The sequence below is a fragment of the Epinephelus moara genome, chromosome 19 (assembly GCF_006386435.1).
Source record: "Epinephelus moara isolate mb chromosome 19, YSFRI_EMoa_1.0, whole genome shotgun sequence".
Lineage (NCBI taxonomy): Eukaryota > Metazoa > Chordata > Actinopteri > Perciformes > Serranidae > Epinephelus > Epinephelus moara.
Window position 1 is genome coordinate 23,832,713 of NC_065524.1, and position 72,089 is coordinate 23,904,801.

At 42.3% G+C, this 72,089-nt stretch overlaps 2 protein-coding genes across 2 annotated transcripts; one reads left to right on the top strand and one right to left on the bottom strand.

Moving 5' to 3' along the window:
* Positions 1 to 12,758: 12,758 nt before the first annotated feature.
* pcsk2 (proprotein convertase subtilisin/kexin type 2) lies at positions 12,759 to 54,312 on the top strand. Its single transcript, XM_050071466.1, has 12 exons — positions 12,759 to 13,243; positions 15,040 to 15,144; positions 22,910 to 23,023; positions 23,454 to 23,562; positions 25,981 to 26,018; positions 33,378 to 33,454; positions 34,423 to 34,511; positions 35,036 to 35,211; positions 39,671 to 39,886; positions 42,574 to 42,674; positions 44,013 to 44,240; positions 52,980 to 54,312. Exons 1-12 carry the CDS (start codon positions 13,061 to 13,063, stop codon positions 53,467 to 53,469), a joined length of 1,926 nt encoding a protein of 641 aa, XP_049927423.1. The 5' UTR covers positions 12,759 to 13,060; the 3' UTR covers positions 53,470 to 54,312.
* Positions 54,313 to 58,720: 4,408 nt separating this feature from the next.
* Positions 58,721 to 71,735, bottom strand: LOC126406905 (filensin). The gene is made up of 8 exons (XM_050071465.1): positions 71,172 to 71,735; positions 69,823 to 69,883; positions 69,467 to 69,562; positions 66,303 to 66,395; positions 63,312 to 63,425; positions 61,630 to 61,850; positions 60,478 to 60,569; positions 58,721 to 60,260 (listed from the first exon to the last, which is right to left on the bottom strand). The coding sequence occupies exons 1-8, from the start codon at positions 71,543 to 71,545 to the stop codon at positions 59,260 to 59,262; spliced, it is 2,052 nt and encodes a 683-aa protein (XP_049927422.1). The 5' UTR covers positions 71,546 to 71,735; the 3' UTR covers positions 58,721 to 59,259.
* Between the last annotated feature and the right edge of the window lie 354 nt (positions 71,736 to 72,089).

Here is a 72,089-nt window from a genome sequence, read left to right on the forward strand (position 1 = left end):
GACTGCTCTATCTCAGCCCGTTGCTATGCAGCCCGTTGCTATGCAGCCCGTTGCTATGCGCGCTATATACGTATATGCTATATACGTCATCGCGCCAGAAGGGCAAGGAAACGAGCATGCGCAGAAAGACCGGAATGAACTTAAAGAGGATTGAGTGTATACATGCACACAAAATTCTTTCATTTGGAATGACAAATGGAATAACACAAAATTCTTTCATTTGGAATGACAAATGGAATAAACCACCCCCTTTAATCGGATTTAATTTTCCCTTGACCGCTTTAGTAAAGACTGGGATTTGATAAACTGCTAATGAGTCCCAGTTTTGTACTAAATCGTTTAAGTTTTTATTTCTCTTCCTGCAGCTTTAATGTTTTACTTTACTCTTACCACTCTCACAGAGAGGCAGCTGTTTTCAGCAAAAAAAAATGTACCTGCACAGCATCAAACAGCAGCAAACAGCAGCAGGGCAACGTTAGCAACTAGGTAGAGAACATTGGGAACTACTGTAAAACCAGTGGAGCATTAAGAGAATAAAGAGCCAGATATTTCCCTCAGGAGTTACAGGAGACATAAACAGAGCTAAAATAGAATGAACTGGACTTACAATAGACAGGTTGATAAAGTTGCCTCATATGTGGATAGTAGGGCTGTACCAGATTCACCTGATGTAGAGTTTGAGTGTCTGAACGTGGTTCTGTGAGATGTTCAGGATGACAGCGACACCTAATATACTTGACAAATTAGCCCTCCAAGGTTATGCATGCAAATTACGCTAACAAAGGATCAGAAATGTGCTACAACATTTTTTGCAGAGAATCGATATGAAACAAAAGCCAGAGATTGCATCATGTTAAGTTGCTGTGAGCTGTAAATTCACCACTTCTAAGCAGAAGGCTGACGATGACGTTTCTCGAAACCTGACTGGATAAAGCTTGTCTTCCTCCAGGAGGCTGTCTCCGTCTCACTCAGACTCATCCAGGATCTGGGTCTGCAGTTGCCTGTACTGGAAAGCGCAACCCGGTCTCACTCTGAAGTCGTCCAAATCCAGCGCTTGGGCAATGACTTGCGGCGTCAGACACTGAGGAAAAAAGCCATCCTTTAATATTGGCATGAAATGTGGCCAGTTGCCGTTATAGTTTAATGGCGCTCGGTGACGATGGAGAAACGTGGTGGGACACTAATAAAAGTTAAGGTGACGAAAGTCCGAGTAGGGTGGGTTGGAGTGGTGGATGGGTCCAACAAACACTGACTTTCACCTGAGAGAGCGGTGTTTGCATCCTGTAAGATTATAAAGCCAAACCTGTTTTTCTTTCCTAAACCCAACCATGTGCGTTAGCTGTTGAAGGCAAAAAAAACATCAATTTGCAGTGTTACACTTCTTTAAGGTTATATCATTCTCAAGGTTAGCTTAAGGCGAAGCAGAAGCACAGGTAGGAATATCAATAGTGTCTATATTACTTAGCACCCTGCAGAGAGAAAAATCAAAACATCACAGCAGTGTAGCATCGAACCTCACATACGAAAGCTGTGGATTGTGGTAACCTGAATTACCTGTTTCCCACAGGACAGTATTTCCTGTCCAGTCCTGCAGGGGGGATGTAAACAGCTCTTACAATTTTGGGAGATGGAGCAGAGAGGAAATGTTAAATGATAGACTGATTTGCAGACGGACAGAGAGGGAGGGAGAAAAAGAGGGCAGAGTGACATAAGAGTTGGGGGGGGGGGGGGGGAGTAAGGAAGGAGGAGAGTGATGAGTTCAATTTAATCTTCCTCGGCGCCGAGTTGTGTGGTCCATGACAAATCGAGGTGGTGTTTCCACCTGAGTTGGCCTTGCTGTCGGCCACGCCTCACAGCACATCAGGCCCAACATAACCTCATGCTGTCCCTCTGCTCCCTGCTACCTGCCGCTCCAGCTGGCCTGATGGAGTAATAGATCTGTACGACACAGTGTTACAGCCCACTCTGCTTGTAGAGGAGCTGCAATTAAATCCTGCTTCAACAGTGACTTACTGTGGCAACTTCATAGAGAGACTTCAAATCTCCTGTGCAATCTTACATTTGTCAATTCATGGGGAGACACCCCAGATATCACCATGAAACTTCCCCAGTTGGTTACATACATTAAGACACGTATTTTTTTGGGTTTACAAATTTTCTGAAATGCTATGTTTAGCTATGCAAAGGTGGCTTCATGTACCTAAATATGGACTGATTTGCATACATTTCCAGAACAAAAATCCAAACATTGGATAAAACAAGGTTCAAAATTCTTGTCTCAGGTTTAAGTTTTAACAAAAAGCAAGCTTACATAAAGATGATGAAATACAACCAGAACAGGCAGGTAACAGAAAGTCCAAATGACAGAAGAACCAAAACCAGCCAGGATAATACAATAAACTCAAGACACCAGGCAGGAAACATAGCAGAGAACGACACCAAGAACACAAGGATGAGCACAAGAATGAACGCAGATGAATTGATAAGGAACAAAGGGAAACACACACACTGAAAACTAATCACAAGAACGAGACACAGCTGGAGTAGATGGACACGGGCAAAAGGAGGGAAATGGAGATTGGCTAACTACAAGGGTGTGGAGGGGAACACTAGGGTGGAGCAAACAAGACTAATACAGAACAGGTGTGACAGGAAAACCCTGGGAACAGGGAAGGGCTATTGAGACAGGTGTAAAAAGAGAAGAGGCGGGAAAACACACAAAGACAGGAAGTAAAACCAGACAAAATATTTAAAAAAAAAACAGGATCATGACAATACTAGAGTCAAAGGTTTTTAGGAGAGAGGAGACATATTAGCATCCATTTTGTTTTTGAGAGCAGGTGTGATACACAACTCTGAACTGAGTAAATTTAGTTCAGTTACAGATAGATATTTCCATTGCATGGATCCACACTTCAGGTTGTTAATAGTGATGCTCAAATCTCTTTCCCAGGCTTGCTGGCAGCACCCTCTCTACATGTGAAGGGGTGCTATTGATTGTTCACGTGGTACCTTTAGTAATGAAATGTCTGATTTGTAAATGTCTGAAAAAACGTTGATGCTGTAGCTGCTGATAGGATAATAAGATCTGGCGACCTTTATTAGCCCCTGTCTGTACCATGCTTTAAAGGAGCAATAAGCGAAATTCATCATTTCTAGATTGAAGGAATTAAAAAATTGCTATGTGAAGAACTAGAGGTGTAATTTCATCTGGAGTATAGCATGACCTCACACACCCTCTCTCTGTGTTGATCTCCAGCCCATTGTTTACAAGCCGGTCCGGCTGCACGTTCATGTACGTTCATGTGAATTAAATTTAATGTTACAATTGTAGCATGGGTTAATGTCCGGAGCTTCGGTCCCAGCAATGGGTCAGGTGTTACGGTTGTGTTAGGTGTGTAGCCCGGCAGCCCAGCTAACATTTGCAATTAGCATTGTAAAATGTAGCCCGGCGGGCAGCCTGGCGGCTGTGTTTAGCTACTTCAATGATGATGGTACCTGTAATAAATGCAATATATTTGCTGAAATGGAGGCGAGGCTCAGTGACTACAAGAGCTGGTAGAAGCGCTCCATAGCTGCAAGCTACTCCAGTAGCCGTAGTAGCTCTAGTGCTAACTCTGGGAGCTAACGCTAACGTTCCTCTGGAATGTTAGCATGGCAGCCGACTAGTGCTAATGCTAATGTCCCCACGCATCTTGGCTCCGGCTCACTGAGCCTGGCGGAGAAGCGTGGGGACGTTAGCACTAGTCGGCTGCCATGCTAATGTTCCAACTCTTCTCCATGAGACCGGCTCCCGAGTAGTGCTAACGCTAACAGGAAAGCAGGGAAATAGCTAAACACAGCAGAGACCGAGAGTGAGTGAAAGACATCGCTAACTGCTAAACTAACTTGGGGGGTTTGAAGAGCAGAGGTAGAGGGAGGTGTGGCTCATGACACACTTTGTTTTGCTCTACAGGCAGTACACAACAGCGAACCTAGCGATGAAACGATTTCGCTTTTTGCCCCTTTAACGCTGTGGTCTTGACAGTCTGACAGAAAATCTCCAGAATAGGAATTCTATACATTTTTAAGATACTACAGGTGAATAGGGTAAGACTTTTAACCTATAGATATCACCATGAAACTTCCCCAGTTAATTACTTACATTCGGACAATTACTTTTTTGTATTACAAGGTGTCTGAATTTTTATGTTCAGCTATGCAATGAGCCAGTCCCCAGGGCCAGTCTGCGACACCACAGGTTAGCACACCCAGGTGCCTGCCCCTGCCTGCTGCCCAGCACACAATGCACCTGACCCCGATGCCAGTCCCTGCAGGTGGTGGGCCCATAGGGTGGTGGCTCCACATTATTAATTCGGGCTGAGTCCGACCGGGCCCCATGGTCCAAGGCCCGGCCACCAGAAGCTCGCTGGTGAGCTCCCCCCCCCCTAGGTCCGGCTTCAGAGGGGGCCCCGGTGTTCCAATAACAGGCAAGGAACTAGGAGGCCCTAGCGCAGACCCAGAACATGCTGGAGGTATTACATATCTTATCTGGCCTGGGAACACCTTGGAGTCCCCCAGGAGGAGCTGGAAAGAGGTTCTTGGTAGAGGGGCATCTGGAATACTTTGCTCCGCCTGCTGCCCCCACGACCCGGCTTCGGATAAGCGGTTGAAAATGGATGGATGGATGGCAATGCAATGGGGTATTATCTTATTATATCTGCGCATCTGCATACATTTCAAAAACTGAATTCTGACTTAAACATAAACGCCTCCGTGTGTATTTTTCTTTCCAGTAATCTTAAAGACAACATAATAGCCCAAAATCTAAAAATTGACCAGTGCCTTTCAGAGTTTGGCATTGATTACTTTCTGGTTTCCACGACTGCATCGCATGTCTAAATCAAGGACCATTCAGCTGCCTGGTCTCATGTCTAGAAGACCACAGCTGAAGCCAAATTGAATGACTGAATGACAGCAGGGTAATGATATGTCATCACTTGTCGCCCCTCTGCCATTATGACGACCAGTGAAGCCTGTGGGTTTTGATATCCGTCTACCTGTGAAGGCCGGCCTCTTATCTCACAGAACCAGAGGCAGGCAGTGGCTTCCTATGATACAGAGAGCGGAGCAGAGAGACACAGGGAAAGAGATAGGGAGAGAGAGAGCGAATGAAACCATTAGAAGTGCACCTCCCGGCACTATCCGCACTTCAATCAATGCGGATATAGTACCCACAATCCCCCACTCACTCGGAGACATCCCGTCCCACAACACCAACTGGCAGTGACGGAGCAGTGGAGTATAGAGCTGCCTCTGAAATGACAGCTTAACTACAGGGAAGGATAAGAAAGGCCTTTTGCCTTTGTCTTTTTTATCTCTGCCTTTCTATGCGCTGCTCCTAATTTCTGTGACACTAATAGAGAGGGAAAGTGTAAAATGTTGGCTACATTTGGACGTCTTTACTTGAGGATCTGTCAGTAAGTTAACGCTCAACTGCTCTCTCAGTGAATGTGTGCATGTTGGAGAGCGTTGGTTAAATCAGTATCTAAACGAGAGCAGAGGAATGGGCTCTCTCTTTGATCATCATTTATTCATAAACTCTGCATACAAAACGCATAAAAACAGCTTCTTTTTCTTGCAAAGCATTCTCACTGTTTCTGGATGGATTTCATTTAGCACAGAAAACACAACAGCGCAGGAGTGAAAGATCAATACTCTTGTCTCTGATAGCGAGTGAACAATCCTAGTCTGGTTGAAAGCTTGGTGACAGAGGTTGCAGAGGCTTTGTCATGGTTTTGTGATCCTTGTGTTTCCGTGTGTGTGCATGCTTATCAGCTTGTATGATAAAGCATGCACACACAGCTTGTAGCTGCCCGTTTAATCTCTCCTGTTTCCGCTGAAACTCGCAGCAGAAACACTGACAGGCAGTCTGCATCCACTCCAGCCTCGGGCGAGTATGAAAAATTAAAGATCCATGTTTTTCTGCTCCTCCTCCAACACTGCCGCAGTTACAACTCCCTGCATTTTAACAACTCCATTAATGTTATGTCATCTCTGCGCGGCCCATAATATAGGGTTACCTAATCATAAAGTATGAAACAACATTGTAAATATCCAATTTCCAAAAGTCTCCGGAGCTTTAAATAAACAATCAACCCACAACAGTAAGAGCGGCCATGTGAACATATTAATGCAATTATTACGGACTGTTCAGTTTCCAATGAAGTCTGCAAATTGCATAACAAAAGATTACAAAGAGTTCAATCTTTAATGGGGCTGTGCTGTAAAGCCTCTTTTCTGCGCATCGAAAAAAAGAGCCCTCAGACATTAGGAAAGATGAGCAGGACTGAGATATTTCCAACAAAAGTCTTCTCTGTGCTACGAAGGAAGCATTGGACAACTATCTTTGTGTTTCTTATTCATGTGAGGAGCGGGGTCAAAGGGCACAAGATGTTTGAAACCATTGTCCCCGTCGCTATTGTGCAGTAATCCTCCAGATATTTACTATTTTAAGTTAAAAACCCAGAATTCACAGTCTGTTTCAAAAGCACTACAGACACTCACAATGCTCGCAGTGCAGTTTAGCAAGATCAAGTTACATTTGATCATTAAATGAAAGCAAATAGATAACAAGGACTGTCGTAGTGAAGAAAGAGCTGACCCAGAAGGCAAAGCTTTCGATTTACTGGTCCATCTGTGTCCCAACCCTCACCTATGGTCATGAGCTCTGGGTAGTGACCGAAAGAATGAGATCGTGGATACAAGTGGCTGAAATGAGTTTCCTCCGTGGAGTGGCTGGGCTCAGCCTTAGAGATAGGGTGAGGAGCCTGGACATCTGGAGGGAGCTCAGAGTAGAGCTGCTGCTCCTTTGCGTCGAAAGGGGTCAGTTGAGGTGGCTCGGGCATCTGATCAGGATGGGTCCTGGGCGCCTCCCGTTAGAGGTGTTCCAGGCATGTCCCACTGGTAGGAGACCCCAGGGTAGACCCAGAACACACTGGAGGGATATCTCATCTGGCCTGGGAACGCCGTGGGGTCCCCCAGGAGGAGCTGGAAAGCGTTGCTGGGGATAGGGACGTCTGGGGTGCTTTGCTTGGCCTGCTGTCCCCTCGACCGGGCCCCGGATAAGTGGGTGAAAATGAATGGATGGATGAATGGATGACGAGCTTCTGCTTCGGAAATGGCTAAAAACATCTTCAAAACCTTAATTAATCAAGTACGTATTTCCCAGGATGCCTTCTACTTACCTGAAATATCTAAAGAATCATTGTTTTGCCATCCACTGCAGGCCACAAGAATGAAAGCTTCAGAAACAGCACAGGACCTTGTGTCGAGAAATAATTTTTCAAACTGCTATTAGAGAATGAACCTTCAACCTGAGCCGGTATTCATGTTCGAATAATGAATGCAATGATGTGTTTTTTCGAAACCATTCATATTTGTCGTAGTGTCCATTTCATTATTACTCTATGTTCAGTTATGGCTGTGTGTGCCTCTTATGCATCATGACAGAATGTATTCAACCCTGGGCTGTACTCACAATACTAAAGTACCCCCCAGTATTTTAAAAGCATCGAATAGTCCTCCCCGAATAATGAATTGATTCTGATAATTTTATGCTTTTATAATATGCGTAAAATTTGGCACCAATTAACATTTATTTCCAGCACAGGAGAGAGAGCTGCCCATCCTGTTGAGACCGCAAACATAGGTAATGCGAGCTTCCTGTCTCTCAAACTCTCCATCCGGTCTTGCCAAGATATAATATGTCATAAGAAATGCCATAGTATAGTATGCCATAGAAATGTTGTAAAGAAAATTCAGACAGTATGTCATAAACCCTTTTTCCATTGTTACTCTTGGCCGCGCCAGTTTGTGTTTCCATTGTCAGTTCATACGTGCCGTGCAATGCCAAGCCGCGCTGGGGATGGACCTTCTCTGGAGTAGGTTCAAATGCAGGCCATCCGCTCTCAAGGGGGTAGTGGTGACATCTCGCCGACCACAGCCAACCCCGACTCCTCTTCTCCCACTCGAATAAATGTATGTATTGTGAGACTCCATTCACCTCCATCTGCAGGAGACCAGAGAGAAAGGTGTTTTTAAAAGTCTCCATGTGTTCAGCTCTCAGTGCTTTTGTAGTTTCTAGCTGAATCTCTGTGGTTTGGAGTTTAGCTTCTCTCCTGCGTCCTGTTTTTACTTTAGATATCTGATTTATTTCACTGTTTCATGTTCACTATCAGCTGTATTAGAAGTTGCTGCTCAAAAATTTAACATTATTTTCTTTGTTTCACAATAAAAGTTAATATATAAGCAAAATAACAGGAGACTTTTATTGTGAAGAATCTATAGGAAAATAAATGTGTTATTACCACATTAGTGGAACTTTGTTGGAGGCTTTTCTTCAATTAAGACAAGTCTAATAATACGGCAGGGAGGAGAGTGAAATCAGAAACAGCCACAGTGAGATGTTGATGAAGAGCTGCAGACAACAGGCTCTTACTGCACCTCTGCAAACAGCTCCCCTCCAACAGGTAAACTTCTTTTACCTGCCCTGCTGTGGAAAAACACATGCAGCAAAGATAACAGGGGACTTAAGCCATGGATCAGCACTCTGCTTTTAAACGCCATCACTCAACACAAGCTGTCATCAGTTTAAGACACACCTTGAAGAAGGTAGCCCTGTTGTAATGGAAATGCAAATCTTTGCTATGCTGGGCAGACGGCCCAAACCAAGCCAAGCCAAGCCAAGCCAAACCAACCCAGCCCATGACTGTGCGATCCCCCTTTATGATTGGGTAGCAGAAGCTGTACATGTCATTATTACAGCCCCGATTAAACCACATTCAAGACCGCAAACTGAAGTAATGACTTATTTTCTGTAGTTGACCTCTTAAACCTTTATTTAATCACATCAAAAAACAGATTTATAACCAATTCTCATAAATGCAGTAAAGTGATAACGTGTGGCAATAATGCAGCACATGTTTCTGAGCTGTTTAAAGGGGCTCACAATGTCCTGGACCCCAACAAGGACACTTGGATTAACATGGATCTCAGCTTTATCTTGTCTTGTACACTGTTTTCATAATAGAACCAAATAATATAGTGAGAGTGTATTATAGTTGGTTCTTCAGCAGACCGTCATCTTTCTTTGTACATCAGAAACAACTTGTGCTGATTAAATTCATTGATGTTATATCACCAGTTTGATTATACTCCACATAACTGAGTGACATGATTTCCACCATGTTAAATCGAATCTTTTTCCTCCTGTAAAAATTATAGGCTAACCTGCACGAAGCAGAGGTGTCACAGTCTTTGAGTATTACTTCACACAGTGGGAGACTGAGCAGCTCTAAAGGCATACAAACGCCTACTCCTCTCACAACATAAATTGTTAGTGATTTGGCCGAAACCCCCTTACAGTTACTGGCCAGAGGCCGACGATGCTGCAGCTTTTCTTTACAGGTTTCCCACACATATATGAAGAAGTGGATACAGTACATGAGAATCAGCAGTCAAAACAGGAGCGCGGATCGGTCACGAGGGCCCAGCAGTAAAGAATGATGTACTATTGGAGAAGGGAAGGTTGCTGGCTTGCCCGAGCTAAATAAATAATCTCTGGACTGCAGAATTGCAGGAGTGTGGGAGGAGGTCTGCAGGGAGCATGGAAACAGTGATTAGTAAAAGCGGATCCACTTATAGAAAATCCACCTTCATTATTTTTCCAGACTTCTGTGATAACTGATCCACGTGCTATTGCGCTCCCTTGTTACCACACCTTTCTTTTAACATTATATAATAGTCGACATCGCACGTGAAAGCGCACCATTATGCTGATGGATTAGCATCTTCTAAAGGGTGCATACTGGCTTAACAGAGATGAATACTTTGAATACAAAACACAGCTCATAAAATATGCATATTTTATAAGGCTTTTCTTATTCTCTCCATGTACAGTTTGAGCTCACGTTTCACTGAACAAGTGCAGAGCATGAAAACTAATCATTCCTCATCACTGAATTCGCAGTTTGGACTGGTTTTATGAAGCTGTCTCTTGAAAGTGATCCAATGCTAAATACTTGAAACATGAGGACTAGTGAGATGAGCAGGAGTGCTTTTTGTAAATCTTGTTTTAGCTCCATTTTAGATACTTAGAGTAGGTCAGTAGCGGATCTTTCTACAGGCAGGGGCTCACCTAGAGTGCCACCTGGGGGTGCCCCAAAATCCCCCCTCCTCCTTTACCTATAACTCCCTGCCAGCAGTAATTTGTTACATTACTCATTCTATTACTTTTCCCTTAGACCCCATAAAATTGGTAATTGTGTATCTCCTCAAACTTCAGATGTGTGCCTCTGTGTGAATGTCAGGGTCATAGCTATTAAGTGTAGCTAAGGCTAAATAGCTTTTTGTTAACCTGGGGGTTTTCAGTTGCCTGTGACTGGAATTTTCCTAAAGATCTGCCCGAAAGACTGAAAATCACTCATGGAGCAACACTTCATCCACCACATATCCAACCACAAGCTACATCAATCCTTTGTAGCCTGCAGCTGTCCACGATTAAAATCCAGTTTTGGTTGTTATGCCAGTGTAGGGCTACAGCTGACCTTTGGGGCTGTGGACGGCTCACCTTTGGTGGGGTGTATTTCCTGGTGCTTCACGTTAATGTGTTGTCGGTCATAGTAGCAGAAGTGTTTCAGACTGGAGGTTTAAGGATGTGTTTTTTGCAGTGAAAAGAGTTTTAGTCAGACTACCGGCAGCAGCGTTGTTCTTTTCATCTTCATCAAAATCAAAGTGATGGGAATATTTCCAGCGGCTAAGGTAAGTATTTCGACTAGCTTGCACAATGATTACTAAAATGAGTCCACTAATAAATATATTCATCAGTGAGTGACTATCACAGTCAGAACATGCTAGAACGTTGATGGGTATGATGGAGTGGAGTGTATGTGGAGAGCATTAGAGTTAGAGAAAATGAAAAGAAAAATCCGGGGTGCAGTTCAAAAATAAAAAAAGAAAGAATACGAAATTTGCAAATACTGTATTCCTTTTTTTTCATTTATTGTTATCATTTGTTAAAGAAGTTGTTTATTTGCGTTGATTTCTCCTTAGTTATTGTTCTTCTAATAAAGACAAGATTATAAGAGGGGGGATACGTTTGCCAGGGCAACCCGATCTCACTCCGAAGTCGTCAAAATGTGGCTCTTGGGCAGTGACTTGCAGCATCAAACACCGACGAACAAAGCTGTCCCTCCACATCGGTATGATACGCGGCCGGGTCGCTGTTATAGTTTAATGGCGCCCGGCGGCGTCAGAAGGAAACATGGCAGGACAAGAATAAAAGTTAAGGTGCCGAAAGTCCAAGTGGGGCAGGCGGGCGAGGTGGTGAATGGGTCCAACAAACACCGACTTGCACCTGGGAGAGCAGTGTTTGTGTCCTGTAAGGTTGTAAAGCCAAACTCTGTTCTTTTTTTCCTTAACCTCACCAGGTGCTTTTGTTGTTGGAGGAAACAAAAACGTCAATTGACCTTGTTGTAATGACATGGTGCATTTATTTTGAAAGATACTGTATGTAGACGGTAAATTTCCTGTGAAAACAGAAGTGTATTTTGAAAGAACACAATGCATGTAACAGGCATAAGTTGACAAGGCGCCCCAGAACATCAACAGCTAACGCACCCACCTTTCACATCGTATCTGGGTGTGGATAGTCCATGACCAAATGTTGATTCGTGACGAGGTTGGAGTGAGAATGTGTTGGCCAGGGCACTGACGCATGCAGCAGTGCAATTTATTTATAGACAATATAAGGCTTTAGGGGCCGACTAAATGAATTCCGACATGACATCAGCGGTGTTATTCAAAATCAGAAAAACAAAACAACCCTGTGTCACTCTGTCCTCATGCTCATGTATAAAAACACATGCAGAGCTCTGTTAATTGGAGAGCCTGCTGACTCTTTAATAGGCCACTGAATAAAAGGGGCTGTGGGGGCATCTTTACTTAAGCCAGGGCAACGACCTGTCGCATTAAGTCACCAGTCAGCCAAAGTCCTGGCTGAACTGAAAAGACCTCCATTTCTCCAGCTGTGCAGCGGTAAGCACACATGCCCCATTTTTTCGCTGAATCTTAGTTAGTAGTATCACCCTCACCGGAACTCATCTCTCCCTCTTGCTCTCCACCTTCTCACATGCACATCACTGTTTCATCACTCTGCACAAGCCCTGTAACCTGTTCGTGTATCATACAGCAGCAGGGAGGCAGGAAGAAGGCAGGGGAGCTTTAATGAGCAGCCTTTGTAAGAGAAGGGCTCTTTCCAATAACCTGCTGTTCACATCTAAATGACCAATTATAGTGCACTGGACTGTTCTTACATTCCCCTACACAAAGAGGGCCAGGCTGGTCATATTAAAAGTAGACACGATGTCATTTTCTTTTGACTGCAGGCTGAATTGTATGTTGCGGAATTGTGCCTGTAATGATTTTTTACACATGTCCAGGAGGTATTCTCTCTAAAAGGTCACCAAGAGCTATATATGGCGCGCTGGTTCCTACTGGGACATTATGTGAAGCTGTTTCCAATGAGGCCAGCACCAGAAACTAATCAATACAATTCCCATCAACTCTGAGGGCGAGGGGAGGAATTCTCCAAGGTGCTGAAAAGTGTCCCTGAGCTCATCCGGGGGACGAAACAACGGGACACACCCGCCGGAGCCCATTGGTACGACGTCACGCGCAGAAACTACCCGAGCGAGTAAGGTAAATGAATTACAGATGAGAGGAGGAGGAGGAGGAGAGATAGAAAGCTGAGGATGCAGGTTTTGGTCCACAACACACAACCTCGCCACTCGCAGCACACAGCAGGAGCGGCTACACCTCGGTGAAACACAACTTCCAGTGGTCTCATCAGCTGACGACGAGGAGATGCGTCCGCAAAAGCTTTGATTCGACTCCCCCCCCTTTTTTTTGCATCCTCCTCCTCCTGCTCCTCATCCTCCTCCTCCCATCTTTAGCGAGGAGCATCCCGCACACTGATTTCACTCGGGCAGGCAAACAGGCGGATTGACACAAGCCAGACACGATGCGTGGATCTCCCCGACATGGGACAGCCGTGGGATTTATAGTGCTGCTGAACGCGCTGCAGCTCGCGACGCAGGCTGCAGAAGGAGTCTTAACGGACCATCTTTTGGTTCAGTTGCACGAGGACGCACAGGATGGGGCGCACCAACTTGCAACACAACATGGGTACCAGAGTGCCCGAAAGGTAAGGATGCTCGGGGTGGAGGGATGCTCGGGTGAAATTGTCACGCATTGCTGCCACTAAACCCTTTTTTTTTTTACCTCTTGAGAAAAAACTTTAATGAATTATTTATTAGGCTACTGCAAATCAAAAAATAATCAGATTACCTGCTAAACCATAAACATATTTGGCAATACAGTCAAGCACACTGTAGTCAGCAACAAAAGCAGTCCAGTGGGGAACATACTGAGAGGTTTCCCGTGGGTTTATTTTGGTTTGACTTCATTGCACTTTTGCTTAATTTGATGACGTCATTGTTAGTCAAATGCAGGCCCTGGATAGGAGGTTGCCCACTGGCCTGTGGCCCAGGGGACACACAGCTACCAAGGCCTAATTCAGTTATGTTTCCAAGCACATTCAGTGTCCCATAAAGCAAAATATGCTTTGAATATTGCTCCCAAAACATGAAATTGAGATGTAATCTGATTAAATTCCATTAATAAATAAGGAGAATCTAGTTTATTTACATTAAATTACTTTAAGTTCTTGCTTGTTAAAGGGGTCATCCATTTTTACGTGATATAATGCAACATTTACAAAACAAAAACAATCCTTTCTCCATATCTCGCACACATGCACATGCAGGTATTCAGATTGCACATTGTGACACACATGGCCTTCCCTGCAGACATTCTACTCACCTGTGTCTCATTAGATAGCTTGACAAATGCAGCGCGCATCACAATATGTCAAAAGACGCATAACAAGGCGTTTATGGCAGACCAATAGCAATAATACCCTGACAGTGTGTGTGCCTTGTCACATGTCAAAATAAATGTGTGGGTGAAATTGGCCGGAGCCTTAGCCAGTGAAGCGTAGCGGTGAACAGAGGGGTGTCTGTGCTGCTCTGAATGGGGGATTTTCTTTCTTTCTTTTTTTACCTCCACAATAAAAAAATAAAAAACCTTGTTTCAGTCTGTAACTCATCACAGTGTGATATCTGTGTGGAGGCTGTGCAGCATCACCAGTCCTGTTTGCTAGTTCCCTTTCCTTGTAGGCACTAGATCACCCCCCCCACCCCATCTACTGCCTCCCAGGTTATGTAATCTGCAGCTATATTTGTCTTAATGGGATATGCATCATTAAACAATGTCTGTGTCGTTGGAATTATCTTCTATTGTTGCTTAATTAACTAGACCGGGACACAAACCCGAGATACACATACAAATATGAGCACATAGAGAGATAAAAGAGAGAGGGAGAGATCTGCCATCAGCAAACACTCAGAAAACCTTAATTACTAAAAGAGCATTCAGTGGATGTGCAGTATTTGCTTTTTGCTATTTGCATCACGGCCATTCATCTGTTCTTTGGGCAACAATGGTAGAATTAAAGAGCAGCGGAAGATAAGAATAATCCTCATCCTTCCATGAGAATTTCATTTTCACATTAGATCTGACAGGCGCATCTGAAAGCGTTTATTTTGAGGATTGACCCGAACCCTGGCTGTTACTAAAGCATAAGGGGGTCTTTAATCTGTGCACAGCGCTGGAGGGAAAGCTCTGGATGATGCATCTCATTTCCCTGCCCTTGTGATTTATTATGGTTGATTCCAGTACTGTTCTTCAGTGCCTTAAAATAGACCTGAGGTGAAAGCCAGGGAATCAGTGCTCTTGTTCCCACCTGGAGGATGACCTGCTCTCCTTCGCCTTCATTTGTAATCCACTGTATGCATTTGCAATTCTCACTTTCTGATTACTGCCTGTTTATTCTCATCTCTGCATCTTTGTCCCCCTGATTTTTTTTTTCTTTCTACCCAGCTTCCCTTTGGAGAGGGGCTCTTTCACTTCTATCCTCAGGACACTTCAAAGAGGCGGAGCAAACGCAGTGCCCGCAGCAGACAGCGGCTCCAAAAAGACCGCAGGGTAAGCAGACACACACGGAGAGAAGCACACTGTGTGTTTACTGTACGCATGTGCCTAGGAGAGCATGGCTTCCCATTCACTTTGCATTACAATGGTTGTTTTGAGGCTCGTGTCCATGTGGAATACAACAGTGCAAAATAAGGGCTTTAGCAGCACAGTAAGAACGCTCAATGCGCCTAGCTTGCAAAACACCACATATTTATTATTACAGCCTCTGATATGCATCAACACAAAAGGTACAGGGCAAACAGGATATCAAAAAGCCACCAGATAAATACAGAAGTTACTGTAATAAGCAGCCAACATCATGAGGATAGACATATAGCCAGGAAATTGAAATAAGAACATATTCTGAAGGCGATATAATTAAAATTCAAAAGCAGGAAGAGACTGTAGTGTAGAAATCATCGATTTGTCACGCTGATATTGATGCACTTTAATGAAATTCTGAGTGCAGAGCGTGAGCTGTGTATTTTCAGTATTTTGAAAATGTTATGGTGTGCAGATGATGATGATGTCAGGAGCGCTGGTCCCCAGTCAGTGGCTTATGAGTGTAGCTTTCATTGTCAAGTCGAAGCCAAGTGTGGACTGGTGTTGCAAATTAGTGTTTCCCTACAAATACTAAACACACTACGTCTGGTTCTTGTACACAGGACTAAATGTCCAGCTATAATGCTACTGTAATGTCCATATCGAATAGCCTACAAGCCACTGTAACAGCACTATAACACTGAGCGATGTCACCAGGAAGTCATTTGCCCCGTCCTCACAACATTGATAAAAGGACTACGGTTAACAAAATTATCGATACCTATTATTTATTTGATATTATATTTATTTATTTGATTATATATTTGATGGTATTGAAATTAAGCTATTAATAGATAAATAACAGATCGACAGTCAGATTTTCAACCCAGAGCTGCACAGATGAAACAGCAGGGAGGAAAATGAACTGGACCTGTGGCTGTTAGAGCACCCCTCTAGCAACCAATCCACCATGTGACTGGAGGTGTGTGTTAAGTAGCGTTTTCTGGACCAGCTCTGTGTGCAGGTTGTTAATAAAAATTAAATTATCTTGTTTCATGTGCTTCCTGAGTTTGTTTTCTTTTTGCCGAGGTCCAGAGTATCGTTTTTTTAAATTATGGTACTGTGACCATGGATGAATTAGTAAAAGGGACTACATTGGCTCAGGCCCAGGTTCCTAAAGTGTCAGGGGCCCCCTGGCCTTCACTTGCTAAATGTCAAATGAGCACGTACTGATCAGGACGAGGCTCAAAATGACCCCAAAGAGACAAAAAAAAAGACAAAAAGAGACACAAAATTACTCCAAAGAGACACAAAACAACCAAGAAGAGACACAGAATGACCACAGAGACACAAAATGACAAGAAAAGACACAAATTTACTTCAGTTAGACACAAAACAATCATAAGGAGACACAAAATGACCACAAAGAGACACAAAACCACAAATAGATGCATAACGACAACAAAGAGATGCAAAACCACCCCAAAGTCTGCGTCTTGCTCCCATGTAGGAGAGTTGATTGGGTCCTTTGCATATCTGTGTCCACGGGCTTAAACAGGCTGTTTTCATCAACCAGCTGAACAACTAACATAAATTAATTGGAACTTCATTCTGAAAACAAAAAAGCTCTAATTATAAATATACTTAAGTGGATTTTAATGAGTTGTTGTTGTTGTTGTTGTGTGGAAAACAAGGACACAAAATTGCAAACTAAAGTGTAGACACACTGTCACACTGTTATGAGCTGTGAGATCCTCAGTGCTTTCTGACTTTCTTTCTCGTCTCATAAAAATGAAGCGACTGTGCTTTTGCCATCAGGGCAACTCAAAACCCTGTGGAATGCCACTAATTCAATATCCAGCTCTAAATCACTTACTAAAATTCCCTCTTTATGGACGTGCCTTTTGGTGGCAGTTTTGGATTTTTATTCAAAGTATTGCTTTGAATTTGTTTCCTAGGTCATTTTTGTGTTGTACGATTTGCGTTTATGTACCTTCCTGTGAAGCGTAAAATTATATAAATAGAAGTGATATTCGAGTACGCTAATATGCTATTCCAATATGAAATCAGATCTATATTTCAAGCCCAATGGCATTTGAATTATAAGATGTAATAATGTGTTTAATTTTGGATGTGGATCACACTTCCCCAGAGCTTGAGGAGGTGTCCCAGGCATAGATTTCAGAGGGGAAGCAGGGCACGTCGCTTTAAATAGCAGCGGAAGACTTTAATTTTGACAAAATGTAAGACATTTCCACCATAAATTCGTGCAGAAAAAGATGCAGAAAAACCCACCAGAATGCAGGACATTGTGGGAAATACAGGAAGTGTTTGGTGCTCAAAATGTCTTGGGGGAGGACCCATGTGTATCATATGTGTCAATCCCAATGTTAAAACCAAATCTGTGCCCTTGTGAAATGTTGTCCGCTAGTTGTTTTTTTCCTTCTCACATGAAAAAACCTTATGATATTTCACTTACAATAATAAGGCAAGGGAAAACAGCAGATTATCATTTAAAAAAGCTCATTGACTCATCGATAAATTGACAAATAATTCGGCTCTCCTTCGTAATATAAACCCAAAGTCCTGCAGAGTCTTCCAAGCTCTTCTCCGTAAATAGAACAGTTTGGCTGCACGCTGAGCTCTGTGTGTTTAGCTCCGTCCACCATCGGAGGCGGTGAAAGTGGAGGTCCTGCTGCAGACAATCAACTAACCTCTCTAATTGCGGTTGTGAGAGGCGCTAATGAAAATAAATGCGAGCCACTCCGCCGAGCTAATACAGCTAATGGAAGTGAGACAGCACGGACATGGGCAGGTCTACGTTCCAGATGCTGGGTTTTTAATCAGATGCTTGACATGCTCATATGCGACACTGCAGTTATTGATTTCTGTGCATCCCTGGGATGGATGAGGTCAGCTGCTCTGATTTAATGTTGCCTGTTTATCATTGTGAAGTGTCTTCCTCCCGCGTTGCGAGGCGGTACAGCGGACATATCTCAGTTTTACACCTGTCAAAAAGACAGGGAGTAGGTGTTGCGTCTGAAAAGTTATGCATGCATATATGCAGAAAAACCCTAAAGGTGAAAAAGAGTGTGAACTTTTAAAGTCTATTAGTTTTATGTTATTTAAAGGAGTCATTCCACACTTACTTAATATACTTTAAACATGACTAATTGAGCAGCAGCGCCAATTGTAGTGTAGTGTGTGTTGGATGGATTTCCTACTGTCCCAGGAGGCCTGTTCTTTGTTGGACTCTATTAGTGAAGCATGTTGACCCACTTCTGACTCACCCACTAGCTTTTCCTTGTATTCCTCTGCATCTTTCTTTACGGTGCCTCGTCCTCTCCTGTCCTTTACATCTCATGTCCCACACTGATTCCAAATGAGATGTGTATTCATCCACACACCCGTGCCTTCACCCTGTCCATCCATCCATGCATCCTTCCTCCCATATATGTATTTTATTTTACATACATTTAAAATCCATTTACCAGGAAGTACGTTTGACATAAATAAAGGTGGAAAAATAGAATAAATCTTTGTGAATGAGCAGCATCCCCTGACCCTGAAAGACACATGGCTGGGAAAGCCTGGAGGGAAATGAGGACGGGGAGAAAGGAGAGAGGCGGCACGGCTCTTTGATTCGAAGGGAACTGGAGCGTTGTGAGTTGCGAGCAGGCAGTGGGCAAAGGCGGAGAGTGATGGTGGTGCATGGGCACTGTTTGATGTTGTGAGTGGGCAGCATGACATGCTGTCTCAAGGGAAATACCAGCTCTTCTGCCAAGTGATGGAATAAATTGATGATGGATGGAGAGAAGGGAGGGGAGCGGGGGGTAATGTAGAGAGTGCTGGTAGTTTCCCTCTGAATGTGAATGAAATTATGTGACGGCTAATGTAACACGAGGCCAATTCAGAAAGAAAAAAAAACAAACATGGAAATTATTTTCACCATTTAAAAATCCTCCAAGACAGTGATTTAGTTTTTTATTTTTTATTTTCAGAGCTGACTTGTCATTCTAAAGGACTCGCTCTCGTGTTGATTTACAGTGTGTGTGCCTCCTGATTGCTTAGAGTATGCCATAAAAGAAAGATCTGGATGAATAGGCTTTGGCCGTTTTAAAAGGCCATCTTAAGTGCTGCTCTGCTCTCTTATCTGTGGTGGTAAACACACAGAACAATGCCTGTTTCTCTCAGTCACACTAGAGTGAATTTGCTAAGGGTAAGCACAAGAGGAACATTTAGCCACGGGGACCTGTTTTCAAAATGTGGCCTCGACGATGTGGAACAGACATACTGTTTTTTTATTATTAGCATCACCTTTTTAGGTATGAAAGCAGAATCAGAAAGTCCAGTTTCTAGTCTTACCAGTACACATACACGCATAAACAGATGGAAAAAGGACCTAAACCATCATATGAAATCACTGTCCTTGAGACCTTGGTGAAAAGCAGATTGCTGGTAATATATTTCAAACTGAGAGCCTCACCTCAGGCTTGGTTTAGGTATTGCCAGACTCCAATTGATTAAACGACTCGTGCTTCCTTTACCTCTCCTCAACCTCTTCAGATTTTCCAAATGTGCGAAGATGCCTGCCTGATGAAACCTCACAGGAAATTGGACTTCAAATTAGAATAGCTGAGTTGATATGGCCTCCGTTGATTGGCGACATCTTCACACAACATTGCCTCCTACAAGTTTATATACAACTAATCTGAAACACCAAAGATGTTTCGAGGGAAATTACGTTTTCTGTTAATATAATGAGAAAATGTAGCAAATAACCTCGTCTGGTTGCAAGAATGTTGAGACTGGAAACGTATTTCAGTTGTTTTCCGCCAAAGTAGGTAATGTTGCCATAAAGCATCCACTCATAGTGACCACAGCATTATTTTTTTTATTACCTTTTCTATTAAGATTCAACCCAAATCAGGAAGTGCTTTAGTCCAGTCAATCTAACTCAAAAATGGGCCCAACCTAGGAGAAATTGCAATGGTGTTTTATAGTTTTTATTGGTCCTAACACCCTCTTCCATCATATGTTAAAAGTATACCTACATGGATTCAGTGGAACTTTATTTTTTCAAGGTCAAAAGCAATGTTACAGTTATGTGGTCTGGGTGAAATAATGTTTATATTGGATTGTCTATGTATCAATGTCCAAAATTTTAAAGAGCATATTCTGGTGTATTGTACCTGTATTTGAAGTGCTGCTACCCAACAACCAATTTTTTTTGCCAAATTTTCCTCTTGACAGTTTATGCCACACTTCTTTTATGGGTGTATCTGCATCTAAACTGGATATGAATTATTCTGTATATATTTCATATCTATAACGTCATCATTTGTTGTATGTTTGAGAGTTATCTAGAGGATTGTAGTGCAGAGAGGTGAAGGGTTGGGTTGAGCTGACTGGTTCGATTAGCAACTATTCAACTCTATTCCATTCAACTATGCTATTAGCATTTTTACTCTTATTGCCATCGTCTTCTTTTTGTCATTCACTTAAAAAAAGTTTATTTAAATTAAAAATATTGCTAAAGTAATATGAAATGCTGTGCCCCATGGCGATGTACCAGAAAAAGACACCCTGTATGTCTTAGATGGGATAGGAAACATATACAGTGCAATAGTGGAAACGTCTATTTCAATCAAGAGAGACAGAAGAGTGAAGTAAGATAATATTTAATACAGAATATGAGTGTACAGATTAACAGATGATTTGTGCAGATTAAGATTTAACAGAAGTCTTTGGCGCTTGGACACCAGAGGGAGATATTCTGTGACTGAGGGACATCTGAGCAGTAGCAGGATAAATCCCCCCGATGGAGTCCAGACACTGGTGGTGGTGGTGGCTGATGACTCTGAGGCTGATGGCTGATGAGGCTGATGAATCCGTAAAGACTAGGTGGTGATGGGGAGGTGGAGGGCGCGCACAACAGCAGCAAGAAAGAACTACGGCAGAAAAAGAACCATATTAAAAATGAGGAGCAGTAAGATGAGAGGCTGACAGAGAAGGTGTGTCGCTGGTTGATTGTGAGTCAGCTGATGACTCGATTGACCTACCCAGACAATGACACCTAGAGATTGTGAGAGAGCATAGGTGCAACGAGTGAGTGGCAGGGTGAGAAAGAAACTTAGAGCCTGAGCATGAAAAGTATCGTCTTCCTGACTGAACTTTCGCAAGAGCTTCATTTGTTAAGGTTGAAAACATTATGGGAATCTGTGGTGATTGTCTTTTATTGGTCCAGTCCGTGAGCCCAGGTCAGAATTTTCACTACCAACCAAGGTGGCAAATTCTAGTTAAGTATTATGAAAAACTCTTTATTTATAGATGATACTTCAACATAATAACTCTTCCCAAGTGGCAGCTCAGTCACAGATATCAACCTCAATGGCACCAACATTTAAACCAAAGAATGAAAAAGGCGAGGCATGTTTCAAGTTTGGTCTCATCTAAGGTCTAAGTCTGATATGCATCATGGTTCTCATGGGCAAACAAATTTGTATGTGCAGAAAACTGAATGATAATATTCTTTCCAATCGAATTTTACAGATTTTCTGACTTTGTTTGGATTCAAAAAAGGTCATTTTGGGGTATGGGTACCCCCTAATTGGACATACACATTTAGGACAGGTCATATCTGACGGTTATATGTGAAAGAACATCCTAAAAAACTAATGTTCAGACATGAAATATATGAAAATATCATGTTCAGAAGCAGGGATATGCACTTCTTTGTGTGATGCTGTGACATAATGGCCCCAAATTTCGAGCCCTGAATTTGCCTTGATCCACAAAAATCTTGAATGATTACGAATGCAATTTTCCCTGAGTCCCGCCATCTTCCCCAGCCACGTCCTTCCAAAGCCTGCATAGTTCATGAACGTAGTGTTTCGTCACCTGAGAGAAATGTTGTCTCTGAACATAATTCAGGCAGTGATTATGTTGTCACAACAACACATCTAAGAAAGCAGTGTAGTAACATACGAATGTAATTCCTAGGGGACAGGGTTGCCTCACACCTACTACCCGAGATGAAGGCAGGGGAAGTGTTGAGAGTGTGATGTTGGTTTGATTTCTAAACGTAGCACAGATGAAAATACAACATTGTCAAAGACACCCAATCATTTTGATGACAGCCGCCAGCTAATCAAGCACCTAAATTCCAAGACATTTATCCCCATCATTTACGTCCTCTCTCCTATGTTATCTTCTGCTGCTTGATAAACGGTATTGTGGCAGCTTTCAGTGAACATTTGTAATCCAGAACGCAGCTGTTCACCCGCCTGTAAGTGTCTTTGATGATTCAAAGAAACACAAGCGTATTTGTGAGTGTAATTGCTGTGGCTTTTTGTTGAAAATGTACTGAGAGGAAGGAGAAAAAAAAGAAAAAGAAACTCCGTCTCTTGTGTGGCAGGTGAGTTTGGAAGCCTTGGCTCCAGCTGCAGCCGCTCTGATTAGGAGGAAAAGAATAGCCCTTTTGATTTACATGATGTTCTGCCTTCATGCTACAGGAGAGCACAGCTGGGTCTGCTGATTTCCTGCACGCAGATCAGCACACGCCTACATCTCAACCCGTCATAAGAAATCCTATTTCTAGTTTGTGTTCCTGCACAGGCAGTGCCGTGCACTTCTATCCCATCTTGCTCTTTGCGTGACCCTTGCGAGAACAGGTTTCGTGAGATCATTTGATGCCTTTCAACTGACCCTGACCTGGCATTTCTTTTGCTTGCAGGTGAAAAATGTCTTTGACCAAGAGGGTTTTAGTCGTCAGAAGCGAGGCTACAGGAATATCAATGATATTGAAGTCAACATGAGTGACCCTCTATTCACCAAACAGTGGTATCTGGTGAGTAATCAGCCAAGCAGCTGTCTGCGTGCCGCCTGACCTTCAGCACCAACCCACATTCTTCCACCTTAATTACTCAGAGGCCAGGCATATTCCCCACTACTCTCTGAATCAATGTTGTTATTCATTCTTTAATTAGCCTTGCCAATACTGTCCATGCCATCTCATGCCGCCTAGTTTCCTGCCCTCTTGTTTACCCTCACCGTGACTTTTAAATTCAGCGTCACTCATTTGGCGTGTCGTGTCGGTGACATTTACTTCTCCTTCTTCTCACCTTCACTCTTCCGCCCCCAAGCACTCCTTACATCCTCCCCTTCCCACACACACACACACACACACACACACATCCTCCACGTTGACTAATTTTCTAATGGTGGCTCACCTGGGTGCCATGAGTCATGGATGTTCTCCATATTGTCTGAGTGATTAGATAAACACAGGCCAGGCAGACGGGACCCCTGGGCTGGATCTTAATGTGGCTGAAGCTTGGCAACTGGGCTACACGGGCAAAGGAGTTACCATCGCAATCATGGACGACGGTGGGTGTAAAGTGCTGCTGGTTCTTACCCTTGAGCGCTGTCTGAAAACACTCAATTATACCTGCATATATTCATCGTGCTGATTTAATTAATTACTTTGTTCACATCTGTTTAATTAACAACACAATGAGTGGTAACAAAAGGTTGCTTTCTAGAATATGTAGATAATTTGGCATGTAGAATATTTATTTTCTGTTTAAGCTGATTCAGAACATAAAATTATGATGTAATACAACACATAAACCAAATTTTCCAGAAGCTTCACTGTACAATGAAGAGCCTAAGATATAGTGGATTTTTCTCAACTCTAAAAGAAGCATTTAAAGGTCCAGTGTGTAGGATTTAGGGGGATATCTTGGCAGAAATGGAGTATAATATAATAAGTTTGTTTTCTTAAGTGTATAATCACCTTAGAATACGAATTATGGTGTTTCAGCTACCTTAGAATGAGCCGTTTATATCAACATAGGGAGCAGTTCCTCATCCATGGTGTCCACCATGTTTTTACAGCAGCCAGAATGGACAAACCAAACACTGGCTCTACACAGGGTCATTTGCGTTCACGCACTGGCCACGGTAGTTTGCAGCCCCTCTGTGAGGAGCCGAACAGCATCAGAAAAACATAGATTTTTAACTTGAAACTGTTTTATTCAGTGTTTTTACTGGTTTAAATCACCGGATCCATTTGTCTTGGAGAGGAACAGACCTCTGCGGATAATTCGGCTCCTGGTAAAAACCTCCTGAACATTTGAATCTTAAGTTATCACAGGAAAAAGCTGAGCACAGATTAGCAGGCGCTGGGCTAGCAGCCCATTTGTGACGTGCTGTAGAAACACTAATTTGTAATGTAAAAGAGCTTTATCCAGTGCTTTTACACGTTTTAATCACCTGAGGCCTGTACTATGAAGCCAGTTCAACTTACCCAGGATATCTTTCTGTTATCTGGTTTGACTAACCCTAACATTGGCCGTCTGGATAACCGGTACTACAAAGCTGGTTATCAACTAGTTCGGTCAACTCTGAAGGCGGGGTGTTAATTACGAGTGACATAATCAGAACCATGAATTAAGTCAGCTACCTCATATGATATGACATGAAATGGTACCGAAAGGGTCTGCAACTGCGAGACAGTAAAATCAAAGACACAGGATGTAAACGCTACTCTATAATGTTATAATGAAAAATGTAAAAACTCACCGTTCACTGTTGGCTGAGTCTTATATTACATGTAGGTGTCACTGGGCTGTATGTGACATTAGTATAGAGTATTTTTTGCTATGTAGTTGGAAGATGATGAAACTACTCTGAATATGTCAAATGAAACACTTTAAAGTGACGCCAGACTGTGTCTGCTACCAAAGGGTGGAAAAGTAGTTAATAACTGATGGGGTTTATCTGACTGAAATGTGGCATTTATAATAATGGGAGCCAATTAACAGTGTGTGGATTGTTTTTGTAATAAAATATTATCTCAACACACAGGTGTCTCATGCTATTTTGAGCTGCTGTGATGATATCAGGCTGTAAAATAGCAACACTGTCACTGCAGACTACAATAAACTTTGCATAAATTAAAAAGCAGCTAAAATCATGTGTTTAGTGTTGTAAAGGATCTCTGTGTTTGTTAGAAGCTCTGTTCGGACACCATGGAAATAGAGACCCGAAAAAGTGAAATTATTCTGCTGACCTTTGACAATATATAGTATAGGCTCCTCTTTTTTACCTGAGACTCCAGACTTCTGTCCTTGGATACTTTTTCTTCAGTGATCTAAATGGTCAGACGTCAGTGTGTTGACAGGCTGTGATACTCTGAAGTTATCCCGCTCCGCAGCAGGTTAGCTATTCAGCATAAGTTACCACGGTGATTTATCCCGGTAAAAAGATAACCAGCTATGTAATACTGAAAACCCAGAGTTAACTCTGAAGTTACCTCGCTAACTTCAAATCCTGCTTTGTAGTACAGGCCTCTGGACATTTGTTTTGGAGAGGAGGAGACCTCTGCGGATAATTTGGCTCCTGGTAAAAACCTCCTGAACAATGGAGTGAATTCTAACCAGGAGAAATTTCAGCTGGTCGCAATCTGCATTCTTCACCACTAGATCCTCCTAAATCTTACACACTGCTCCCTCAAGTGCCACAGTACTTTAAGGAGCTAATGTGTTGAAGTGAAGTCAAGCATTAGCATCAAAAATTAACATCACCAAATATGGAGTTAATAAAATACTTTTTGTCTACATGCTTTGTCAGCTTTTATTCTGAAGAACTGCTGTTACTGTATTACTGTATGTGAATTGTTACTACAAGGCCTTTCCCTCCTTCCTGTCTCCTGTCTCCTGTCTAGAGGTCATGCTATGCTCTGTGAAGCACTCCCTCTCAAGCGTAATTACATCACTGATTAATGTCAAAATTACATTTCAGGCATTGACTATCTACATCCAGACCTGGCATCAAATTATGTGAGTACCTTACTGTTATTGAATTTCATACTTTCCTTCATTTCTTTGAAGTGCTGTTAATAAGTGAAGCAGGGGTTCAGGTGCTGGATTTCATGGGCTGCAGTGTGGTGTGCCAGTGGCAGTGACAGGTGCTTTCCAAGTTGCCTTCATGGCTGCCGAGTCTCCTTGTATTCCTGGAGGACGCAGAGACAGGCAGACGGCCAGCCAAGCTGTTTAATGTTAATGCACACTGCACTGTGGCAGGCACAATGGCAGGCCGATCTGTCACAAGCAGAGATAATGCCAGGGTAGTTGGCGCTGCATAATGTGATGCTCTATCTCCAGAATACTGATAAAACCTTAAAGGACAAGAGGGATTGCTAAATGGAACAAGGAAATGCAGAAGGCTTAGTTTGATTTGACTATAAAATTTGCAGTTTTGCCGTCGTCTTGAATCCAGGATGCTTATATGCAAACCTCCCAGAGATTCTGGTGTTGTGAAAGAGTGAGTCACGGTGCTCTCTTGGCCTCAGAACACCCCCTTTTGACAGTTATGTTCACGCTTTTTTTTTTTTTTTTTAGCAAGAATCTTGTCGGAAATCCCAGGGGTTTGTGTCCTCATCTCACCTATTTGTTAGTATAATATCGAAAAGAGGAACCAAAGATTACACCGTGCAGGGTGCTCTCTGTTTTGCTTTCTCGCCTCAGCTTGTGCACAACGAGCAACCTTTTCAAATGTGGCTTGCATTTTTTTTTCTCCGATGTGCATGTCTCTGTAGTCTCACCGCCACGTTTGCCTGCCTTCGCATGTTTCTTGCCTGTGAACAGACATGAGCCTCGGCCCAAAAATAACACTCAGCCTCAGCTGGGGTGATGCAGGAGCACGCTCTGCTGGATTGATGGATCATGCTGTGCATAGATCTATGGTGTGTTTGTGTGAGTGTATGAGAGAAACACTGTGTATGTGATACTGTTTTGTTACCGTCGTCATGGTGTTTCGCAGACCTACAAAGACCTCCTACTATCAGCCGGCTAACAACATGAAAATAGAGGAAAATGTCATGTTGGGTTCATCCGGTGTTTGAGTTCGATTTTTGAGTTGATTGTGTGGTTGTGGATCTTTGTTTGTATTTGCAAGGGCATTCTTGTTTTTAAGATTTCTCATTTGGTGTGATGATCATACTGTAACAGATGTACTTTGATACGGTGAGTCAATGGTGTGCGTCCTGAGATAAGAAATTTCTAACTTGGTAGTTCAATTTCATGGCACATTTACCTGCATATGCCAGTAGTTACAGAGCTCTAAATGCTTTTTGCATACATAAACACATCAATAGTATAATACAAGTGATATTATAGCAAATATATGTTGTTGTTTATTCCCTGTCTTTAACAGTTTTTGATATCAGATAGCAGTAGTGGTGAAAATCAACTGGGAAACTGGTTGGATTTCTTTACAATACAATCATTATGGTGAGTTTGATCTAATTCCTGCAACAGAGCTACGAGTGTACAGTTACTCTCTTTATCTCCGAGCTTGCCAACACCTGATCAATACTGGTATTGTGTTTGGCTACTACAATGTTTGGAGGATTTCTAAGTAACAGCAGCATGTCTCATAAAGAACCGTGAGAAAAGATCGGAGGTGTGATGTTTATTTTAATCGATTTTTACCTCCCTTCGGTCGAACTTGTTGCTGCAAGTCTTAATACACCCCGGGAAGTTACCATGACAACATGTTGTGGTGTCACATTACCACAAAGTTGATCTTATATGTTGCTTTTGTTTGAATTTGTATGCGAGAGGGAGTAAAAGAGACAAAAGGCAAAAGTATCTATAACATTCCATGATTTCATATAGTGCTGGGTGATCGTCATGGAAATGGCTTATGATGATGTTCACGACCGATTTTTCAGGACTAGATAGATGGACAGTGTCCGTCTTCGACCTTGTGAGACAGCTTCATTCATCTTTGACTCCTAAGCATCTTGCAAAGGACTTTAAGGCAAGGTCACATTATACAGCGGTCCTGCACTCACCCTCCTAGATTATAGATTAGGTTATCAGCACCAAATGGACTTTAGAAATCAGCCATGGTAACATGATAAATGGCCCAAAGAGGGACACATGAGGGTGTTTTGTTTGTGTTTACTCCCCTTCTTATCGACATCTAGCAATAAGTCAGGCATAAAGCACATCCAAAACAACATGACACGCTCCACTCAGGGTTTGAATAGTTGTCTTTTAGCGGTGGAAGAAATACTCACCTTTAAATTCGAAATGCTAAGTTGAAATACATAAATATTATCAATAAAAAGGTACTTATTCTGCAGAAAAATGGCTCCTGTGAATGATGTAGTATTATAGATGACATTTAAATACACTGAAGTGTAAGAGTAAGTTGTAAGAGCCACTTTATATGCAGTAAGGCAGTTTATTCCAGTAGCTCCCAACCTTGGGATTTGATCTGCAAAGGGTAACAAGCTAAATCTGGGAGTTGAGCATTATTCATGGGAAACATGGTGGAAATGTAGGAAAAAAAATTTAAATTCTGCTTATCCTGGAGGTTGCAGGAGGGCTGGAGCCTATCCCAGCTGACATCTGGTGAGAGGCAGGGTACACCCTGGACAGGTCACCAGACTATCACAGTGTTGATGCATAGAGACAGACAACCATTCACACTCACATTCCAGCACATTTTCACTTCGATCTCTTCACATATCGATGTTTGGTTATGGACCTTCCATGTCCACATATGACATGAAAGATACCCTAGGTGCGTTGTTGACATTCTGGGACGCCATGTCAAGTTCTGCCTGTTACATGCATTGTCGTCTTTCAAAATAAACTTCCGTTTTCACAGGAAATGTAGCTTTTACATAAAGTCTCTTTCAAAATAAATGCACTACATCAGTACAACAATGCGAAATTTTGCCTCCAGCAATTAACGCACATGGTTGGGTTTAGGAAAAAAGAACAGGGGTTGTCTTAAAAATCTTATGGGACGCAAACACTGCTCTCTTGGGTGAAAGTCAGTGTTTGTTGGAGCCTTTCTTTCATTCTTGTTCCAAACTTCAAACTATAACAGCAACAAGCCCCTAACATACTGACGATATTGGATGGCTTTTTTCGTCAGTGTCTGATGCCGCAAAGCGCCGGATTTCAACAACTTCGGAGTGAGACATTCACACCTTCAGCCAATTTAGAGTCACCAATCAACCTAGCCCGCTTATCTTTGGACTGTGGGAGGAAGCCGGAGAACCTGGAGAAAACACAAGCTGACAGAGCATGCAAGCACTGCGCAGAAGGGCTCCCCCACCCCGGGTTTGAACCAGGAACCCTCTTGCTCACTGCACCACTGTGCCTCCGGAAATTTTTATTTAATTTTTGCATTTTATGTGAAATGCTTCATACATTTTCCTGTTTCCCTGTAGTTCGAGCAACAGACCGAGAGCAGGTAAAACCCCGCCAGATGATGTGAATAATGTCAGCTGGCAGAGTCACAAGTCAGATGGGTTTGGAACCACTGGTATAACTTTTAAAATCTGAAAATTATTCAGTAACTGCTCTTGATATAGTGGAGTAAATAGTACAGTATTTTCCTCTGAGATATAGTGGATTAGATGTGGAAAATGACAGACACTTTTTTAGCCTAGCATAGAAAGAAGTTTTGCTGAAGTTACTGTCTATTAATTCCAATCCAAAAACTTTTTATTTGACTTCATCTGAGTCTATAAAGACGAGGCATACTGGCCTCCTCTACAGCAGCTATGAGTCACTGCTCTCCTACCTTTCGCTCCGAGGACGGTGAACATACGAGGGTTGCCGGGGAAAGGTGACGTGGCTGAGACCGGGTACAATCCATTATTTTGACCCCAGTTGCTCACAGGACACCGGAGGAAGAACAGAGTCTGATTGATAGCAGACGATATGAGCTTGAGAAGCACAGCAAGTGATTCATGGACATGCCCCCTGTGTCATTTATTACCGGGCCTCAGCACTTTTCACTCCATTTAATAATAAAAAATAAATTTAAAAAATGCACTCGTGCTCCTGCTCCTGACGTGAGTACAAAACCTGTTCGGGAGCGGCATGTTCTCTCTGTGAATACTGATAACGTTTTCAAGCCAAATTTTACACTTTCTACACTGCTGGTGTTGTGCCACCTGCTAACACTTTATTTTATTTTTCCTTTGACATATAGGAGAGAGAAGAGATAAGAAGTAATTCCAAAGAAAGAAATAGTAAAGATGGCATTTACCCTTCTTTTTATGATCACATCTCCTTAAACAATCACAGAGGCATGAACCTTTCTCTACCACCGCTTCATCATCGGCGTAAGCATCGCTACTTTCCTCCATAGTCACCTGCTCCACATCGTGATAATTACAGTGTTTCTCCATTGGGTCAGTAAGCTTTTGCCGTTGTGCTTTTTCTTTGTCGCTGACTGAGTCATCTCGTCTAAATGTCAGCCAGCAGAGCTGTCGGGCCTGAGCGTGGAAACAGCCCCCAAGATTGATCCGATGTGTTCAGTCCTACGGCTAAATGAGCACGTCTGTGGCTCCTCCATACTCATGACCACACGAAGCACCTGTTACTGGGTTACAGAGCAAAATAGATTCCACTCCAAGTGACATGAGTGATGGGTAAAGAAGAGATTACAGCAGATTGCGGTAGGCTGCATAAGCTTTGGAAGTGTGTTCCAGAAAGAGCAATGAGAGTGAGACTTTCCCCGAGTGTGTCTGTTGAATCCTGAGCCCTGTGTGTCTGTGTGTGTGTGTGTGTTCTTCAGACATGGCTATCTGGTAATTATGTTGACTGCATTAATGTCTCTCTGGGAGATGTGCGCCTCTTGCAACTTGTTTCTCCTGCTTTTCCGCTGCCGTTCGTTCTGATCCTATTACTTTTGACCATGTGGAATTAAATGCTTGCAGTGATTCAGCCATTATTTTCTCAGCTTGAAATGCCCACTGTGACCACACATTATTCCGGCATCGCTGCAGAGTAAAGATTTGTTTGATAGCTTTGGCATGTCTTCTTTAAAACAGTTTTAACAAAACACTTAACATTGCAACCCTCTATTTATTACAGTTCTGTCATAGCAAAGGAGTAGATTGACATTTTCCAAAATATGCCTTATTACTTTCAGCGTCTGAGTTAAAGGAGGAGATCGATAACACTGTCATGCCTGTGCAGTAATTATGATGCTGTCCAGTTAGCTTAGCTTAGCATAAAGCCTGGAAACAGGGAAACAGCTAGCATGGCTGCAGAGGTCTGAACTTGAATCACGGTACTTGGGCAAATTTAATGACTTTAGAGTCGACCTGACAAAATCACAAAAGGCTTGCTGTCATGACCCGTCAAGCTCCTGAGCTCATGTTTATTTGTCATCCCTGTGTTTCCTGTTTTATTTTGGTAGCCAATGTCTCGTCTCATTTCCCACGTCTTGTCGGGTTTCCCTCCTTTATGTTTACTTGCCCCGCCCTAATGTGTTTCCCCTGTATCTCATTTTCTCCCTTGTCTTAGAATATTTAAGTCCTTGTCTTTGCCTCCTTTGTTGCCTGATCATCTTTACCTTCGAGTGACACTTCCAGTGTTTCCTGTGAGTGTATGTTTGACAGTTTTTGCCTTTTGGAACACCCTTTCTTCCTGTTGATTTGGAGCCTGATTAAAGACCTCAAGCTTTTTTTCCCCAGTCTGTGAGTCTGCTTTGTGAGTCCTTCTTCGGTTTGTTTCGGACACTTGCAACTTGACTTGGACTTAATAAACACAAAGAACTCGTTACTTTTCTTGGACTTGAGCCGTTTGACTTGAAAATACTTGATACCTTCTGTTAAAGAGGAGAGGTTTGCTGTCACAGGCATTGATCAGAATGCACAGCCACTGACATTTTTATCTGGCATACACAAAGATTCACTTTCAAACTGAAGAACTTGTAGTTAAACAAAAAAGGGAGGGGAGGAAGCAAAAACACGTGGGTAATGAATCAGAACTGCCCCCCCCATGTGATGATGACGAAAGGATAAGTGAAATGGTGTTCAGGGTGTAAATAGGAGTGAACAGGTGAACTCAGTTAGGTTAATAAGTGAATAAAGAATGAAAGAAACTAATCAGTGCTAAAGAAAGAGGAGGGAGGGAAGTGAGGTAAGTGAGGAAAAGAGGTGTCAGAGAAGGAAAAAATAGAAATTGTCACTACACCTTCCCCCCCAAGCAATATGGGAAGATAAAGTTACAGCCATTTTTCAAATATGAGAAGAAAGACTTTCAACAAGTCAGGACAGAAACAGCACTTCTTTTTTATGATTAATTTTCTGACAAATTGACAGGCCTTCAAATTTTAAAAAGCATTCATTATATTTCTAAATTGAATATAATGTTACTCTGTTATTAAAATGACATTACATTTGGTGAAAAGAGCATTATGACTTTTTTATGGAAGTGTGCAGGGCTTTGAAGCCAGTTTTCATAGTGGCCAAACAGTGCAATTCCACTGTCACATGATGCCCTGTAGCCCCACAGACTTACATGGTGAGAGAGATGTCTCTAAATCAGTGGATACGTTTTTAGCATCACAACCCCCGTGAAAAGTCTGGTTTTACCATTGGGATTTGATCCAATTGTTGCGAAAACATTTGGATTGAATTATTTTCACCCATTTAAGATGGTGGAAGTGGATGGCTCGGCTGATGGAAGTCTCTGGTGTGCCTGGTCTAAGGGCCAACAAACTGAACTTCTTTGGCTTCGTGCACCACTGAGCAACCTTCATAGATACGAACAGAGCTCCACGTCCAATGCTGTATCCAGTTCTCAAAGTCAAGGACTTGGGATCTTGAGTGCAAAGACTTCAGACTTACTTTGACTTGCAAAACGATGACTTTGTCCGACCTCTGATTCATACCACCTCTAAAACTCACAAATTATCATGCTATATTTGTTTAATATTTGTACACATTAAACAAATGTGCTGGTAGGAAGATTTTGCTAGCGTTGACAGAGCTAGGCTAGCAGAGTCCCCCTGTTGTCTTTATGCTAAGCTAAGCTAAAAACAGGAAGCAAGGCTGGCTATAGCTCCATATGTACTGTATAGAAATGAGAGCGATATTGATTTTCTCATCTCACTCTTGGCAAGAAGGTGATTAAGCATGTATCCCAAAATGTTGAACTATATCATTAAATTGTGTAGCTAGGTGTACCCATCAAACTATAAGTATCAGTATTTCTCACTGGGAAGCCATGTTTTGGAAAAATCCATCCAGATGCCACAGCAGGCTGTGATAAGGTCAGCACTTCCCCATGAAATGCTCCTCTCTGCTTTCTCTCCTTTTGTTTTTCTGTCTCAATGTTGTTGTTTTTGTGAATGCATCCATTTGGTCCTTTCAGAATGCCGACGCCAGCTACGACTTCAGCAGCAATGACCCGTTCCCATTTCCACGCTACACAGATGACTGGTTCAACAGGTAAAGCTCACCCAGTGGACCCCTGTTTATAAATACACATTCGGTGTGTTTCTGTGTGCACATGAGTGTGTGATCCCCGGAGTCTGGCAGCTCCTCTCTTCGCATAGCTCCAATAAGACATAATAGTGCAGTATAAATGGAGCTGTTGGCCAACACAACACCACAGAAAACATGATGCCTGTTTCTACGCGCTCACTTTGAGGAGATAAGGGAGATAACGGAGAACGAGCACAAGTCTAGTCTCCTCTCAGGGTCGCAGTGTTCACAGTGGCGACCTTCTGTCTGATAAAGCCTTATCTGGCTCCCATCTCCCAGTCACACCGGGTGATCCACTGCCACGGCAACACATGTCGAAGAGAGGAACAAAGAGGAATGTATTCTTCCTCTGCCTCTCCTCGTGCCTCCATCTGCTCAGATGTATCAGTGTGTGTGCGCACGCGTGTGTGGGAGTGAGAGGGGAGTATTTGGGTTTGCCAGTGTAGCAGTTGCTGACTGTCGGGCGCAACTCGCTGGCTAATCAGCTGGTTGTTATAAATAGCTGCCTGTCTGTAGCAAAGCATGCTGGGAGAGAGGGGTTGACTCTCTGCAGTGTCGCTGTGGGGAGCGGAGGGATGGAGCGATAGGCACACATCACATGCTGCACACAGAACACTGATATGTGCAAACACATTCAGCCAGACTCGGATGAGTGATGGCGAAATGGAGGGATAAATCTTGGTGCTTCTACCTGAGCTAATGTTCCTCAGGTCACAGAGTGTTTATGCTAATTTTTAATTGATTTATGGCGGGGGAAAATGCTAAACCTCTTTCCTCATTCTAGTCTGGCACAAAGTCAACAAAAGCAGGAGTTGCATCTAATCTGGGGAATCTTATCTTGAACTTAACCCACAATATATCCTTTGTAAATTCATGTAAAGTCATGCAAATCCCATTAAGTACATTCTCTGCTTTTTTTCTGATATCACCAGTCACGGCACACGATGTGCTGGAGAGGTGTCTGCGGCAGCCAACAACAACATCTGCGGCGTGGGAGTCGCCTACAACTCCAAGGTGGCAGGTGTGTGTCATATTCGAGCAATGAGCATAGCAATGAGCTGTAAATGATGTTAGCAAATCACATTTCTGATCACAGTATAATGAAATGATCAGAGGTAGGATGTATGCATACAATATTGTGGAAAAAATGGTGCTGCATTGTTTGGTATTGAACCACATTTAAGCAGCATTTCTCTACTCATACGATTACTGCAAATTACTACAGAGGGCAGTTTGAGTTCACAGAGCAAGAGGACAACACCATTAATCTGGAAAGCTCCATGTTTCTGTTTCATATAGATTTTTCTTGCGGTTTGCTCTGGGAGTTACACATGAGCAATACGAAAATGACTATTGACTGCTTGGTATGTGTGCTTCTATGATACTAACATCACTGTCCTGCTATTGTCAAGGTGTCAGGGGCTTAGATGCTTTAAATGTGTTGTATTGTGCTGTCTCAAAGATATAAAGCTAATATACAATATTGTGAAGCAAGAGTAGCTGGAATTTGAATGTCAGATTCATATGGAGATGCTGCTCTCTCAGGTATCAGGATGTTGGATCAGCCCTTTATGACTGACATCATCGAAGCATCATCCATCAGCCACATGCCCCAGGTTATTGACATCTACAGCGCCAGCTGGGGTCCGACTGATGACGGAAAGACGGTGGATGGACCCCGAGAGCTCACGCTGCAGGCTATGGCTGATGGCGTTAACAAAGTAAGGCCATGTTAAACCCCCTATGCACCGGGTTTTTAGAATAACGTGCCAGAAACTAGCCAGGATAAATTGTACTGATTTGTTCCACTTGTATCAAGTGACCCTTTACACAGTGTGTGTAATTTGCTTCGGTAGGTTCTTAGTCTTGTTTCTTCCTGTTCGTTTGACTGATGACTGATGTCGAAACCAAACTGCCCCGTGGGGACAGTGAAGCTCTGTTCTACTGTACGCTATTAATACAAAGATGAAAAGGTCTGCACTCTGAGGCTGCTCTGGGCTCTGTCAGCCCAGTTGCCAGAATAAAATGTTGGCATTGGACGTTTCTGTAAACCGAGGATATGTTACATTTGTACGTACAAATGCTAATAATTGGTTTACATAAAGACGTTTATTTTGTTTTACTGATGCAGGCAAATACTAATTCCTTTGCTCAGACTGCATTAAAAGTAGTGCTATGATGTTTTTGTTACAATCGACAAGGTGAACGCAGACTCTGGAAGACGTGGTAAAAAGGTGTTTTGAAAAATCCAGGGGATGGAGGCTGAGGAGAGTAGGTTGACGGCAGGGAAGCAAACTAGGTTGGAGGAGTGTTGCTGGCTGGGAGTGTGGCAGAAAACAGGCAGGCAGGCGGTGATCCTATGACACAGGAAAACACAAGGCAAGTATCCACAAAAAAGGTACACAAGCAAAAGTCTGAGTTGAATTCACAGTTGAACAATTGCCGGAAGTGTGACTATACCACAGTGATAGACTCAACGAGCTGGAGAGGAGAGATGATGTTTTATACTACAGGGTTGATTACTGGATGGTTCTCAGGTGAGCAGCAGAGAGCAGGTGAGTTGAATGAATGTAATCAGGAACCTAGGAGAGTGAAGGAGGTGCCACGCCCACGGCACAGACACAGAGGAAAACTAGTGCCACAGCCAGGGCCGTGACAGTGATGAATACAGCCCCCCAGAAATGTACAGCAACAATATGTAACACGAAGCCCAAACCAAGCTGCTCCAATAAACAATAAAAGGGCCAGATTGGAAAATTAAGTAGTTTTCCTACCTATTTGAACTTCATTCTGCATCTCCCTGTTGCATCAAACTCCTGCATAGCGGCCAGAAATGTTCATCATACACTGACCTCTGGCTCGTGACATGTGCACCAATCATCAGCATCCAAATATATTTGCGTCATAGTGAGTGGTCACAGCCAAAAAACGCATCTCAGGCTCATTCATCAGTAGAAAAGAACCCAAAGACACGATGTGCTGCTTTTGTCACAATTTTATTTTCAAGATAGGATTTTAAATAATTGAAAAACATGTACGCACAGTGCAGTCCACTGCTCGCCAGTACACAGCCCAAGTGTATGGGGTGACACCTTGGCAAGATGGCTGCCAAGTAGCAGACAGCAGCACTCTTAAATAAGAGTTCAGGACATTTCCAGCTATTTGGTGGCAGCACAAGCATTTTTTTTAAACAGAAGTTCATGAAATGTCCAGACCTTTTTGTTGTGACATTTTTTAATTTAACAAAAGTTCAGCACATGTAGAGCCATGTTTGCGGCCACCAAGTTGGATATTTTAAGGTAAAACATGATCTTTACCTGACCCTGACTAAGTGGTTTTTGTGCCTAAACCTAACTACACTTCAACCACAGCATGAAATTGAAACATACAAACGTAACTTGTCCATGGTTTGCAGAAATGTAATGGCGATTTTGTTGTCAATGTTGATGCTGATCGTACAAACAGCCAGTTTAGAGGCAAAGAATATAAATGGGCAGTCAATCCATCATCATCACCTGTAATGTGTGACACTACTTTTAACTCCACAAGAATGTTTTTCTGATTAATTAATCATTGCCCCCTAAAAGTCAGAGTGGAGTTCGAGGGCCTCTGGAGCTGATTAGGCATTCTGGGCTTGCACGACAACACTTCAGCATGGTGAAAACTCTCGCAGGCCTGCAGACTTAAACACAGGCCCTCAGGTTGAAGGGCAGTCTTCTTTGACACACACAAAGGTGCCATGATAACAATGCCACTGCCAATTATTTGCTTGATTAATCATCATGCACTGCATGCAGGCAGGTGTGGGTTGCTCTGAAATGACCCCGTTTCAGGCAGTGTAGCTGAGTAGGAGCAAAGCTGACTGTCATCTCCGATCATGTAAACACAACTAATCAAACAGCCACTCTGCGATCTGCCACTGAGATTCTAATGATCACTTATATAAGCAGCTTCTGTGTAGGCTGAGCATGATGTGCACTGTACAAAAGAGAAAAAAAGGAAACATTTAAAATTAAGAAGCACATTATGTTAAATTAACAACTGAGTCAGATAGAGCGGCTTCAAGTCTGCATCTTAAGCATAACTGCAAATTGCCACCGATAATGGAAATAAATGACACAGAGTGCCGTGCAAAATTAAAGCACTTTGTTTGGATTGCGCAGGAGACAGAAAGCAGAAGGCCCGAAGCTCATAGGTGAGCTCAACGGTGCTCAAACCTGTCTTTGCAATTCAAATAGAGAGCGACATAAATAAGCACCGTGAAGGGAAGAACATGCCACTCCTCCTCCACTTGATCTTATGTTCTATGGGGAAAACGGTCAGCCTTTTGTAGAGACAGGTGCAGCGTATGGTGAAGAGGATGCTCTCTGCGTGGAGCCGCAGTCAGTTGTTTCATGTTTCAAGGCACTCTGTCAGCAACAAAGATGACATTTTACTGTGTGTTTAAATCTACAGAAGGTATTATGCTCCGTTGCAAAAAGGAAGGACATAAAATGCTTTCATTTTTTCATGCCTTCATCACTACTGTAATGCCTTTCCACCTGCTGTGACTAAAAAATTATATAATAGCTCTGATGTGCTCAGAATGCTGCAGGAAGCAAGGCTGTCACAGATAGGACCTTGTATGCTTGTGTCTCCATTTGTTGCCTTTCATTTAAATACATTTCAACCATGAACGTCCTGTTATCTCCCTTAATTCAGACTTTGTCCGTAAGGCTGTGTTCCTGTGTCCTGGTTAAAGATGAAAGGCAGTCAGGTTTTACCATCAGCTGTGGCTTGATCTGAGAAACTCAAGTTTATACTGTAGCATCAGTATCATCATGTCTTCTTTAAATTTGTTTTGATACCACTGATTTATAATGTACCACCGCTTCTTTTGTTTTTGCATTGCTAGTTGCTAATTTGTCATTCGTGTCATCCTTTCCTCTCCTGTCCATCAACTTTCCCCAGGTCTTTCTTTCTTTCAGCCCCCAAAAACAAAAAACCCTACATCCAGCCAACAGACACAAATAAATCACCTCACCATGTTCATCTTTTTCTATGTACAACCACGACGACCCAAGAGGTCTGAAGGGATTGTAGTCAGTGAGCAGTGAACTGGGAAGCCCAGTTATTAAGGAGCCGTATGCGACATTCAGAGAATGAATATAGCAGCAAACAACTATTTGCTGGTAATGGTGCCCTGAAGTCACGCTCCCTTTGTGTGTGTTGTCATCAGAGCTTCTCTGTTCTTTGTTGTGGTAGACGGTGATTCATGTTAGTTCCTGTGAGTCCCTGGGTGTGTGGGTTGCCTAATTGTATCGCCCTGGAACATTTCCACCAAACACTTTCGGTATGGTACCTTTAGAACCCTTCAGACATGGTACCTAGACCTTAGCATTTCCACTGTAAACAGTACTCTTTAATGTGGGCGCGGTTGTCACTTACTGCTCCGTCCTGCAATCACTGTATTTCCTCCTTTATCAGTCTGCACCTTGTTTATCGTCCACAGAACTAGGTTGCACACAGACATTTTCAGAACAAACTAGAACAGGCTGCAGTGAGAGTCTCTCTCCATGGGACTTTTAAAAACAGCAGGTGTGTGCATTTAGTCCTTCTCAGGCAAGCTCAGGGGTTTAGTGTTGCCAGAGCCCACAGGAACGACGCTCTGCAACACTTTAGGCGGTTAACGCTGATAATGATGACTTATAGTGGTGGACTACCATCTTGAAGTGTAACGCCTACCCTCTTATTCCTACCCAGGTTAACACTGTTGGCTCTGTCAGCACTGTAACAGTTGCTGGCATTGTTCGCTCTGTTAGCACCGTTAGCTGCTAGCTGCTGGCTCAACCACTTCCACGTTGAGAGCCATGTGCAGGCAATCCTGCCTCAGACTCTGGATCATAGATATGCTCTGAATGTTGCATACAGCTTCTTCAAGTGACTGAAGCACTGGAATAGCATGTTCAGCTGTACATGCATGGGTCGGGTTTGATTGAGTGATAGATCCCTAAATTATATGTCTTTTGCAATCTATTAGCTGAAAATGTCCCTCCTTACATTTTGACATTTTGTCCTATTTTTATAATTCTGATTCGTTATTTTATCATTTGGAGTTAGATCATGCACATGATTAGTAGTCTAATTTCACACATGTATGTTCCACCACTAACCAGAACTGTGATAATGATGATGTTTTAGGGACGTGGAGGAAAAGGCAGCATCTACGTGTGGGCATCAGGAGATGGTGGCAGCTATGACGACTGCAACTGCGATGGTTACGCCTCGAGCATGTGGACGATCTCCATCAACTCAGCCATTAACGACGGACGCACGGCCCTGTACGATGAGAGCTGCTCCTCCACCCTGGCATCCACGTTCAGCAACGGACGCAAGAGGAACCCAGAGGCTGGCGTTGTGAGTGTGTTTGTGTTAAATACATGTTTCTTGTTGACAGTCCCTGAAGTAACCTTTGACAGTGGGTACGTACACTTTTAGCAAAGACAGCTCAATACATTTTCGTAATATCTTTCAAAGATACGTTCTCATTCATGGACTTAACTGTAAATAGCTTCTTTTCAGTTGGCCCAGCAGGAACTGTATACAAAGCTTTTCAGGAGGTTGGATGAGACCAGCCTGAGAGGCTGTTACGCTGTAATTGCTGGCTGGTTGTGAAAAATGGGGGTTTGGGTGGAGGAATAGCTCTTCTGTGATTACCTCCCTGGACTTCCAGATGCATCATTTTGCTGTAGATGCTCAAGAGCACCCGCTATACTGTGTTGATCACGGCCTTTGAGGCGTTGTGAATTGTTATTAAGGGAAATATGAAAACGTTTTTATGGACTTCTCTGTTATTGGTTCTTACTGCTTTATTTTTACCATGACAAGGAAAACCATCAGCAGAGAGTTATAAGTTGAAACAACAGGAACTGGCTCGCAGCTATCTGAGCATTTACGTGGAGAATTGTGTCACCAGTGCGTGATCATCAAAAAAACAGAGTGGATGAGTCACTAGAATCAAAAAGAGACCCTAACCCTAACCCCATCTTGAAAACAGCACGACAGGTGATACTTACCACCTTTTATTGACAACAAATACCTGACCTTGATGGTAAGTGTCCGGAGAAAGAATGCTCTTTTATCTTAACGTGCAGTCATTGAGAATATCGAGCGATGTTCCATACCATGCATGTGTGCGAGAAGAATTTTCCAGGGTACAAAGGCAGCGGTGTTTGTGTTTGTGATTATGCAAATCACCTTTGGCTGTTGACAGAGCCACGGATCTTCCCTAGGGGTTCCCCTCTAATTTCAGTCAATCTGTTATCATTTCTAATTAAGCGCCAAATTAAATAATTAAATGCTTATTCAGTAAATATAAACATAACTTGCCTGCTGATGTGTTTATATAACAGTTCAGCCAATGTACACTTTGCACTCTAATTCATCCTTTTCTGTCTTTGTTCTTCAAATTATATGTGAAGCAAAAGGATCATATTGATTGTGGACATGTCCCTATAGAATATTTCACACCCTAAATGACAATGTGTATATTGATTACTCACCCAGTGTTAAACTGAATTTGTAAAGAAAACATGTTTCTCGCCTCCACAGTGAACGAAGAATCCAAAAACGGAGTAAATGCTTGATGAATTGAAGGCATAGGTGACCACATTTAACAACAGAAGTACTATATCAAAGCATTTGTTTACTCAACTCTCACACAACTCATGTAGTATAATATAAGCCACATTTATCCAGACAGGCTGTTCTCACAAACTATATGTATGTTTATTCTATGAAAAGTAATGCATACAAATTCGTACATATTTTGAAAGGCTGAGATCATCTATCATATCATCATGCTATCATATGAACCGTTCTTTGGGAACACGTTGATCCAGACAGGCCTTTAAGATGGGGTCCTAAGCTGAAAGTGAAACTTCTGTAATCTCTCTCCAAAGCCCGACCCCACTGACATAAACAGTAATTTTATCTTGCTTAACACGAGAGCTACTGGTCTACCACTACTCGGTAGTTTGCTTGTGTTATTGGGTGACTTTGGTGAATCCAAACTAACCCTGTAAGACACTGAAGTCACACAATAAAATAAACAGACTACCGATCGAGGCAGTGGTAGACCAACAGCTCCTGTGTTAAGCGAGGTAAAACTGGTATTTTTGTAAGGTGCATCTTCGCCATGTTTCCTTTCCTAAACCTAATCATGGTAACTTTACTTGCCTACACCTAACCTCTGTATCCTTACATTTATTACGTAACTGTACTAATTCACAAGATATTGTGTTGTGCATGCATTTTTCCTTGGCTATCGTACAAACTATTCTTTGAGAATACGTTGATCCAGGCCTTTAAGATGGGCAACTGAACAAACAGTAAAACTCTCACAGTAAACTCTCTTCAAAGCCCGACTCCAGTGACAAAAACAGTCATTTTACCTCACTGAACACGGGAGCTGTTGGTCTACCACTGCCTCGATCGGTAGTTTGTTTGTTTTATTGTGTGACTTTGGCGTCTTAAAGAGTTAGTTTGGATTTACCAAAGTCACACATTAACACAAAGTACCGCATAGTGGTAGACCAGTAGCTCCCATGTTAAGCGAGGTAAAATCACTGTTTTTGTCAATGGAGTCTGGCACTGAGGAGAGCATAGTCAAGTTTTACCTTTAGTTCAGATCCCTGTCGGAAAATGCTGTTCTCTGAGAAGTACTAACATACAACTGGGTAAATAAGACCGAGATTATACTGCATAAGAATTTTCTTTGTTTTTGGATTCTTCGTTCAGGCATGCAAGAGAGGTTGGTTTTTTTACCAATTCAATTTAAATACAGGGTAAGTATTTGATATACAAATGGTCATTTGGGGGGTGAAGTATTCCTTTAAACTGCAAGTGCTTAATGAGAAAACTGTGTATTAAATGTCTGAGTCAGGATCTTAGGGGCTGTGCAAAAATAGGAGGGACAGAGAGACGGAAAAGGGAGACAATTATGTATTTGCTCTTTTTGTTGTTTGATAGGGTGGTGTCAGTTTTGTGGGCAAGAAGGGGAGGATGTTGAGTGACTTAATGATCCTGTGATTTGGTTATTTCAGGCCACCACAGACCTGTATGGGAATTGCACACTGCGTCACTCAGGAACATCAGCAGCAGCTCCAGAAGCAGCTGGTGTCTTTGCTCTGGCTCTTGAGGCTAAGTATGTCGTCACCTTGCTCCTTCCACACACATGCAATAATTGTGATTGTTGATTTAGATCAACTGTATGTATTAAACATTATTACATTACACATTTGATTTCTCTGTGTTGAAGAAAGTGCTGGTCAGAGGGTAACAGTCTACAATAACATTCTGTCAGCCGTTAAATTCGGATAATCTTTGATTTGGGAAAAAAAAACAAAACTGTTTGCATGTTATTCATTTATGAGCATTTCTTTTCAAAGTACAACCTTGAGCTTTTGTATCGCATCAATGTCTCTGACTTCCTCCGTCAATCTCTATACTCAGATCCCTTTATAGTTATTTTCTGTGTGTGTGTCTGAACTCCTTCAAGGCACGAATCAGCTCTCCACTTTTCACACAGTTGTTTATTTATCACAATCTGAGGCCGAATGAAAAGCAAAGCAGCGCTTATTCCGTCGCCCACAAAGTACAGACTCTATGTGCCTGTGCCAAGGACACAAATCACATTTGGATCAGTGTATATCTCAGTACAAGACTGGAAAAATACAGTTTATATACTATATGTTTGTAGCAGAGAGGATGGGATGATAAACACACTGCAGTGTCTGAAAATTGTGTGTAGGCTTATGGTGAAGCTACTATTAGTGATGTTTACAAGAAAGTGTTAATTGTGTCATATTAACACTGTGGTACAAGGTGGAGTTTATTTTGTAATCCTTGTGAATTCAGAGCAAATTGTTCCTTGTGGATCAGAAAAATAATTGAAAACATATGCCACTTAAGTAAACCCGCCCACACATAATTAAACCAATATGACAAATCTAAAACCTGGAGAATTACTGCTTCTCAAATCCCAGAGGGGAGCCGTTCTTTTCTCTCAGACGCTCCATTTCTCACATTAAAGTGCTGACAAGATTCTGCTGCCATTAACTGACACCAGTTAGTGGAGTTGAGCAAAGAAACACTGTTTGCTCTGCACACACAATAATGATGTTGCTGTTGGGGGGAGCGGATGCTTGCCCTGTCCGGTGGCAAATAACCCACGAGGCTGTTAGGATGACTGCACGGCCTTTTTACTGCCCAAACACACTTGAACCAACGGCAGGAGTCAGTGAGTCAGCCAGAACAAAGCTGTCACTACACAGAGCCAAGATAATGGAGGGAGACGCAGACAAAGGCAGCCATCTGCCTCACAGTACAGACGCTATGATGTTTAGATAATTGAAAGTGTGTCATTAAGGCAAAACCATGAAGCAGAAATGTTTTAATATTAGTTAATGTTGTTTTTTTCCCCCCGCTACCATGTCTACCAGTTCTAATTAACAATACTGACTCTCCTCGCTGTCCATCCCAGCCCTAACCTGACATGGAGAGACATGCAGCACCTGTCAGTCCTGACTTCCAAGAGGAACCAGCTCCATGACGAGGTCCACCAGTGGAGGAGGAATGGCGTGGGTCTCGAGTTCAACCACCTGTTTGGCTACGGTGTCCTGGACGCTGGGGGCATGGTGAAAATGGCCAAGGAATGGAAAACCGTGCCTGAGCGTTTCCACTGCGTAGCCGGATCCATTCAGGAGGCCCAGTGAGTCACATTTCCACCCATTTTTACTTCTTTTTTTCTTTTTTAAATACTATACCTACTGCATGTTACATGGAATCACCACATATTCTACAATTTCAAACCTTCACCAAGATGCTGAGAGAAAAACACTGCTGAGCACAAAAGACACACTCATCTAATTACTGAGGTATCCCACTAAGGCTTAATTCAATAACAGATATGCGATGGGAGTGTCCACTTCATAACCCAGTGATATTTAGATTAGCTGCTCAGTCTGTCTGATGGTCCTGCAGATTTATAACGACATAGACTGATGTCCTGACAGGCAGTGTTTGTTAATCACTGCATTACTCTTCTGACATCTGAATTGGATTTCTGTATGAAAGATCATGGTGAGTATCCCTCACAGACTTGTTGAAGAGATGCTCAGAAGACATCTAGTGGCATCTAGTTTGCAGGGTGATGCATGTGCAAAGGTTTTCTTTGCTCAGATACTTTTGAGAGAAGGACTATAACATTGTTTGTATTACACATGAAAACTTCAATTTGTACACAATCAAACACTCTTGGTCTGGTGCGACCTGTAGCTTATGGTGGCTAATCTTAGCTAATGTCAGCAAACTTTAGGTAACTATTGCTGTTTGATTTACATTCCTGGGACAGTTCACTGACTGTATTAGGGCCTGTTTATATGGTTCTGCATATTTCTGAAAACGGGTATTTATCTTTGCGTTTGCACCTATCATTTACACGTAACCGGCGTTTTTCTTAACGAAAACAGATTTTTAAGAACACCTTCCAAAGTGAAAGTTTTTTTAAAAAAAAAATTAAAATTTGGCAGACATATGCGGGGTTGTTTACGTTTTGTTAGCACTTTTGGGACTACTTACGAGCTACTACTTACAAATGAACTTAGCATGAGCTTATCGTCTTCTGTGCCGAATATTAGTAAGTGCATAGCAGCTAACTATGCTACATAAGGTTAAAATGTAGTTTATCATTGTTGTTATCACTAGTGCCAAGAGGAAAACAAATCACTGTGCATGCATGACGTTCTTCTATGGCATATCGCCACCCACTGGCCTGGCATGCTAATTGCAGCAAAAAGCTGCCATTTTTGTGTAACTGTGTAAACAGGGATATCGTTTTCACAACTGATCGTGTAAACCCGGAATTTTTTTTACACAGGATAAATAAAAATCAGTTTTTATTTGTATCGGCATCCGTGTAAACAAGGCCTTAATCTTCAATACTGGTACAGCCCAGGTGGCACCGCATGTCAATATGACATCATCAGACAGATGTTAAATTTTGGTTGAAATGAAAATCAGGTTGGCAACATTTTAAATGTCTAACAACATGAGAATTTCATGTTGTGTGGACCCTAACATTACGAAGCTTTGCAGACGTTGAGTTTTATTCTCCATACCCTGCGACTAAATGTCATGATTCTATGTCAAAATGTCGTTGGCATGAGATGTTCAGATAAAGTTGGTTATTGGTTACCTAACAACACAAATTAAACCGACAAAATATCATCATCATCTGTCGCCAGTATTCTATATGAAATTGGCATTGGCATTAAAGGTTGTCCTGTTGGTCACCCTAAATTCAACTAAGTATCAATGTCTAATGATGTTGGTGGCCACCTGGAAGTCGTTTAGCAAATTTATTACAGATGCTATACATTGGATTAGAATTTGGCTTCATAATACAGTTGTCACTTGTAGCTGCAGTAAAGTAACCTGGATTCACTTTTGTGACATCACAACAAGTTTGGAAGACAATCCTCGTCTACCTATCTACTTTTGCTCTCTCCCACTTTTCTATCCATCTAACCCTTTGGCTGCCACTCGGACCCCCAGACGGCACTATTACTCCCACGCGTAGTCTCAAGCATGACCATCAGGGACTGTAACATCTAGTCCAATTTCCAACTTACAGAATGTGGAAACTACTGTAGACACATAGCTTTTCTTCTTCGTTTTTTTTGTACTGAATTGAATTGAGCACTGCATACTTGTTCACCTTGCAGTGAAGTAGCAGATACCTTGTGTCTGATAGTTGCATTTTTTAAACTAAAAAAAAAGATTGCGTTCTCTGAGGAAGAAGGAGCAGATGTAATTTTAATTGTGTGTAACTTGGCAAGCAGAGTATTTAAATGTAAAACATGTCTGGAAGGGCTTCTTAAAATATTTACTAAAACAGACAGCAAATGCAAGGTTATGTAAAATCTCTGCCACATGGGCTTTGACAAAATGGTTGTAATAAATATTTATAAACTAAATTTGAACCCAAAAATACAAACTAAAGAGTCATTACTAAATGCCTTGTCAAGCTAATGGTACCTCAGTCATTTGTATGCCTCCCCGCTGGCGACAGCCATGACTGGATTTATGTTTTGGGGTTCTCTGTTCATCCTTTTCTTGTGAACGCAGTATGTCAGGAGGGAAAATTTGGCACAAACGTCCACTTGGACTCAATAATGAACTGATTACAATTTGGTGGTCAGAGGTCAAGGCTTCTGTGACCTCACAAAACATGTTTTTGGCCGTAACTGAGGAATTCATACACTGATTTTAAAGACATTTTGCGCAAATGTCTAACAGGATAAAGTGATGATGACATTTTATATCCAAAATGTCAAAGGTCAGCATCACTGCGACACCATGATGTTCTGCAAAAACACTTCTCTGGCCGTTACTCAACACCATAACTGGGGAACAGAATGGGACACCTTTTGTCAGATTGAATATTGGGTGTCCACCTCGAAACTGTGCTGATGGTTTAGATCTTCTGAAGATGTGTGTGAAGCCTCTACTTTTTAGAATTTGTAGCGTCTTTGCAGCAACATCCACATTTGAAGCATTGTCTACTGTCATATGAGTCTGGACGGACATGGATTTAAACTGCAACTTGACTGGTTGGTGGAGGCAAACAACTGTGAGGCGGTCATTCTAGTTTGAAAAGGAACTATGTCTTGTATATTGCATATAAATTCCTTGAAAATTTTAAGTATGAGATATTCCCCACATGCTTTAATGTTCACTCCTGCTGTCAGGCCTCTGGGTAGAGTGGCGTTTTGATAGCAATCCATCTGGCCTCTGCTTCGGAGGAGATCCTCAGAGCTCTGCTCCGCATCTTTCATTCTTATCCTTCCTGTATCCACTCACATTAAGTAGTATCTCCCTTTGCATCACCCTGTCTTCCTCCCTGCATCTCCTCCATCCACCTCCTTGCCATCACTTTCATCTCTGTCCTCCCAGCCTCCTTCCCTGTCAGCCTTTCCTTTCCTACTTATCTCCTCCGTCCCCCCTTGGCTGCCTCACGAGGGCTCCGCCATCCATCCATTCATCACATCCTGAGGCTTTGAGCTCCCGTGTGTGATGCCTGGTGGTTTCCTGTGGCTAGCCCTCTTATTCGCTCTAATTAGAGCGCCACAAATAGCCCAGCATGGTGTGCCCTGAAAACACTGTCAATTAGACTGACTGACAGCCAGAAAGGGATTCCAGGTGGAGGTGTTCATGTGTGCAGATGTGTGCGTGAACTAACGCTTTCACATGCATTGTGTAAGTGTCAATGTGTGGGTGAAGATAAAAAAAAAGCAGACTGACTGCGGTGCGTCTGTGTATTTTTTTGCAACCATCAACATCTCCAATTCCTTATTTTAGTCTCTAATCAGCGCTCTGCAGACGATGCAGTCAACAACATGGTGTGAAAGTGGGCCTGTGTGTGTGTGTGTGTGTGCCTCCTTTGAGAGCACTGCCAGATAAAAAAGGAGCATCCCTTAAGAGTCATGTGCTTTTATTGCATCCCCGAGGATTTCACATGCAAATGGTGGTGAGGACTTGCCCTATTATGCAGAGTGGCTGTGCCTTTACACGTTCCATTGAGGAAAGTGGCATCAGCTCGTCAATCGGACATGGACGAACCTTAAATATCCGAAAGAATAACCCCTCGTAAATGTGGTATTTATGAGGGAGAAATAACGTCCCTATTTCTCATCAGTTCACTGTTTCCACAGCAGCACCACAGGGCTTCTGCTGCTTCTATTGTGGTACAGATATAATTACAACAAGCCCACCTCTGATGATAGTGTATCACCAGAGAAAAGCAATAAACACCAGCATAGCCAGGCTTGCAAACACACTGCTCAGCATTGATCTGATAGCTGCTCTGGCTGGCTGTGGCTTACTTAGCTGGAGGAGAACTTCTCATTATCAGTGAAGCTGGCACACGGTGCCCCACTGTGCGTGTGGGGTTGTTTTTAATCTTCGCTGGTCCTGCCCTTCAGAGGCATCCCTCTCCCTGCTCTATGACCGACTGATGTAATTACTCCGAACATTATCTGATAGGAACTGTGCACCTGCTGCGCACAAATTGTTGTGGGGGTCAAAGTGAGATCTAAACCATAGACTGTATAAATCTGGACATATTCACTCCCAGGTTTAGTTATAAACACACTCACACGTTCTAATAAACTAATTATAGTGATTAAACATAAACAGTAATGGCACTTTTAATGATAATGAAAATGGAGAAAAAAATGAAGTGGCGGCAAATTGCAAGTTTGATAAATAACTTTAGCAAACTTGCACTAACTGAAGTTGTCTCTTTATATTTTCTTTCTACACATACAGCCTACATACACTCACTGGCCACTTTATTAGGTACACCCTTTTGCCTTCAGAACTGTCTTCATTCTTCGTGGCATAGATTCAACAAGCTTCTGAGAAAATTTGTCAGAGACTTTGGTCCATATTGACATGATAGCATCACACAGTTGCTGCAGATTTGTCGGCTGTACACCCATGAAGCAAATCTCCCGTTCCTCCACATCCTATTGGATTGAGATCTGGTGACAGTGGAGGCCATTGGAGTACAGTGAACTCATCATCATGTTCAAGAAACCAGTTTGAGATGATTTGAGCTTTCTGACATGGTGAGTTATCCTGCTGGAAGTAGCCATCAGAAGATGGGTACACTGTGGTCATAAAGGGATGGACACGGTCAGCAACAATACTCAGGTAGGCTGTGGTGTTAAAACCATGCTCAGTTGGTACTAAGGGGCCCAAAGTGTGCCAAGAAAATATCCCCCACACCATTACACCACCACCACCAGCCTGAACTGTTGATACAAGAAATCCAGACTCATCAGACCAGCCAACATTTTTCCAGTCTTCTATTGTCCAGTTTTGGTGAGCCTGTGTGAACTGTAGCCTCAGTTTCCTGTTGTTAGCTGACAGGAGTGGCACCTGGTGTGGTCTTCTGCTGCTGTAGCCCATCTGCTTCAAGGTTGGACGTGTTGTTGGTCTTCTGCATACCTTGGTTGTAACCAGTGGTTATTTGAGTTACTGTTGCCTTTCTATCATCTTGAACCAGTCTGGCCATTCTCCTCTGACCTCTGGCATCAACAAGGCATTTTCACCCAGAGAACTGCTGCTCACTGGATATTTTCTCTTCTCTAAACCCTAGAGATGGTTGTGTGTGAAAATCCCAGTAGATCAGCAGTTTCGGAAATACTCAGACCAGCCCGTCTGGCACCAACAACCATGCTACATTCAAAGTCACTTAGGTGTATTTAATAAAGTGAGTGTATGTGGAGTCATTAGTAGAGTTGTTAGTAGAAAAAACAGTTTAATATTTGGTTATTTCAGATGTCTCAACATGCAGTGTAGGGCGTAACTTAGTGTGAAACACCCCGCTGTGAATTGTTCTGTTTTTCTGGGAATAGTAATTTGCTTCATCAGCCCTCAGCAGCTCACCTCTCTGTGCTCAGCGTAGTGCTCTATTAATCATTTTTCAAACTGAGTGCTGTTCCACACGTCTCTCTCGCTCACTCTCTGTGTCTTGTCCCCGTTGCCTTCTCTCCACCCCCATTTCCCTGCTGCCTGCGGTGCAGCCTTGGCCTCTAATAATGTTATTAAGCCTCCTCATAGCCTTTGGCCACCACCCCTGCCCTGCTGTGTTCTCACTCTTCCTTTCCATCACCCAAAGAGACGGTAACAGCAGTATGTCATCCCTACCATGAAGCAAAAACAATACTTAGATTTGCCTGCTTTTACACTCTGCTGTGGACAAATCTGTTGTGACAAAATGAAAAAGGACCTCTTTGTGCGCTGAAAAGGAGCTACAATTCCGAGGTGGTCAGGGTGTTTACATGTATAGTTTATTGACAACATGGCTCAGATTTACAGCTGGCTATATAATAAACGCTTTTCTACAGCACAGTTGTTTAAATTCATCTAAGAGGCAGTGAGGTATTATTGGACATCGTTCAAACTTTTGTGTTTGGTAAAATTGTTGTTTCTAATTAACAATTTATCAAACAAAAGTGTCAAAAGTTTGCTGTTTCCAGCTGGTCACATGTGAAAATTTACTGGTTTTCTCAGTTTTCTATTTGTTTTGAGTTTCAGATTTTTGTCGTTGTATTGAAATAATTGATCCATTATTATGATTATATAAAATATCATATCATGTTCATATTTAAATGTGGGCAAAATTTTAAATAATGAGATGACACATGTCTTTAGATGGTCATCTGCACCAGGCACGCTACTGCGAGTGTTTACATTACGTAGCCTACACTGCTACATGTAGCTACATGCTAACATCAGGGCAAAATATAATCTTGGTTGCTGATGTTGTTCATTTTTCTATGATTTTTGATCATGTTCCTGCTGCAACATGTCTGGTTGCAAATATTTTGGTTTAGAAGCCTTGTGATTTTTTTTTTTTCTTGTGGTAGAAAGTGCCACCATACACAGTCATTTCCCAGCTGCAAGTACAATGCTACATATAGCTACATGCTAATCAGGGAAACAAGTACTCCAGAATACTCTCTGATTTCAGATCGTATTCCTGCTAGAACGTGTCAGGCTGTGAAGATTTCGGTTTAGATGCTTTTATTGGGGATTTTCTTGTAGAAAGTGCCGCTATACTCTGTTATAGTGCAGAAAACCCTGAATCGCTGACCAGTCAGAGCAGAATGGGCTTAAAGAGACAGAGGGCCGAATTCACAAAGAATGAACTGCGGCTGCTGATAGCACCTTGAATTGCACTTCACTTGCACCCGCAGTTTGCTCCGTCTTAACGTCCTATTCACAAAGGATATTGCGCTAACGATATACCAGCGCAAACACGCCCACAAAGTTTGGCAGCTGAGTGCAGTTTGCCCCTGATTTGCCCCTGATTGCAATAAGCCACACATGGCAAAGTATAAATGCTGGCTTTGCGCCAAGAACACCGTGGCAGAACAATGGCAGACTTTGTTTGGCAAAGTACTGAATACTGTATACCCTCATGTAGTGATGTCTGCTGGTGAGTCAGTCTAACAGTGTGGGATGGGTTGAGGCTGTGGATTTGACCAAGTTTGACCACTTTATCACTATTCCCTCTCACTTGTAGCTGTTTTTTCGTTATCTTTTGAATTTAATATGAATTATGGAACCGTTTTTGTTCACGTTTGTTTCCCCCGTTTCGTAAAATAAATTATTGAAAGTTGCTTTTGAAGTGCGTGACAGAAGTGCGTTTTGAGAACGACCGCAGACTGTCACCTGTTCAACGCATCAATATCTTCGGATGCCATTAAAGTAATAATGATTATAATAATAATGTCAAAATATTATTTACAGACTGATTTAACAGACGATCACTGCTGCCACGATCACTGGAAAGTCTGGGCGAGAGGCTTCCACAGAGGAGCGCCCAGTTTGCACCAGCTTTCTAAAGACGTTATTTACTTCACTCAAACTGCGTGTGGCTATTAGCGCTGGTGTTAGTGAATTAGACGTTGTTTATCAATGAGGCTCATTTGCATAGAAAGGGGCGATTTTTGCGCCAAATATATGCATATTACCTCATTTAAATACGTGCAAATAACACCAGAGCACCGAGACGCAATCTGCTTGGCAGCGCAGTTAATACAGGTGTTCCAGCACAGGTGGTATGAGGAAAACATCAATCAACTAATCAATCATAATTTATTTGTAACATGAAATAATACATGATACAACTGCAGTGAAATGGGATCCCATCATCTCCTTTGAATCGTGCAGTGTGATTTAGTCCTTTCTTGCGTCTTCTTACATCCTTGACTGATGTCTAATAATTGTCCATGATGCCGGATGGTTCTGGTAAACCATGGTTTCTGGTTGTCCACACATCCCAGCCGAAATGAAGTGATTTTTGAACATTAAAGCATGTAAACACATTCTAGTAGAAACCCAAAATACAAATACAAGAGCCCTTTAACGTCAAATTTTGTTTAATTTTTCAGAATTCATATTTAAGTAAATGAGAAAATATGAATTCTGAATTAAGCCATAATAGAGTTTAAGACCTTTTACAGCAAATATTAAAAAGCTAGAATATTATGTGACAAACGGTAGCACCTAATATAAACCGTGGCCATGTATTGGAGACCAAATAGTGTTTTATTGCCCCCACTTGAGATAAATTACATGGTCAAGTAAGTGGACATGACAGTAATCTCTGCAATGAGGGAAGAGGTTAAAATACAGGCCTCATTCTCTGTCAGGGTTGGATGGCTCTATAGGAAACTAGGTCAAGTACTTTAATTTTCTTTCACCTGCTCTGTCAGTCTTGGCTGCAGGGATGCCTAAAGCCATCTTATTGTGGTGATAATGTGTCCATGTTCCGTCTTATTTCATTTTGCTCATGTTTAACACTGATGTTTGACTTTTATCTGCCTCTCTCATACACAAATTTATATTCCTCAATCTATTCTTTCTTCTCCAGTAAAATCCAGTCTGGCAACAAACTGGTGCTGGCCATCACCACTGAAGCCTGCCAGGGGAAGGACAACTTTGTCCGCTACCTGGAGCACGTTCAGGCAGTGGTCACCGTCAATGCCAGCCGCCGCGGCGACCTCAACATCAACATGACTTCACCCATGGGCACAAAGTCCATCCTGCTGAGCAGAAGGCCCCGCGACGACGACTCCAAGGTGGGTTTCGACAAGTGGCCCTTCATGACCACGCACACCTGGGGCGAGGACCCCCGCGGGACCTGGGTCCTGGAGGTGGGCTTTCAGGGCGAGGAACCACAGCGCGGAGTCCTGAAGGAGTGGACTCTCATGCTGCACGGAACACAAAGTGCCCCTTACATAGACCAGATAGTACGTGATTATCAGTCCAAACTCGCAATGTCCAAAAAGGAGGAGCTGGAGGAGGAGCTGGATGAGGCTGTAGAGAGAAGTCTCAAGAGCTTGCTGAGTAAAAACAACTAAATTCCCATCTGCATGTTGCCGACTCCTTCACTCTTATCTTTCTCCCTCCCTGCAGTCTCGCTCTATCCTTCTCTAAATCGCCTCAGTTCTTCTCAGTCTCTCGTCATCCTCCCTTTTGTCTACCTCTCTTCACTTTGCTTTTTGTTATCAAGTGTTTTAATTAGCCCCCAACCTTCAATGAATGTTTCTTGTAATCCAGTCATGATAAAAAGTGTAACCTTTAATAATCTGTTCTACATAGACAAAGAAAACTCTATCACCTGGATTTTTACACTCAACAGAACTGTACATAAAGCAAATATAATCCACTCTCTCATGCTCTTGCTTTAACTGCCCTGCACCTCTCTTCTGCCAACTGTTGTACAGTTTGTGACTGTAAATGATTTTCTGTGTCATTCTACTTAAAGTTTAATATCTTGCAAACAGAGCAGTGATACTTCTTTCTGTTTATATTTTTATGTGACATGCACTGTTTATATATAAACAAGGAGAGGAATATGTGATTCATTTTGCAGCCTGTGGTCCTCAGTTCATATTTCATAATCTTTGACATATGCTATAATAAATCTATTCAGCTGTTTATTAAAGCACTGGAGTGATTTGCAACACACCACTGAGCATACCGAGTAAAAGTCATCTCAAGGGCCAAAACTTTGATACAGAAACACAGAAAATTATGACAGAAGACCGAGGATGTGGAGTTCAATTTTATCCATCTGAAAAATGTAGTCTTTGGCACACAAGCAGCAGCTACCTAACCATAACACACCCAGTTTTAATCTTTCCCCATGTGTCTTTCATTCTGTACTGTGCTGTCAAATAAAAGAAAACTCCCCCTAAAAAGTGGAGCCTGAGCTACTTGTGCCAAGGTACATGTTAAGGGTGCAGTTTTTTAGGATGCTTTCAGACCTAGAGTTGTCTTGCATTGGTCCGAATCAGGGACTGAGTTGAGTTGGTTCATGTTCTCACGGCAGCATTTACAAGTGGACCAGATAAAATGCCTTGCACGAGAAAGCTGTTCTTGATTGGTCAGAATTTCCATGCGGGAAAAATCCAGGAAGTAAACAAAACGTTGAAGATGAGTACACTTGCAAGATAAATGTGACACTTTCTAATGTCACAATGGAGGGACAACTACGCAGGTTGATTTCAGCGCTGCTCATCGTGGACTATATTGCTGTCATTGTTCATTTTAGTCAAACCATACAGTTTGAAAACGAGGCGCGGCTCCAACTAGAAAACAATGTTTTGATGCATTGGATGTGCTGAATGTGCATATTAAGGCAGTACAGGAGGAGGTGCACATTAATAATCCTCCAGGACTGTAACATGCTCATGTTTAACCCAAACAATGTGTCATGTGACTGCAGCTGGTTCAGATCGAGGTCGGAACACGTTCTCACCACAAACGAACCGCACCAGAGTTCGATTGTAACCAGACCGAGACCACCTCTTCAAGAAGGTCTTGGTCTGGTTGTTTTGGTGCGCATCAGAGTGCAAGTGCTGTGTTCACACCTGCCCAGACGAACCACACTTAGGGGGCAAACGAACTTGAGTTGGATTGAACTGAACCAAACAGGGCAGGTGTGAAAGCACCCTTAGTATTTTATCAACGATGAATCTGTAAAACACGTAGAGAAGACTCAGTCTCACTGTATTTAAACAATATCTGCTGCCTTCTGACTGAATTTTGCAGGTAATATATGGGATTTATTAACAGATACAGTAAAGCTGTCGTCATGCTGTGTTAAATTTTTTTCGACAGAGGTGCCATCTTGTAAGAAATGTGCTCTGTCACCTGTGCCTGCCACAGTGGTCAAGCAGCTGTATTCAACATGCATTCAACAATCATGATAAAACATAGATCTGTATGACTTGACCTAATTACAGACCCCCATGCACTACTTTAGCTCACATACCAAACCATTGTAAACGAGCTTGTTTTTTGGACTGCATACACTTCACACTTCAATTCCTGAGAACCTCAAGAACAGTTTTGCAGTTGCAGGGTGCAACATCTGCTAATTCACAAGCTGACAAACTGCAGGATCACAGTCAGCCTCACAAAGGTAAGGCACTCCTCATTTTGGCCCGAATAGTCCAGTAAACCAAACAAAATAAAAAGGTAAGAAGGCAACCACTGTAGCAGGCACAGGAAACAGAACGCATACCTCTCAAGATGGCGCCCAGTAGGATAAGGGCGCTAGTATAGAGCCCTAATGTCTGAACCAACAATAAATTGCGTTTCTATAATTGACTATCAGTTCTAAATATTCAGTCGCCTCTGTCTGTATAGCCTCACTATAATAAACAATAAAGAGGCAAGACTCAGGCAATAAATAAAACGGCTGTGGACGATGTGGAGGGGATAAGCATTATTGAGCCACATAAATAGCCTGCACTTCTTATAGGATCAACAGCAGCATAAAACATCATCAGGGCAGACAACACAGCTTCACAGCAACTGCAGCCACAAACACACATATCAAAGCAAAGTAGAAACTGCACAGCAGACACACACTGACGCCCTCCTCTGTATCCTGGCTTACATTAATGAGTGCACTGTTTGTGTGGATGGCACTCAGTGAATCTCGTGCACCGTGACGTCCTCCGCAATCTGCTCTAGGTTCAACATCTCTGCTTGTTGATTCTCAAAGCATATTACAACCAGTCCACTCAGCCTCTTTGTCCCAATATAACCAGTCCCACTGCGCTCCTCAAAGTTTTTCAACAAGCTGAAAGAGGCTCTGCAGTCACTTCAAGGATAATTGTCACACACAGCAGAAGGAGGAGCTGTTGGGAGAAATTTGTGTTCAGGGATTACCGCCAGAAAGCCCTGCCTTGGTGAGGTTTTGGTTTGGGTTCAAATAAAAAGATTTCTGCACTGAAGGCAAAACGTCTCACCACCATGAGCATTTAAGCATTTAACATGCAAGCCAGACCCAGCATGCACCTACGCAATACCATAAGTGTGTTTGATTTGTGTAACTTGGCTGCTAGGTGGTGCATTAAATCAGTGATTATGCTGAGATACAATGATGTTAACCATAACCTATATACAGTAATATACATCATCCTTAATTCTATTGCATTGTTGCACATTTTGTACTGTTCACTAACTGCAGTCCTCTGCCTGGGTGGCCAAGTATTTTTCCATGACTCGTACTTGTTCGCACTCTTCTTTAGTTGGTTTGGTATAGACATGAGGATTGGGATTGCTTAGAGCAGACTACAGCAGGTACCCCTTTGCACCTCCTAACACTGAGCCAGTGAATGAGCACTTTCAGCAGTAACTGGGAGGATTTTGCACGGAGGACTTTCTGCAGGGCCGTACTGGGACTGAAATTTTGATGGAACTTTGAGGTAGCAAGGCCTTTTAATGTGAGCGCCTGAAGGGCACGAACAGAAAACTGTAACACTAATACTGTCTTTGTGAAAAAAGAGAATCTGATTGTACTGGAGACCTTAAAGACACTTCATGATGTCTTGCTGACACCCACCTGCCTCCTCAGGTTGTATAAGCACATCACCACTGCACTGAATCAAAACAAGACCAGACCAAGCAAGCCTCAGTGAGCACTGAGTCACAGTATAATGCAAACTACTGCTAACATCAGCACAAAAACATGTCTGTAATAAGAAATAAAAACAAGCAGCTTATCTTCAAAATCAAAGCAAATATTTGGAGACAGATACAGCCAACCTCCAAGGCATACAGGCCTATATCCTCTAAAAAAAACCCCAAAATTGGAGACTGTCCTACATCACATCATCAGAGAGCGTTGGAGCCGTCCAACAGTCATCACTGGCCACCGCAACCTTTGCCCTTTCACCACGGAAAAGATTTAGCCCATTTAGCATCTTGCACTAACATTTTTAGCTTTTTAGCTCGTAATTTCTCTGCACCACACATTTCTTTTTCAGCTCTCTGTTCTCGCCTCACTAAATATGTTTACCAAAAAAACTGAAGACAGATAGAAACTAGTCAGCAGGCTGGCCCTCAGGCCTATGGTTGAGGACTGACATCAAAAATTGAAACAATAAAATCTCTATGACCACCAGCTAATACATCCATGTTTAGCCTTGGACTGGCTGAACTTCATAATGGCTAGAGCGCCTCTGGCTTTCTGTCAGAAAGTCCCTTCTGGTAATAAGCTATTCGTTTTAACCTATATCACGATTTTTTTCCCTTAAAACGTGAGCAGCTGTGGCTCAGAGGCAGAGGAAGATTGGCGGTTCGATCCCCGGCTCCAGCATGTCAAAGTATCCTTGAGCAAGATGCTGAACCCCAAATTGCTCCCGATGGCTGTTCCATCGGTGTGTGAGTGTGTGTGAATGCTTAGTCGCAGGTGGCACCTTGTATGGTAGCCTCAGCCACCAGTGTGTGAATGGGTGAATGTGACGTAGTGTAGAAAGTGCTTTGAGTGGTCGGAAAACTAGAAAGGCACTATACAAGTGCAGTCCATTAAACCTTAAATAATAAATTTCACAATAAACATTACCAATTTTGAAACTACTCAAAGAGGTAAGTAAGTCTACAACTCTGTTACAATAAGGAGAGTAAGCTCACCACCCCTTGCTGTTTTCTTTTTATCCAGCATTTTATTCTCTTCGAACTTTCAAACATATTGTGTCTTAAGTTTCTTAGCTTAATCCGGTCAGATATTACTTATGATTATCACAGATCTTCTCTGACACCGTTTGGTCATTCCATATTTCATATAAGAGATCATCTTTGTGTTTTTCTTTTCATCTAACTATCCTGTCTGTGGAGGTGGGTGTGGTTAGAAGTCAGCTGCAGGGGAGAGGTGTGGGGTGGTGGCTCATGACAGTAGTACCAGGTGAGTTGATTGACACAGCTGCTGCTGGTTTGTTCTGATTACATCTCTGCCTTTTGCGTGCCGAAGTGTGCTGTGGCACAGACCAAGGAGAAGGACACTGCCTAAGATTTTGGTTTAAAACTGAATGGACTGGGAGATGTGTACTGGAGGAGCCGAGCAGCCATGTTGTTGTGTGCTGGGCAGTAGTCAGTAAAAGTACTGCATATAGACAGAGTGCTAGGGAACTCACAGAGGCAGCAAGACGGCTACACTGTACTTCCTGCAGACAGATTGGGTCATACTAAATGCAGGGGCCATTGTCAGCTACTCAAGGTCACTGTATACATGCCTGAGTGGTTTTATGACCTATCAAATACGTGTGTGTCGTGCTTAGCACAGAGTATCTGCCTAGAAGGAGAACACGGTTTCAATTGATGTTTGAATCTTTTTTATTATTCAATATATCAAAGCAAATTAATTCACAGCAAAATTGTGCTGAGGGCAGGCAGTGGCATCCAATTGAACAAATGAGCTCAAAGGGGGAAATTGGAGTTCTAAGACAGAGTTCAGAGGGGTGGCACAACTTCTTAGTTTTTTATGTCTTTTCTCATTGTTTTTTTTTCTTGGTGGTGTGGAGCTTCATTTTTCATTGTCCCAAGTTTTCAGACAGTAAAGGACTCATAGCATGAGCATGGTTGTTAAGTCGAACAACAACAGCAGTACTTATGGAACCAGCAAAACGTATTCTGGACGCAAGACCAGAGACTGCAAGCAAATGGAAGAGCAGTGAATAATATCAGAGCAGGAATGTGTAGTTGGTCTTTAAGCATGATTGGTTTTTCTCAGAGACAAAAATATTGGTCTTGTTACAGTAGTTTGAGGAACAGTGGCATTGTCCTCTTGTCAGAGGACCTGAACCATGGAGGACCCTGGTGGAGTTGACTGACTCTTCATGTCAGGTGACGTGGTTTCAGTGTTTCTTCTTACTGGACTTCTCGATCATGGTCTCCACCACCATGGAAGTCTCTTCGTAACCTTTAACCTTGCGATCATTGGAGAACTTCTCCACAGACTCCACCACCTCCAGCTTCTCGTAGCTCATGGCTTCTGGGGTGTAGCTGCTAGAGCTGGTGCTGGTGCTGGTGCTGGTGCTGGAACTGGAGCTGGAGCTGGTGCTGGCACCGCGGGGCGCAGGTTTAGGAGTGGGCCCGCTTGGCCCGTTGTCATCCCGGCTTTTCTTGGGATGAGTGGCAGCTGGGGTGGGTTCGGAGGGTTCGGAGGGTGAAGGGGCTGGGCTCGGATCTTTAGAAAAAGGTTGAGGCTCTCCGTTCTTGTGCTTACCTTTACCTCCATTGTCCTTACCTTTGCCACCCTTGTTATTGTCCTTTCCTTCTCCTCCATTAGGAGGTGGGGTGGGACTGACAGGCCTGGGATCTATTATGGGCTCAGGAGTTGGAGGTAGAGGAGAGGGTATGACGGGTTCATAAGGCTCGTAGGGTGGCATCATTCCGTCTCTGATAGTGACGAAGATGTGGCCGGCTGATGGTGTGGAGGTGCAGAAGCATGGATCCAGGTAGCTGCCGTCGCCAGTGACGAGGACATAACGACCCTTGGTGTAAAAGTCAGCGATCGGCTCAGGCTTCTTGTACTTCCTCATTCTGTCTCTGACGATGTTGCAAAGAGTGTCAAAAGCTTTGCTGATCTGAGCTCCGTCGGGGACATCCTGTGGAGACACTCCAGTGAGAACAGGTCTCTGCTCTGTTCTCTTCACCCTCTCCTCACCCACTTCCACAGATGGAGTCCTCCTTGTGTCTTCATCTGGAGCCTCTTCAGCAGCGCCCCCATTTTTCTCCTCCAGGCCACTGTCCATCACATCTTTCGGGGTCAGCTCTTTCTTCTTAAGGACCTTCTTGGCCAGGATCTTCTGCCGGGGCTTGATGCTGGTGATGTCTTGGATAGCCTGGGTGATATCTGAACACAAAAAGGTCACAAGTCAACTAGCTGGAACTGGTGAACAAGAAAAGACCAGAATTGGATATGCACCAACACACTCAAATGTCCTGGGTTGCTAAAGACAATAAAGACATTGCTTTGTCAGCTTTGTCTCTAACAATGGCAGCTGATTGTATGTGCATTCAAACATGACTCTCAATGTAAACCAGCTGTGATGTGCTCACGGTGCCCTTACCTCTCCCCCTGCTCGATGCAGTGGGTGTGTGAGTGTAGCGGTAATTAGTGGTGAACAGGGTAATGGGAGTGCCAATTATCGCTGAATTCAACCTGCAGGAAAGAGAGCAGTGAAATGTCAGCCATACAACCTACATGCACTCAACAGCTCTGCTATGCATGGAAATCAGTTATTCACATTTTTCAAAAAAAGGAAACAACAGGTAACTTTAAATGACATAAATATATCTGATCTCACATGGAAAAAAAAACACTCAGCCTCTTGCTGTACAAGTGCAGTAACAGAAACATTTGTTGTCACCCAGTGCCATCTGCTGGCTGATTCAGCACTCTACAATAACCTTGTTATGACAGCATATGACCTGTGGGGGTTTTTACAATAACACTCAGTTACCTATGGTGTTATTTTAAGGCAGATTCTGATATTCTTTGGAGTGAACTCTTTTAATAGTTACCATTTTTTTAATTTAGCTTTTCAGAGGTACAAGATGATACAAGATGTAAGTGTGAAGAAGGTCATGATGAAACAGCAGACCTTTATGTAGGGAACTATACTATACTAACGAGAAACTATAACTGAATTAAATGAATTTGGACTCATGGCTTAAGATTTCATAAAGTTCTAGCTATAGCTCTGCATCTTCTTGGGGGAATTTTACAAGAAATTAAATCTTGAAAGGTTCAGTGTGTAGGATTTAGGAGGACATATTGGCAGAAATGTATTATAATATAACAAGTGTGTTTTTTTAAGTTTATAATAGCCTGGAAATTAGAATTGTTGTTACCCAAGAATGAGCCATTTATATCTATACATCTGGTTGCAATCTGCAATCCTCACCACTAGATGCCACTAAATCCCACACACTGCTCCTTTAAACAAATGTTTTGCAGCTGTTGATCCAAATTCAGGTCAATTTCATGATTAAATCTATTCTATCTGTTTCATATGTATTGCTTTACATATATATTGGATTTACTGGGAGTCAGAGTGACAGTTTCTCAGCGATTATTTCAACCTTCAATGGAGGGCTTCATTCCACCATGGGCCATTTTTGTCAAAGTTAACCTGACTGAAGGGAACAGTTAACCTCTTCTGTCAGGCCTGGCATGGTGTGTAAGTGTGTCTCCTGTGTACAAGGTGAAGGCCGTTTACCTGTTATCCTCGTTCTCGATGATCCTCTTGTACCTCTCCAGCTCGTTCTCGAGGGACGTCTGGTACATGGCAAGGTGGCGACATTCACTGGTGAACTTCTCGAGGGACCTCTCAGCCTCCTCGATCTCCTTCCGCAGAGACTCGATTTTCTCGTTGTACATCTGGATCTCGTCGTCGTAGTTCTCCTGTGTGCTTTTGATGGACTGCTCCAACATTGAAGTCTGAAAGAAGAGATTAATTAAGATATTATGATAAAATAAAGTAAACTTACAAAGCCCCCTGAGGAGATTTAACAGCGCAATGCATGTGTCATGTCATGTATTTCTGATAAGAGTACAAAAACACAATACAACACATACAAAACACTGTTTTTAGACAAAACAATAATTTTTTAAACGATGTGATTAATAACTTAAAACAGTTAAAACGGAGCCCAAATAGATAAGAGATACATGATGCATAATATAAGCAGCATGAAGAGCATCATTTTTGCAGACTGCAGAATTATGTCTTTAGTCAAAACCTGTGGGAACAAAGCAGCCAAGTGAGAAAACTCTTTGGCATCTTATTCCATTGAACTGAAACAGTCCTTTGTTTCTCATGTCCTATGAGGAGACACTGCCCTCGCTAAAGCTGTTAACTACGCTTCTGTCACAAGGTGGTCATGGCTGACATCTAGTGGTGCTTCTGCAGCATCAACATCATTGAGGCTGCAGGGTGAAGGCCTATTGAATGCCTCGCTTAGTGAGTAGTTATTATTCTCTAACTTATAAAATAAAGTGAAATAAGAGCAGCAGAAAGTAAAATGAAAATGTCCCTTAACAAAATATTCTAAAATTAGATATAACTGATTGTTGATTGGTGTGTTGACTCAAATATAAGAAAACAAAAATCTTTTCCGTAATGTGTTTGATTTTTCTGTCAATAAATGTAGTTTTATATCTAGATTACAGTAAGATTGGGAACAAAGCACACGCCTCAATCTCATCCATTTCCGCACTAAGAGTATTTAAACACTCCTTATCTGTTTCCCTCCTCTATGACAATTTCTCCCATCATTACCCCCACCTTTCTTCCTTCTCTGTGACTACATCCCCTCATCCCCTCATCCCACGACCTTCATCCCTTTGACCCACATCCCTCAATAAACTAGTTGCAGTCTATAACTGTATTGGCGTGGTCTTTGTGAGTGAAACCTCTACTAGTTATCTTCTGAACAGGTTTTGGATAATAAGACACATTTCACCCTATTAATTTTCTTCGAAATTTTAGTCGATTAAAATTGTTTAAATTAGTTGATTGAAGAAAAAGAGGCAATTTTCAAAGTCATTGTTTAACTAATTTTAAAACAAAAATGCAAAAAAGCAACAGGTTAGGTTACAGCAACTCAAATGTGATTAATTTAATTTAATTTAATTTAATTTTTTATTTTTTTTTAAAATTTATTTTATTTATCTATTTTTGTCTAGTTAATTGTGATTATAATCTGCACAATAGTTAATAATGAAAATCAGTGTAAGTAAACCAGATCTTGGACTGGTCTTACTGGTGCCTGTCTTTCATTTAATGCAAATACACTTGGTTCCTTTGAGGAATCCCCTTCTTTTTAAATCTGTCAATACTGGCACGGTGCATGTAATTAACCTGAAACCTCCTGTTGTCATGGTGACCATGTGACCCACCTCAGCGTGTAGGCGTTGTTTCTGGGCCTGCAGCTGACAGAGGGCGCTCTTGTATTCCTCCAGCTGACTCTGCAGCCCCGGCACTTTCCTCTGGGCCAGCAGCTTCTCCTGTTCCTTCACACGGTGAGCATAAATCAATGAGAAAATGCAGAGACATGCACAGTGTGCCTTTACAGCAGGAATGTCACACCACACACGCAGACTCACACACAGCCGGTCTGTCCCTGAAGCCTCACTGTAGTTAAAGCTTTAGTGATTGATTTTTTAATTTAAGGGCACTATAACAATTAGGTTGCTGACAGCAGTGATGTGTTCTGTTCATCTACTCTTTAAAATGAGTGTTTGGAGTGCAGTGTCCACTCCCTAGAAACTGCATTAATAATGATAAAAGTGACATAAGTGGCTGTTGTTGGAGCTTTACTCGTCCACCTGGTAGATGTATGATAAGCTGTCACGATTCTCAACATTTCCAATCATTTTAACTTTATATATTATTATATATCATTTTAACTACCATTTATAATATTCAAACATTTATTAGCAGCAGAGTGTTCTCTTATGATGCCACATTATTAGGTTTTGGACCAATTTAAAAATCAAAATCCAATAATGACTTCCTGTTCTCATTTCCATGTTTGAGATGCATCATTACGGCTAATTTAATTATAAGTTGTTCTCTCCAAATCTCAAAACACATAAGCCTGCCACATTGTGAGATAAATAATTAAACTTAATGTGAAATTTGTGAAATTGGATGTCAAATATACTTCATGAACTCGAAGATCATTAATGTCATTAGTTACACCTGTAAGAGGTGAGGCATGAATGTGCGCTCAGTGGAGAGGAAGTAAAATTACGATGACATTTTGATTAATTACCTAAATTTAAAGCCAATAAACAAAGAAAGGGAAATTAAATCATGTCAGCTCTGGACTTCTGGATGCAGTTTCCTTGATGGAGATTTATCTTCACTAATGGGCCAAATAGATTATTGCTGTGAACATACAAAAATGTATGTTACACAGCCAACTTTAGCCTACCTAATAAGTAAAATCATTTTTTGGAGCAGTAGATATGGTTCAGTTTTCTTTCAAGTGAAGTTTACAGAACATTTATAAATATACTGAGAGCATGTGACACTTAGATTGTGCACAGGTGGTGTTAACTCCACCCTTCAGGCCTGTGACTCTCTTTTTCCCTCCAACATGCCAGGGACAACAAAGAGAGGACTTATGTGAACAGATTGTTTTGTGTTATTGTTCTAAGATTCCTAAGATAAGGATGCATTAATGACATAAGTTAAATGATAGCTAATTTACTAATATTATTTTCATTATTATCATTGTTTAATGTTATGCAGAGCAGACAATTTTTTAAAAATATTCCTTGTTACAGAAAAAAGTCATCCAACAACCACCATAAAACTGTCTCAGACTGCCCTATCTGCAATAAAATGTTGAAATGGCTCCCTGGATCCGTGTTTGAATGTGCACACCATCATCAGATGTTCTGTGAGCCAGCCGCAGCATGACTATACAGTTTTTTGAGGTGGACTTTATTTCAGTAATTATCTGTTGCACCAGATCCTAGGGAATTAATAGCAAAGAGGGTGAACATATGTACACACCACTTTCCACTTTCTTTTATTTTTTAGAATTTTTTAAAACAAGTTTTTCCAATTCACTTCACCAATTTTTACTAATTTGTGCATGTCCATTACATACAATCCAAATAAAAATAACTTAAATTGCAGGTTGTAATGTGACAAAATAGGAAAAACGCCAAGGGGTTGAAACCTTTTTGCAAGGCACTGGAACTAGTGAGTCAGAAATGATAGTTACAGAGACTGGCAAAACTGAATTGCATGTAAAATAATTGTTGTCTATATAGTCCATAGGGACTTGGGTTGGGAACTGAAGGATCTCCAGCTGAAGTCCCCCAAATATGGAGTATGGACTTGTAGCTGGACAGGCACCAGCTCACCTCCTGGGCACTGCCAAGGTGCCCTTGAGCAAGGTACCGAACCCCTAACTGCTCAGGGCGCCTGTCCAAGGCAGCCCCCTCACTCTGACATCTCTCCATTTAATGCATGTATAGGTCCTGTTTGTGCATGTGTGTGTATTTCAGGCCTGTGTGCATTTGACAATAGAGTAAAAAAAAAAAAAAAAAAAATTCCCCTCAGGGATTAATAAAGTATATCTTGTTATATTTTTAGAACAGGTATGAAGATAAATTGGCTTGGTTAAGTGTTGCTAGAAGTGTTTTAATGATGACATTGGAGAGCACAGCATGACTCTGCCCCAGCTGTTTTAATGTGTTGTTATCCGGTGATCTAAAAAGGCCTCACAATAGGATTTATGGGATTTCAATAGTCATCGTTATTTTTCTCCTATCAGGTGACCCATTTGTTAAGAGTCCCTTAGCAGCTGGACTAACAGCTCCATACAATGATCTCCCTCCTTGTTTACCTTTGTCCTATTTTCATTGGATTTCAGCAGCCAAGACCTGTGGCTCTCCTTTTCTCTGCCCTCTGAGATTTAACTCAACCAATTAAACAATCTCTGCATCCAGAGCAGCTCTGCCTCTGAGAAACACTTATGAGACTCCAACTGCTACAAACGCCACTCAACAGTACCCTGAACAATTCACATTCACAGGTGTTTTTTTTTGTCTGTTTGTTTTTTTCCAGCACGTGCTTCATTATGTGTCCTGTCACCCTCAAACTGCTGGCCTGTGCATGTGTCCCGTGGACTGTTCCAGTGTCTGTGCTTTTCTGAACATGCACACCCACACGTATACACAGTAAAACAGACAAATGCAGGCACAGGCGACCAATCGGACTGAGAAGCCGGTAACCTCATCAACCCCAGACACGTAGCCAGGGCTGACACACATGCAAACACCATCCTCTCCCCCGCAGGGACTGCAGCGCGCGCACACACACACACACACACACACACACACACACAGTGACAACATTAATGACCTCACCTCAGAGATGCCCACTGACGTATTGGGAACAAGGGGAAGTGTCTGGTTGATTTGCTGTAAAATGTTTACATAGGTCTGGATCTCTGCAAGGTTCTATAGAGGAAGAAGGTAAACACAAAATATACAACTCAGCAAAAGGAAAAACATCCCTAAGCTTTTATTTAATCTTCTCTGCACACACACCTCTTGCTTATTTACTTTGCACTTGGGTAAGAGAATGACAGTATCCAATAAAGGGCCATCATTTAGCCGACATGTTTTTATAAACGATGCGAGCATTTCTTCACAGCAAAGGAAGTTTCTTTTAAAATCCATTTGCAAAAGCGTAATCTCAACCTCCCTAATAAAGAAGAGATATATTTCCTGCCTCCAGAGGGATACTTCAAAGCGCAGGACCACAAGCCCAGTATTCATGTGAGGCGACTCCCTATTCTTTCTCACATAATATAGTAACAGCAGTGCCCTTTGATATGCTATCTCAATATTGCAGAGTCACGGATTAATTCGTCATCAAAAGCAGTAGTGGGTGCCAAAAAAAAAAGGGGAGAAATTGGTCAGGCAAGAGTCTGCGGAAAGTACGCCTGATGCATTATGTAGCAGTGTAGTTTTCTTTTGTCTCAGCATTTTTGTGGCTGCTGGGTTGCATCTTCAAGCCGTTCCTACTGCACACATTTTCTTTCCTTTAGGCTTTCCTGTCATATGTCAGTAGTGAAGAGCGCTGTTACTTTTTATCTGTAATTCTGTCCTCACTCACATCACAGAAGGTAAATTGTTGCTAAAGCCCGAGGTACATCATAACACATCCTTTGGCACCCATGCGAGGTTTTTCGCCTTGTCGTTTGAGGAGTGGTAGCCCGAGGTGAGGAGTGTTCAAAAGCAGCAGAAAGAAAAAACACACTGTGCTCTGAAGTACATTTTGAATTACAGCCACTCGTGGTGTGGATTAAATTTATCGACTGACTTTGAGTTATCCAATAAATCCATACAACATACACCACTCTGACATCGAAGATACTGTCAGAAAGACCGGTATGGGCACAATTTCAAAATGCAATATGTCAGAGATATTAACTGCTGTGAACAATGAGAGGGATTATTAAAGCCATTTGTCAGTAAGTGGCTTTTGAGGGCTCATGTTCTGAGAGCCATCGATAAGTACTGCTTTAATGTCAGCGTCAATGCTGTTGTTCACTGTCACTTCTCTGCTGTACGTCTCTTTGCTGTAGAGTGAAAATATATTGATTTATATACACTTATAAAGCCCACAACACTTTCCCCTTTGTCACTGACAGAGCAGCTGATCTCTGTGGTATTCTGTTCCTTCTATTTATACCAATACATTAAAGGTACATATTGTATTACGTACATGGGCAATTACAGTGTTCACAGCCAAAGATAATCTCTCTGTGCAACTCTTTTTCCCAGAAATTAAATGTATATGCTAATTATTTATAACAAAAAACATGTTTCTGAGAGAACCTTAACGTCACTTGAATCAACTTTCTTATCAACATAATGAGATGAATGTACGCTCCAAAATGTTCTCACTGAAAGTATCTGCAAAACACACTGGTAACCTATTTCCTTTGTTCCCCCCCCCCCCACAATATTCATTCTTGTAATACGATATCTGCTCTTAACTACTTAAGCACTATGTTTTTTGGCCCCTAATGCAGTTTGATTGAGGTAAAAGCAACTTGAATCATGAAACAGGATGTTTTTGCTTTACTTAATTTAAGCCAAACCTTAACTGAAGTGCTTTTTGGTTTGCCACTAAACAAGAAAACATGTTTCCCTTGGTGAAAATGGTGAAATAAAAACATAATTTCTAGGACGCAGGGTTTCCCTGAGGGCTTTTATATCTAAAAACAAATGTACTGTGCGATGGAAATACACAGAATTATGAAAGAACAACACAAACAATAAACAGAAGATCCTATAAAAAGTGCCATAACTATGTATTTGATAACTTGAAACGACTTCTATTTGGATGTCTTGAACAGAGACTACCATAAACTGAAACACATCGGGATGTTATCAGCCCATTAAATGTCCATTTTCTGTGGTTATAAACTTCGTAGATATGGGTTGGTATGGGCCTACCACACCTGCTGGTAGGTTCAGAAGGCTGCTAAAGGTCCATTCAATGGCCATTATCAGGTTCACTTTGACTTTCATAGCAACTTGAATCATGAGACACTTTACTGAAATTCAAGCCATACCTCAACTAAAGTGCTTTTTGGTTTCCCTTGGTGAAACTGGTGAAATAAAAACACAATTTCTAGGATGCAGGGTTTCTCTGTGGGCTTTTATGTCTAAAAAACAAATCTATTGTGCAATGGAAAATAAACAACAAAACAATAAACAAAAAAACGACAAAAAGTGCCATGAAAGTAGAGAAAATACTACAAAAAGGCACATTACAATCCAAAACTACATATTTGATAACTTTTAAGAAACAATTTCTACCATCTTACACAGAGACTACCATATGCTGAAACACATCGGAATGTTATCAGCCCATTAAATGTCAATTTTCTGTGATTATAAGCCTCAAAGATATGGGTCAGTGTGGACCTACTGCACCTACTGGTAGGTTCAGAAGGCTGCTATAGATCCAATTAATGTTTGTTACCAGTTTGTTAGGCTCCACTTTCACTTTTACAGATTTAACTGTCAAAACATTTTGGTCAGGTTTCCAAAAAGATCATGGTTTGGTATAAATACTGATTTCACTTGGGACTCCAACCCCAGTTTCCTGGATGAAAGTCCTGTTCACCATCTCTCCCGCCCATCCTGGATGCAGACTTCCTTGCACATGGTAGAAAGCCCTTTTTATGTGAAAGCCCTTTCTGGCAGATAGCTTGATTTTATGTCCTGATAATGACCTTCTCTGCCTAAAAGCAAGTGTGGCAGGCGCCTACTTACACATCAATAACACTTATCACCACTGATAATGGCCATTAAATGGTCTGATAACAGCCAAATCAATTACAAGGAGGTTTTATCGAGAAAAAATAAAAAAGGTAGACATTTACAGTGGTTATCCTATCCAAAATCTGTACTGAATTGAGGGAGGTGTTTGAGGTGACAGAACTGAAAGCTGTGTAGCTTCCTTTGTACTGAAGCTCACTTTGATCCACTTTACCATTAGTGCCACTGACCTTTTTGTGTCTGTCTCTGGTGGAGCTGATGTCGTCCTGCAGGAACTGTGATTGTATCTGGTACTCCAGGTTTCTCAGCAGAGCACCGTCAGCCTCCTGCAGGAGCGGACAGGAGAACAAACAACAATAGGGAAAACACTATTAAGTGTACTGAGCTCATAACGAGCCAAAAGTCACCAAAGTGACAAACTGCAGTCCTGCAACATTGTTTAAAACTCTTCAGTGGCTGACCCAGTATCATACTGGCCACCTCAAACCAGTTAACAAAACCAACAAAGTAAAATCACATGCACAGTTTTTTCCATGTTTAAATGGTGGAGAATTTCGATGCACAATAACTGTATGACAGACAGTACCTTGTTTAATTGCTCCAGTGTGCTCCGAAGCTGTTCTTGATAATCACATTCATTTCTATATCTGGAACATAAAACATCTCGATTATGTGTTAATAAAAAGCAGGAGACGGAACAGTGACTTTATAATATGAAGCTGCAGCCTTTCACGGTACAGGAATACCTACCTCAAATACACCTGTGTGTTTTATGACTATTATTGCATGTTTGTGTTTGTGTGCTCACAGCGCAACAGGACCCATGAACAAACTCATCACTTTCTCGAGGCACGACACCTCTGTGTTCGTAACGTGTCAGAGCTGCAAATCGAAGCTACACCTGGTGAAATCCAGCTCTCTTCACCTGCTGATTCAGTCAGAGTTGGTCAATATTCTTCTCAACTCAATCAATAATGGAGTGAGACTTTGCTGCCTGCTGACAGCTGATTGCACCATGTCTGTAGATAGCTGTAACTTTTGAATGGCATGCATCCATGTAGATACAATATTACTGCCCAGGTTTTAAGCAAACTGCCTCGGGGATTCCTGCCGCCACATCAGTACGACTGAAGTCAGTGGAATTTCATTTGAATTGCTTACAGCACTGGAAAAATGGTTACTGTGGATAATTCAGAGACCTCACTGTGAACAGTTTTCACTGGAACTACATTCTGCTGAACAAATAGTCCCTATTAAAGCTGTTGACAGTGCGGTATGTGGATTATCCAGGGGAACATAGAGAATCTTTCTGGAACGAAATGTCGCAGTGGAATTTTTGAAATGATTTCAAATGCTGCTTGATGTGTATTACAAATGACATTCCATTTTACCCCATTTAGCTTTAGTATAGGCACGGATATTACTAGTGGTGAGTGAGAAAATGTGCTTTTTTTTCAGTGATTTGGGTGAACTGACCCTTTAATTTACCCTTATTTTAATTAGATGTTAATTCAGTGCCTTGTTTTATGATAACTAGACATGCTACAGTGTTCAGAATAAAGCAATCTGTATGACGACCTGATTATAAGGGAGTAAACTGATCATTTCGACTTAAAAACTGCATCCATTGTGACAGTTATTATCTCTTCATTTACAGTTTCTCTGCTGATTTCCTAAGAAATTTTATTTACGATACGATACACTATACTTTATTGTCCCTGAAGGAAACTCTGTCTTGGACTCAGGAGCTGCACAAGTACTGCTGCCTTACAATAATAGTCCAGAAGAAATTAAAAGCATACACCGTAAAAAAAAAAGGTTTTTGTGAACCACTATCTTCATTTATATAAGATTATCACTTTCTCTAAATTTTGACATTTCTATACATTTCTAATGACTCTATCTCTGAAGTAGATAAGACCACCACTCTCTTACTTGCTGGTGAATTCATCCAGCATGCGGCAAGCATCTCTCAGCTCCCGCTCCAGCTTGGCGTGGTCAGACGACAGCTCCCGGATTCGCTGCCTGTTGACTTCAATCTGCTCTGTGAAGGCCTCCTCTAGGCCGCTGGCTTCTTCCATCCGCTGCAGCGTCTCCAGCTGCTTGCGGAACACGGCATTGCGTTGTTCCAGGACTCGTGCCCTGTTGATGTACCGGGCAAAGCGGCTGTTGAGCTCCTGAAGGCTCTCCCATCCCTGGATGGCTGAGATGCCTGCAGAGCATTCAGAGTCCCCAGGTTCCTCATCAAAGACATCTGAGCGCTCGTACTTTTCCTTTCGCACCTCGTGCAGGTAGCTGGTCTTGTACATGGTGGTACGCTTCCCTCCCGTGGGTTGGTGGTATCCCCGGAGTGCTTGGTCCCGTTCAGCACCTTTATTGTGTGAAAACTCGGGTGCTCACCCTTGGCTGTCTCATGCTAGACTAAACGCTGCACAGCACTGGCTGCTGGCGAAATAGCCCACAAAACCTCCCTCTAGCTGTGGCCACGCATGCTACGAGCCTGGGGCCTTCCAGAGTTTATTGTGGCCTTTGTGGCAGAGATTAGAAAAGCCACGCTGTTGATGACAAAGCAGAACTACAAAAACAAACAATTGGCCGGTCCGGGAAAGCACTGGGTTGTCACACACCATTATTTTGGTTCTTAGTCAGCTGCTTTCTAGATCCCTGTTTGATATGGCAGATTGGATGGTGGCCCACCACAGGACAGAGGGGAAATTTCGTGCAGTGCAATTTGTGTGGACTGTGGAGAACTACTCCTGCCAGAAGTGGCTAAGTGGTGACACACGGTGAATGCTGAAAACAAAGTTGTTTTTTGTTTACAGGAGGGTACTAAATGTGTTTGAGTTCATGATT

Coding starts and splice junctions, on each gene's coding strand:
- pcsk2 (XM_050071466.1), top strand. CDS start 13,061: ATGCGTGGATCTCCCCGACATGGGACAGCCGTGGGATTTATAGTGCTG. Junction 13,244..15,039: donor GGTACCAGAGTGCCCGAAAG/GTAAGGATGCTC, acceptor CTTTCTACCCAG/CTTCCCTTTGGAGAGGGGCT. Junction 33,455..34,422: donor ACAGATGACTGGTTCAACAG/GTAAAGCTCACC, acceptor TGATATCACCAG/TCACGGCACACGATGTGCTG.
- LOC126406905 (XM_050071465.1), bottom strand. CDS start 71,545: ATGTACAAGACCAGCTACCTGCACGAGGTGCGAAAGGAAAAGTACGAG. Junction 66,396..69,466: donor CCAGAGACAGACACAAAAAG/GTCAGTGGCACT, acceptor CTTCCTCTATAG/AACCTTGCAGAGATCCAGAC. Junction 63,426..66,302: donor CGTCAGTGGGCATCTCTGAG/GTGAGGTCATTA, acceptor CACCGTGTGAAG/GAACAGGAGAAGCTGCTGGC.